The following is a 69,424-nucleotide window of genomic DNA, read 5'->3' on the forward strand; positions in this document are numbered from 1 at the left end:
CCCACCGAGTCCACAGTTTGAGGCATATGTTTATTCTAGTGTAGTCAGCATCTGACTCTGTCTCTCAGACGTTAGTGTTTTACTTCCCACCAGGGCTCAGGGCTTCTGATTCCAGGGCTGCCTTTGGTTCCAAGATGTCTTCGGGGGGCCTGCAGGAGAAGGGTCTGGATTCCTTGGCCTGGAGGGGAGGGAGATCCGAGACCCGTTGGCTTCTGACTGTCATAGACTGACCTCGACGGAGCTTACAAGGCCTAAGATAAGGTAATACACCGTACCAAAGAGCGTACAATCAGAGAGGCACAGGGTCTCATTATTTATGGTACATGAATTTAGAAAACTAAAAGCAGACAAAAAGCAATCCGATACAAGAAAAGCCATTTGAAATCAGAAGCCAGTGACAAAAACCAGTTGTTTCAGAGTATTTCTAAACACTGCCAAAGTGTATTGTAGCATTTACATACAGATATTTTGAAAAATGAAATCGATTAGAAATTGAACATCTTCCTGAGTGTGATTAAGCCACAAACACCTGCCCACCCACATACACACACACACACACACACACACACACACACAAACACAGACACACACATGTAAACACTACAACAATTTACTAAAGGTTATGAAATCCCTTTCCCTTGTTCTAAGATTGGGTTAGGCTTGGCTTCATCTGGAAGGTGGAAACAGATTAGATTTGACCTTATGGACATATTCCAAGTTTGAAAACCCAGAGTTTAAAAATTCTTTCTCTATTCAATCAATCAGTGGTATTTATAGAATGCTTAGTGTGTGCAGAGCACTGTATTAAAAGTTCTTTGGAGAGTACAATAGAAAAAAGTCAGTAGACACATTCCCTGCCCACAAGGAGTTTACGGTCTAGAGGAGGAATTTAGGGTCTGATGTCTCCTAAATTTACTGTGTCTTGATTTCCCAGAAAATATGGTCCTTTAAGTAAAAAACATTTTCTAAACAGTAGAGGGAGTGCATCTACCAGCTCGGTTGTATTATGCTCTCCCAAGTGTTTAGTACACTTCTCAGCTCGCTGATTGATTGATTATATTTTCAAGATAGGAGCAGGAGATTAGGAGAGAGGAGGGTTGGGGGAGAGGGAAATCATGGAAGCTGACAATTCTGGAGGGAAAGAAAAGTTTAAAATGGGGGGGAAAAAAAGGGAATGGATTGTCTCGGATTTCTGTTGGATCATCTCGGGTGCACTGGTTCCACATTCAGCCCGTTGCTGATGCCAAGCAAATTCTCAGTAAGAGGACTAATGGTGAAAAGAGTTTCTCATGACAAGGTAGGAACTGGGGAAAAAATGGTACGTCTTCACTATCGATTGGTACTTTTGGACTTTTAGACTGTGACTTTTAGACTCTGAGCCCACTGTTGGGTAGGGACTGTCTCTATATGTTGCCAACTTGTACTTCCCAAGCGCTTAGTACACTGCTCTGCACACAGTAAGCGCTCAATAAATACGATTGATTGATTGATTGACTTCTTGGGACCATGAACTGATGTCTGAAGCAACTGACTCTGCTAGCAGATCTGAGCCATGAAGGCTAGGTGCCTGTCCTTTGTGATAAGGTCACCTACATTCCTACCCATCCACCCAGCTCCAAAAATATCTTTACTGTGGTTTGGTCCATTTGAACTGATGGCTATACTTTACTCCTTGATGACAGGCAGCTATGCCATAGGCAATGCACCAATGTGGATGATGCCACCCAGGCCCAGGGGTTTGCCAGAAAGGTAATGAGTTCTCTGTTCACAGCAGAGATGGCTCATCCTGTGTTTACTGTGCCAGGGCAGGGTTTCATGTTCATCCAGAGGCAGTGATGTTCAAGGCCACGCTGAGGTGCGCTCACCTTAACATTACCATTTCGGAATGAGGCTTGAAAGCTCAGCAGGTTCACTAAACCATTAGTTCATTGTGGGCAGGGAATGTGATTGTTTATTGTTACATTGTACTCTCCCAAGCACTTAGTACAGTGCTATGCACACAGTAAGTGCTCAATAAATACCTTTGAATGAATGACTGAACTTTTACTGTGAGCCCTTTTAGACTGTGAGCCCACTGTTGGGTAGGGACTGTCTCTATATGTTGCCAACTTGTACTTCCCAAGCGCTTAGTACAGTGCTCTGCACACAGTAAGCGCTCAATAAATACGATTGATGATGATGAATGAATGAACTATTGCTCCTGACAATCCCTGCCTGTTTGGCTCATGCTCTTGTTTTCTGTAGAGAGAAAGTGGTTGCGTCTCTCTTTGGCGAAAGGACAATCAAATAGTTGTCATTCTCTCTGGTATTTTGCAGCAGTTTGGGTTTCAAGGACAGAGCATGTCACACTACCTGTCAGTCAATCATATTTATTGAGCACTGTACTAAGCACTTGGGAGAGTCCAATATAACATTATCACTGACACATTCCTTGTGCACAAAGAGTTTACACTCTAGAGACTATATGATGGGAAAGTCCTTTTCTATTGTACAGACCTCTGGCTTTTCTCAAATAGTTCTCAGTACTTCCCAAGCACTTAGTACAGTGCTCTGCACACAGTAAGTGCTCAATAAATATGATTGAATGAATGAATGAATGACCTGGGCTTCCTTGTTGTAGCATGTTTCTGTACTGAGAGTCTCCAAAGCCAACCTGAAATAGGAGGGGGTAAGGATAATGGTCATGGTCTTTTCTTCATGCCGTCATGGGGTTCCAGGGAAGCTATGCCACCTGTCATTTATTTTAATATCTGCCTCCTTCACTAGGCTGTAAGCTCTTCAAGATCAGGGATCATGTCTACCAACTCTATTGTATTGTTCTGTCCCAAACTTAGTTCAGTGCTCTGCACATAGTAACTGCTCAATAAATTCCCTTGATTGATTTGGTTGATGAGACAAGAAACAAAAAGTCTCCATCAATTTTAGTTCATTCTTTGACCTTCCCATAATTGTTGGGTTTCAGTGGAAAATGAAGTCATCCTTATAGTCAATCAATGGTTTTATTGAGCTTTCACTGTGTACAGTGCACTGTACTAAGCACTTGAAAGGGTACAGTATAATGACGTTGGTAGACCGGATCTCTGCCAACATTACACTTGTGGTTTTACACTTATACATTTCTGGCCTCCTCCAGGACAAGGACACTGGAAGTAGAAAAATCTTCAATCTTCTTGGTAGATGATGTAGATGGAACAATCTTGTGGGGAAGCAGCGTGGCTCAGGGGAATGAGCACGGGCTTTGGAGTCAGAGGTCATGGGTTCAGATTCTGGCTCTGCCAATTGTCAGCTGTGTGACTTTGGGCAAGTCACTTAATTTATCTGTGCCTCGGTTACCTCATCTGTAAAATGGGGATTAAGACTGTGAGCCCTACGTGGGACAACCTGATCACCTTGTAACCTCCCCAGCACTTAGAACAGTGCTTTGCACATAGTAAGCGCTTAATACATGCTATTAAAAAAAAGGATGGTGAGGACATGAAGAAGCATGGCCTAGAAGAAAGAGCACAGACTGGGGAGTCAGAGGGCCTAGGTTCTAGTTCTGCTCCGTCATTTGTCTGCTGTGTGATCTTAGGCAAGTCAATTTACTTCTCTGTGCCTGTTACCTCATCTGTAAAATGGGGATTAAGACTGCGAGCCTTATGTGGCACAGGGACTGTGTCCAAACTGATTACCGTGTATTTAATCAGTTAGTACAGTGCCTGCCATATAAGAATGAACAAATGCAATTGAAAAAAATGAGCTGAAGAAGGTGCAGAGAAGGACAACAAAGACAACTGGAGAACAGGGGAACTTCCTTTTGAGGAGAGACCAGAAAGACCAGGGGTTGTCAGTCTGAAAAGGAATCACAAAAGGTGCAGTCTGGGCAAACTCAGAATTGCTGTTCACCGAATCCCATGACCCAGAATCCACTGAAACCTGAAGGTGGTAAGTGAAAAACAAACGAAATGAAACAATTCTTCACACAGAGGGTGATAACCATATAGAATTCACCCCCCATGAGTGGCTGCACAGCTAGAAAATATCACCACGTTCCAGAGTGGACTGGAAAAATTCACAGATGAGTGATCTCTAATGGTTACCAGAGGGTGTGCTGGGGATGTTGATGGACCACCCATTACCATGAAGATAGACGTCTGGGGTGGAATTGCTACATTTCCTCCAAGCATCCTGTTTCCTTAGTGACCTGGTGTGGGTGGACCATTGGCCCAACACAGCACAGGCAATGCTGTTTTTATGAACAACTTTCTCATTTGACCTGGAGGAAAGGAGAGTTAGAAACATTTTACTCCGGGGAAAGTCTTGCCCTTAAGGGCAAAGAACAAAGTGCTGTCAGTCCAACCAGTCATTGGCTCCACTAAGCAGTCGCTACCGGCTCTTCACGCCTGCTCACCACATTTTAGGTGGGTGAGACACCCAGAGTGGTCACTTTTCCAAAACAACCGTGGTGAAATTTTCTACCTGACCAAACACCATTTTCCAGGAGAGCTGAGCGTTGTTCGCAAGCAGGCAGAGACGGTGATGCGACAGAGACCACCACCCCAACCCTGACCGTGCTGTGCCGTTATACTGACTGTTGTCAGCCAGCAACTGTCTTTAAACTGGAAACGAGCCAGAGTTAGAGTGAAAAGTAAACAGAGCAATGCAGCATCAGTGATTGGACTGGAGAAGAGAGTGCAGAAGAGAATCCATATGCAACGGGCTCCAGAAAGTATCCTCACCCATTTTGTCCTCCTCCCTTTGACTAGACAGTGGCAGCGTTGGTCCACCGAAGTACCCCAGATGACACATTTGGCCCAGAAAACAAGGAGGCTGCAATTCACATACTGATCCTCCCCTAATTGTAGCCTGGCCACTTAAATATAGTGGGAGAACCCAAGACTCTTGCAATATCATCCACTCCGGTTATTTGGTTTGTAAGGAAGGATACGTGTCATTTGCTTTCAGCTGGGTTACCGCTTCATTCCGTGATCACCAGATGAATTTGATTAAAATGTGACTGGCCTCGATGCTGGACTCGAGACACGGTCGATATTACGAGATGCTTTGTAGCTATGCTGGTGGCCTCCTTCCGTTCTAAATCTGCTTCTACTAAAGGATGCCGCAGTCTCTGAGTCAGCTGTGGAAAGCCTGTTGTCGACATTTTAGGAGCAGGCCCCATCGCCCCAAGAGATACCATTCTCGAGTGCTCTGATGAGAAAATGCCAGGATCAGGGTTGCTGTTGAGAAGTAGACACCGATCCCCACTCTTCTGCTCTTCTGACCAGTAACGACACCCCGTCTTCCAAATTCTCCTGCTCCGCAGTTACCTTAACCGGGGCATGGTGGACACTGCTTTTAAAATCCCCTCAGCGGTCTCCACATTTAGGTGCTTTAACCCTGAAAGAAAGGTTCTTTGTGTCCAAGGCATTTCAATATCCCTTCAAATCCACAGACAACAACCACTGGCTAGGATTCACCGTGCACCCGGACCGGGGTGCACATTTGCCCCACCTAATTACATCAGATGTTAACATCGCATGCAATTTGCACCAGAAAGGCACATGTTTCCAACCCCGGGTTTATCCCAACCCATCCTAGCTGGGCAATTACCAATTAGTGGTTGGTTCTGGTTTTTGCGAAAATCCCCTGATGAGACAAAAAACTGATGGGCTTTCAGAGAGCCAGTCGGTAGTTCTCTTCAAGCTGTGCTCTCTTTTCTCTCCCACTTCGGGGAGGCATGCATGTGATGGGACAAAACCACGTAGTGGTGAACGATGGGGGAGGAGGGGAGGCTCGCTCAGACCAGCCGGTCCTCTCTGTGGTGCCAAGGCCGCCTCTGGTGGGGTTGAGGGAGCCAGATGGGGAGAGAAGTAGGCTCCGAATCCCATCATCTCCCAGCTCAGCCCCCAAAGGAGTTCCAGCCCAGGACCGTCCGTCGGAGGGGACGCGGCTGACAGCAATTATGGCGGGTCAATGTCCAGCAGCGGAGCAGGTGGTGGTGGGCCGGGTCCGAATCTTCTGCACACCTGGGGAGAGATGGCCTGGAGGGAAGCGAGAAGTCCAGTGTGTCCGCAGGCTGGGCCTGAGGCTGTCATATAGGGGCACCTTCGCTGGCGCTGCTGGGGGCTTTGCACGTGTGCACATCGACCGCTTCCAGGCAGTCCTGACAGCGGACGGCGCAGCACCAGTGGAACTTGCACTCGCACTTGGTCATCCTGGTGACACGGGCCGTGTCGTAGCCCCGCCCGCAGCACATGACCTCGCAGCTGTCCATGCCGCGGGACGTCAGGTTGCACACCCGGCCTGCCGTCCCTAGGGAGCCTGAGGGAGAGAAGGTGGGAGAGGTTTACTGACACCAGGAATCTATTCACCCCAGGGCGTAGCACATAGTAACCGCTTGATAAAAATAGTGACAATACTCAATATTCAATACTGAATGACAATAGTCAATATTCAAGTGCTTAGTACAGTGCTCTGCACACAGTAAGCGCTCAATAAATACGATTGATTGACAATATTAAGCAATTACTATAGGCCGAGCACTGTACTAAGTGCTGGAGAAGATAAACGATCATCAGATCAGACAAGTCCCTGTCCCATATGGGGCTCACAAGCTCAGAGGGAGGGAAAACAGGTGTTCCATTTGGGGGAACTGAGGTACAGAGAAGCCGGGAAGGGAGTTGGAGGTTCGCGGGTGGCAGAAACATGGACAAAGTAGTTGTCACGGATTCGGGCCTGATCCATAGAGATTAAGAGTGGTGGTAATAATAACGATGGTATTTTTTATCAAGGGCTTACTATGTGCTATAAACTGGGGTAAATATAGAGCAGGTGTCTTATACCCTTAGCACATTGCTCGGCATATAGTAAGGGTTTAACAAGCAGCATGGTTCCGTGGAAAGAGCACGGGCTTGGGAGTCAGAGGTCGTGGGTTCTAATCCCGGCTCCGCCACTTGTCAGCTGTGTGACTTTGGGCAAGTCACTTCACTTCCCTGTGCCTCAGTTACCTCATTTGTAAAATGGGGATTAAGGCTGCAAGACCCACGTTGGACAACCTGATTACCTTGTATTCTCTCCAGAGCTTAGAACAGTGCTTGGCACATAGTAAGCACTGAACAAATACTAATATTATTATTATTATAACAAATACCACAATTACTACTATAGCACGCACTTAACAAATATTAGTATTAACATTTCGCTGATGAGGAAACTGAAGCCCAGGGAGGTTAATGGCCTTTTTCAAGGTCATACAACAGGCCAGTGGCAGAGCTGGGACTAGTATCCAGATCTCCTGACTCCCGGAGGCGATTCTTTCCACTCAGCCACCCTGAATGAACATGGGCTGACCTAGTGCAGTTACACATCCAATTGTTTCCACTTGAAATACATGTTCGTTGGTCATGGCCATTCAAGCAGAGCTCAGTAATTTACAGCTTGGAAAGGTCCTTATACTGGGACAGACAGTCCTTTCCCCAGGTTCATGGGATGCAACTCCCAACCGAGGCTTGACATCTCTAGCTCCAATTTGCACTCCATCTGCCCGATTAAGCACTTTTAACTTCCAAATGCTTGTCACAATAATGAAAACACTTAAGCCTTTATTCATCTTATTTCCTTTTCACTGGACTCTTTGCCAATGTCAGGGTAAGCCAGACCAAACAATACAAAAAAACAACCCAAAGTCCCACACCTACCTTATCACTTCAACCTTCAAACCCTTCCTCTGGACTTCTCCTTTGCTTGATTAAACCACAGTCTAATACGCTACGGGCAGGCAGCACAACTATAATGGTCCAGAGGTGAAAACTCTCTCCCAAATGTGAACATCTGGCTTTCAAGCTGTTTTGATACATGACAAGCTCAGCCCATAAAAAACTCTTCAGGGAGAGAGGGATGGACAAAAGAAGCCAAAGGTTTCAAGGGCCTAATTCAGGGGTGGCTGTGGGCCGCAAAATAAATCTCCAGCAGTGGGATCTGGAAGAAGAGGCGGCTAGGGAGAAGGTCAAGCAGCTGGACACGTGGTTTCTCGGAAACCGTCCCGCTCTCTTTGGAGAGAACAGCCAGAGCACAATTATGGCCTAGATAGGTGATGATGGATGGGAACTTTCCAGAGACGAGGTTCTCCAATGTGGGGGGGATAATAATAATTATGACAGTTATTAAGTACTTACTACATACCAGGCATTGTACTAAGCGCTGCAGTGAGTACCAGCTAATCGGGTTGGACATAGACACTCAACTGGCCATTTCAACTTGCCCTTCCAAGACATCAGCTCCCAAAGCTAGTGCTCCCAAGTCCAATCTCCGGATGAAGGAGGTAAACTTTTCTACGAATCAGGAATAAAGGGGAAGGGTAGGGCAGTCCTGACTTTCCTTCCTGTTCAGAATGAATCCATATTCTAGATTGGTTTGGCCATGAAAATCTCTGGGGGAGGAGCACAGCCCAGTGGTCCCATCTTCTGGCCTGATGCCTCCTTATCTTAAAAAAGTGCCGGGAATAACAGTGTTTGCATATTTTTCTAAGTCACGCGTTTCAGCAACTCTAAAACTATTCCGCAGCAAAATCCACTACACAGCCCTTTTGCTCCAATGAAACAGTGAAATGTGGAACACTACACATCACTCAAGCTGGCTAATTAATAGCCACTCTGGGAGGGGGTCTAGCCTTCCTGGATTTCCTGTCTCTACTCACGGTCTGGGGATGTCGCTTACCATTTGGGTAATAATAGTAGCCCCCACCTCAATAGGTGTTACTGCAATTACCTGTTACACTTCAGGAGACCTCAGGGGACCTAGAAATAAAAAGAGCACAAGCCTGGGAGTCAGAAGACCTGGGTTCTAATCCTGGCTCTGCCACTTTTTTATTAACGGTATTTATTAAACGCTGACTCTGTGCCAGGCACTGTACTAGTGCTGGGGTAAATACAAGCTAATTAGGTTGGACACAGTCCATGTCCTACATAGGACTCACAATCAAGCCCCGTTTTACAGCTGAGTTAACTGAGGCACAGAGAAATGCAGTGACTTGCCCAGGGGCATAGAGGAGACAAGTGGCAGAGCCAGGATTAGAATCCAGGTCCTTCTGACTCCCAAGCCCATTCTTGCTGTGTGACTGGGCAGGTCATTTAACTAATCTGTGCCTCAGTTTCCTCATCTGAAAAATGGGGATTCAATACCTGCTCCCCTCCTCATTAGACTGTGTATTCCATGTAAGACAGGGACTGTTTTCGACCTGCATATACTCCATCCACCTCTGTGTTCAGTACAGTGCTTGGCATCTAAAAGGTTTTTAATAAGTACCATGATTATTAATATGTGGCTGCATAAGAAAACTAGATTCTGGATGGCACCAACCTGAAGGGTTTTATTTGACAAGAAAACCTGCAGAAAACCTACCACCAGCCAGGTTGGTGACCCTGTACCTGCCACACCGACAAAAGTATCCCCCTTATCATCTTCAATGGCCATCAACCATGAATGCTATTTAATAAGCACTTACTATGTGCAACACACTGTACTAAGCACTCGGGAGAGTACAATACAACATCATCATCAGAAGCAATAACTCGGAGACAGATTCTCTCTTCCTTCTTCCTCCTAGCTGTAATTGATGTTAGGGATTACAAACTTCTAGATTGCAAGCTTCTTGAGGGTAGGAATCGTGGCTTCCCTCCAGCTTAGACTGTGAGCTCATGAGGGATAGGAACTATATTCAACCTGATTAACTTGCATCAACCCCAGAGTTTAGAACAGTGCCAGGCATATTGTAAGTGATTAACAAGTACCATAATTACTTACTCTATTGTATCTCCCAAGCTCTCAGTACAATGGTCTGTACAGAGCAGGTGGTCAATAAATACTACTGATGATGAAGACCATCATCAGTATTAAGTGGACACTGTGCCGAGCACTGCTTAAACACTTTTTATTGTTTTTTTTAGGGGCCTACTATGTGCCAGTCACTATACTAAGTACTGGGGTAGGAACAGCTAATTAGATGCATGTCCCACATGGGGCTCACAGTCTTAATCTCCATTTTCCAGGTGAAGTAACTGAAGCTCAGAGAAGTGAAGTGACTTTCCCAAGGTCACACAGCAAAGTGGTGAAGCTGGAATTAGAACCCAGGTCCTCCTGACTCCCAAGCCCGTGTCCTGTGCACTAAACCACACTGTTTCTTGGGCGATACAGTACACTCTCTCTGAGCCTTCCTGTTGCTGGCTTTGTTGAGTGCGCTGTCCCATATATACTCCTTGTGGCTGAGGAGTTTGTGCAGGATGCTGTCCCCACCTGATGGTCAGCATAATAATAATAATAATAATAATAATAATTAATAATAATAATAATAATAATAATAATAATAACTGTGAGTCCCATGGGGGACAGGGACAGTTTCCAACCTAATTAGCTTTCATCTACCCCAGTACTTAGTACAGTGCTTGGAACATAGTAGGTGCTTAACAAAAAATTGTGGCGCTGGTTCCTTTCACCTATGAGCCCTCCCATCTGAGAGCTCATTTTCTCAAAGACCTCATTCCTTGATTCTCTTGGCTTTGGACAATGGGGCAGCATTTCTTCAAACTGGACAACCTTCCCACCAACATGACGCCCCACTGGCGTCTCTTTCTAAAGAAGGACTGGCACCTCCACCACCCCTTTCCGCCCCACCACCACCTCCATCCCACACATCCCCATCTCCCCCTCACTTCCCCACCTTCACTACCTTCCCACTGAATCACTGCTCTGCTTAGGTGAACGATGGAAGTGCAGTAGTGGCAGTAAAAGACAGGCACCCGGGAGTTACCCCTGCTTCCCTCTCGCTCTGTCCCCTTCTTCCTCTTTTCTCCTTTCACTTCCGCTTCTCGGTCCCCCCCCTTTTTTTCCCTCCAACCCTCTGTCCTTCTTCCTTCATTTATGACTCCCTCTTACCCTTTTCTTTTCTGTCCTCCCCCCTTTTTCAGCCTTGCCCCCTGCAAGACCCATCCTTGTTTTGTCGTGGACCACCAGGACTGTGGTCTCATTATTCCAATGGGACACCAGCAGGCCAACAAACAAAGAAAATGTCTCCTTGCCCTTGAGTTCCAGAAAAAAACAAGCGTGCAGAGCAACAGAAGAAACAACAGAACCACGTACATCCCTCCTTCCTCTCCTCTTTACAATGAAAGTTCTTTGTGATATGGAGAGAGGAGCAAGGCAATACTTAAGTAGCCACAGTTAGACACTCAGAAGATGCGTAATCACAGAGAGACAGGGCATGTATTTGCATGCACACACACACACACACACACACACACACACACACACACACACACACACACACACACACACACATGCACAGCCCATACAGGCCCAGGAGGCAGGAGGTCATGGGTTCTTATCCCGGCTCCACCACTTGTCTGCTGTGTGAGCTTGGGCAAGTCACTTTGCTTCTCTGTGCCTCAGTTAGCTCATCTGTAAAATGGGGATTGAGCCTGTGGGACCCAGATTTGCTTGTATCTACCCCAGCACTTAGTATAGTGCCTGGAAGAAATGAAGCACTTAACAAATACCACAATTACTATAAACAGAAGCTCAAAGTCCAAGAAAGATAAAGAGACAGAAGGTTAGACACAGAGAGAGTATGTTTTGGCTATGCAAAATCATTTTTCCTTTCTCAGCATTAGCTTCAAAAGAGTCAACTAAAACCCAAGATTGGCTTTATTTTGGAGTAATAGAATACTGCTTGCCACGCAAACTATTTGGTTAATAGTCATGTACTTACATACAACCTGCTACCAAACCTCTCATACGGCCTGAATTTCTACTCAATGTGCATAAATCCTACCGCAATACCCACTTTGGCAAGCTGGAATAGAGAAGCAGACAAGCCCAAGGTCAGCCAGTTAGCTGGTCCCGGAGTAGAGGTCAGAACCCAGTGGTCCCATCTTCTGGCCTGATGCCTCCTTATCTCGAAGAAAGTGCTGGGAAGAACAGTGTTTGTATATTTTTCCAAGTCATGTGTTCTAACAACTCTAAAACCATTCCGCAGCAAAATCCACTGCCCGGCCCTTCCTTAGATAACAGCCGCGAGGTCCCGGCCTACAAAATGACTTGGAATTTCTCCTCCTAGCCCTACATGAATCCCACCCAAACTTTCATCGCTTTCCTCCTCTCCCTGTCCCCGCTCTGACTTGGGTATTATTTGAAACTGACCGATGGGATGCAATCGACAGGTTTTGGCAAGTCTCCTCCAACTAACCGCCTAGCGCACTAACCTGTCATGACTCTGATGGAGATTAGGTTTCAAGTGGTTCTGAGCACTGTTTGCAGTAATGGGATTTGTGTGAAATGAACCTGACACCCGATAGCTCACAACCAGCCTTGGCCACATAGCCGTCAGGCAGGTATCCCTCTCTCAACGGGGAACAAGTGAAACAACTGTTGGTCTCGATTTGTCTCTTGAACTTGACTGTAGAAGGGGCTGCACTGCTTGTTTCTTGGCATTGGTAAGGAGACCCTAGGATGACCCCGGCCTCCGCTCAACCTCTCACATCAGGAAGGCCGAAACGTGCTGGGATTAGGTGCAGACACTCTCGGGAGGGGATAAGCGGCATTCCTCTGTTTAGAGATGAACCGATCACCCACTTAAAAGGCTCCTCCTGATTGGCAGATGTCCGGGTCAATAACGAAGGCAGATAAAAACAGCCAAGAGAACAGCCATCTCAGTGTGTCCTGCGCTGGAGATCTAACCTCGAATTTGATGAAGTATTTAGTCTGCCAAATGTCACCTGCACTCTGTTGTCTCTGTCTAATCTTACTGTCTGGGTGATGGGAGGCGGGAGGGTGTATTTATAGGTGAGAGGTTATGGCTTTTATCCTTCATTTGAAGGCTGGAAGAAGATGAATGAATTGTCCATGTTTTTCTGCCATTTGCCTTTGACCGAAGACTGTGTTCTGAGCTTGATATTCCTCAAAATGACTTACGATGGCCAATTTAAATATTGGCACTTGCGGTATATTTGAAATGCTTGCAACAAAGGCTGATGTGATCAGGGGACTCTTTATAAAGGGGAACCAGTGGAAACATTTTAGCGGACCTACCTCAAAACCATACCGAGGAATAGCAGTATTTAGCATCCAGTCCATTTAGGTGCGTGATGATGCTTAAAGGAGTCAGGGAAAACCCCTAGCTACTTGACATACCCCTAGAGGCCCGAGGTAAATGCAGTGTACTTTGACCTTAGCAGAGTACAGCCATCTGGGATAAGCCATCCCATTTCAATTTTTGATTCAGAAAATATTTTGGAATTTAACTTCCAGAAAACAGGCATTTGGTGGTGCTACGTGAGTCTCTTGCAGGACATTCCATAGAGATCTTATCCGTGATTTACTCACTCTGAGGGAAAATAAAAATAATCTCACACGTCATGGGTGCATATTTGCACTTCAGCATATACTGAGTCCAGAGCAAAGACACCTGATCTGAGTATTCAGAAGAGGATGAGCAGCCACTGACAGGTTTGCTCATTTCTGACACCCTCCCAGGATGGTTCTGGTTCAGGAGATGGATCCGGTCCAATGGGAGTCTGGGGAAACTTGTTCAGAGCCCTGAGGGCAGGGATCACATCTATCAACTCTTTGTACTGTACTCTCCCAAGTGCTTTTTACAGTGCTGTGCACCTAATAAGTGCTCAGTAAATTCCTCTGATTGACTAATTGATTCGGCATCAAATCTCCCCTCTTTTTTGTGAATGAAGGGACATTCAGCCCAATAGTCTCTTTCTAATAGGTGAAAGTTTCACATAAGCAAATTATTTGGTGCACTGGTATCTTTCAGGGTTTAAAACAGAAGAGGCAGCTATGAATTACTGTATGACCTGCTGTGTGACCTAGGGAAGTCACTTAACTTCTCTGTGCTTCCGTTTCCTCAGATGCAAAATGAGGGCTCAACACCTGTTCTCCCTCCTGCATAAACTGTGAGCCCCATGAGAGACCTGAATTACATTCAGTCTGATTAACTTGTACCTAACCCGGTGATTAGAACAGTGGGTGACACATAGGTAGCACTTAAATACCACTAAAAAATTACTTTAAATTGAAGCCGGGAAATTTGCTCTTAGGTATAATCCAGGAACCTCGACTGTGGTCTCCTGATTCAGTTCAGAAGAGCCTGTTGTGGGCAGGGATTGCCTCTCTTTGTTGCTGGATTGTACTTTCCAAGCGCTCTGTACACAGTGCTCAATAAATACGATTGAATGAACGAACCAATTCTCCAATATCAGGCAACTTATATCAAATCCTAGTAAATCACACCAAATACCAAGCACTTAGCTTATTCTCCCCCAGGGTTTGGTGTAGTGCTCAGCCCACAGAAAGAACTTAATAAATACTATTACTACTACTACTACTACTTAGGGCTGGCAGTTTTGATGCTGCATTTTTTTAAACTGGGATTCAGCTTATCATACTCTATGAGACTTAAGAAGACATTGAGGTTCTGGTCATTAAAAATGGCCTATGAATGCTCAGGCAGCAAATGAATCCAGCAGCCCTAGACTGATGGAGCAGCTGAGAATCAGGATCCTTGAAATAAAAGCTTCCTGATCCATTACCTCAAGAACAGGGAAGGGAAAAACTCCAACTAGGAACGAATAACCAATCTGTTGGCCTAGTCTCCAACAAGGGCTCTATTTAGCACCTGGAAATCCCAGCAACTAACAAAAAGGAGAAGGAATGACTCTCCAACTTCAATTCCACCCATAAACAGCCTCATATCCCTTGTCACTCTTTGTTAATTTTAGCTGCAAAGAAACTACATTGAAAATGTATTATTATGATTATTGCTGTTATTTGTTAAGCGCTTACTTTGTGTCAAGCTCTGTCCCAAGTGCTCGGGTAGATCCACAGTCCCTGTCCCTCATGGGGCTTACAGTCTAACTAGGAAGGGAAACAGGCATTTAATCCCTATTTTACAGTTGGGGAAACTGAGGTACAGAGTATTTAAGAGACTTGCCCAAGGTCACACAGCAAGTGATCAGCAGAGCCAGGATTTGAAGCCAGGTCCTCTGACTCCCAGGACAGTGCTCTTTCTACTGGGCCATGGTGCTTCTTGAATCAAATGCATCATTTCAGTGGTAGCTGCAAATCCTGGGCTCTGCCATGATTGTGAGTTTCTTGAGAGCAAGGACCTGATCATACTCTCCCCTGTTACAATTCCTCCAGTCCCAGAGGAAATGGATGGCACAAAATTGGGGCTCAAGGGGATGATGCAGGGACCCCACCTAAGTGCAGGAGCTGCAGCAATGTATAGTGTGGAGGATAAGGCACAGGACTGGGAATCAGAAGGTTATGATTTATAATCCTGGCTCTGCCACTAATCTGCTGTATCACCTTGAGCAAGTCATTTCACTTCTTTGTGCCTCAGTTACCTCACCTGTAAAATGGGAATGGAGACTGTGAGCCCCAAATGGGACAGGGACTGTGTCCAACCCGATTCACTTGTATACACCCCAGCACTTAGCCTGGCACAGGCACATAGTAAGCACTTAACAAATACCATAATAATAATTATTATTATTACTTAATCTTTGACCAGATCCGTAAATACCATGTGGAAGTTGGGACAGTGGATATTTAGCCATGGATACCAAGAATCCTCTTCCAAGTCCCAAACACAAGTTAGGTGGCACTGCCAGGATTGAATTCTTCTGATGCTCAGAGTTCAGGATGTTTTCCATATCACTCCAAGATCTGGCAGCCTGTAAATCAAAGACTTTGTTCCCCTTAACAATGTCTTCTTTATCTAGGTCCTTACCAATTCTTTCTGTGGGATAACATCCTTCTTAAAACAGAGGTTCTGGGTGGTGGCAGATAAGGAGACCAGCAGGATTTTGTATCCCCTATTTTGAACTTTGACATGTTTTTGTTCTCATTTGCCCAGAGAATCCTAACCAAAAAACATGCAGATACTGGTGTGAAGAGAGCCGCCCACATCATATCCATTATACTGGTGCCAGCACTTTTGTAAAACAGGGGTGATGGGATACCATGGCTTAGTGGATAGAGCACAGGCCTGGGTGTCAGAAGGAGCTGGTTTCTAATCCCGGCTCCACCACATGTCTGCTGAGTGACCTTAGCTAAGTCAGTTAACTTCTCTGTGCCTCAGTTATCTCATCTGTAAATTGGGGATTAAGAGTGTGAGCCCCACGTGGGACAGGAACTGTGTCCAACCTGATCAACTTGTAGCTACCCCAGAGCTTAGAACAGTGCTTGGAACATAGTAAGCACTTAAACAGGTACCATAATTATTATTGTTACACCAGTGGTGTGGTCTCCCTGGGACATTTTGGAAGATTCACTCTCATTGTGGGCAGGGAACGGGTCTACCAGCTCTGTTACACAGTACTTTCCTAAGCACTTAGTACAATGTTTCACACAGAATGAGCGCTCAATAAATACAATTGATTGATGAAGATATCTGTCTGGAGAAAGCGTGGGAATAGCTTTTGTAAATGAAGTGTCATGTACCCTCGCACCACTGTACTAAGTGCTCGAGAGAGTATAATACAATAGAGCTGGTAGACATGATCCCTCAAGGAGCTTACACTTTCATGGAGTTCATGGTGAAAAGTGTTCTGGATGAGTTCAATCTTACTGCAGCTGACAATTAATGAGTAAATTAGGGAGGACAAGGATACGTCAAGTTGGCTGGAATCCAGATGAGGTAAAATGGCAACTTCAAATCTGTGCATCATCGGTATGATGCAGAGTGGGTGTGAGAGAAGCCATCTTATTTTTCCCAGCTCTGTAACCCAGAAGGATGCCTACCTGCTGCTTGATTGCTGTCCTTTAAGATCTCTTAGACATTTTAAAAGCCTGGATGTTGGGCATTCTACTAAGCAACATTGTCAGTTGTTTTCTCTGCTAGCTTATCCAAACTGGTAAGAAAAGGGCCGAGGAATAAGAGGCGAGTCTCTTGGATGATAAATGTTTCTCCTCTTTTGACTATAGAAAGAATGAGCAAGGAATTAAGAGAAGGTGAATTCCCTGTACCTTGAAAAAGAGTGTGGTCTAGTGGAAAGAGCTCAGGACTGGAAGTCAAGAGACCTGAATTCTAGACCCAGCTCCTCCACTTGCTTGCTGTGTGACTTTGGGCAAATTGCTTGACTTATCTGAACCTCAGTTTCCTCATCAGGAAAATGGGAATTAAATACCTCTTCTCTCTCCTGCCTAGATTGTGAGTTCCGGATGGGAGAGGGATTTTGCTGGATCTATCTTGATTCTACCCCAGGGCTTAGAAGAGTGCCTGTTACATAGTAAATGCTTAACATGTACACAGTTATTATGATTACCTTAAGTAGATCATCTACAGTGGGGGGTGGGGGTCGGAGAGCCTCCCCACCTCCTCCTCCCCAGGTCAGTACACTGTTTGGGACCCTACTTAATTGCAGGAAGGAAAGGACAGATAGCACCTGTTGGCTATAATCATACTGTCAGCAGGACAACTGCTCACCTTTTTTTTTTAAAAAGGATATTTGCTAAGCACTTACTATATTCCAAGTGCTATTCTAAGTACTGGGGCAGAAAATAATAAAATAATAATAATAATAATAGTATTTGTTAAGCACTTACGATGTATCAAGCACTGTTCTAAGCACTACTGTAGATACATGCTAATAAGATGGGATACAGTCCCTATCCCACATGGGGCTCACAATCTTGTCTCCATTTTACAGATGAGATAACTGAGGCACAGAGAAGTGGAATGACTTGGCCAAGGTCATGCCACAGACAAGTGGCTGAGTTGGGATTAGAACCCAGGTCCTTCTGACTCCCAGACACGTGCTCTATCCATTAGGCAGTACTGCTTTCTGAATGCAGAGCACTGTGCTAGGCATTTGGGAGAGTATACACTAGGACAGAGTTGGTAGACACAATCTCTGCCCTCAGAGATCTTTCAATCTAGTGAGGAGCTGATGACTTAGTACAATGTTCAGCACACAGTAACTATCCAATAAATAATAATAATAATAATAATAATGGCATTTATTAAGTGTTTACTATGTGCAAAGCACTGTTCTAAGCACTGGGGAGGTTACGATAATAATAATAATGGCATTTATTAAGTGCTTACTATGTGCAAAGCACTGTTCTAAGCACTGGGGATGTTACAAGGTGATCAGGTTGTCCCATGTGGGGCTCACAGTCTTAATCCCCATTTTCCAGATGAGGTAACTAAGGCCAGAGAAGCAGCATTGTTCAGTGGAAAGAGCCCGGGCTTTGGAGTCAGAGGTCATGGGTTCGAATCCCGGCTCCGCCACATGTCTGCTGTGTGACATTGGGCAAGTCACTTAACTTCTCTGAGCCTCAGTTACCTCATCTGTAAAATGGGGATTAAGACTGTGAACCCCACATGGGACAACCTGATCACTTTGTATCCCCCCAGAGCTTAGAACAGTGCTTTGCACACAGTAAATGCTTAACAACTGTCAAAATTATTATTATTATTATTATTATTATTAAGTGACTTGCCCAACGTCACACAGCTGACAATTGGCGGAGCCAGGATTTGAACCCATGACCTCTGACTCCAAAGCCCGGGCTCTTTCCACTGAGCCATACTGCTTCTCCATCGATCAATAAATACCATCGACTGATTGATTGCTAGGCATGAAATCTCCTTTTAGGCTCTGAAAATGCCTGCTGCATTTACTCTGATATCCTCTCTGCTTTGAGGTATTTTGTAGAGGCCCAAATCCCCAGTGGAAGGCATCTGTATATCTCAGCTCGATGAAACATGATGCCAAATCCCCAATACTATGGTTTATTGAGACAGAATGGGTTTACCCCAGATTAGGTGCGATATTTTGGCATAGAGTGCTACGTTTTTCTGGTTCACAGATGTGTGGTCTTTCTCTACTCTATTTTCACAATTTTACCCAACTCCCAGGACCTGGAGCACAAAGAAGCAGTAAAGCAGGGCCGTAAACAGTGCAGTACAAGGTGTTCCTGGGACAGAGGTGAGCCTGGGAACTGAGTGAGCTGTTGAGATTTAATGCTAAAGATTTTCCCTCATTTGGGAATTTTGGGCCATGTCTTTTGAAATATCTGTCTTGGGTCCATTCTGGAAAATTATTCTGACTGTAAGTTCCTTGTGGACAGGGACCACTTTTCCCTTTGTAAAAAATAAATGGTAATCATTACTATGTGCCGGCCACTGTACTAAGCCCTGGGGTAGATACAAACTAATCAAGTTGGACACAGTACATGTCCCACAAAGTCTTAATCCCCATTTTCCAGATGAGATAACTGAGGCACAGAAAAGTTAAATTACTTGCCCCAGCAGACAAGTGGCGGAGTTGGCATTAGAACCCAGGTCTTTCTGACTCCCAGCCCCGTGCTCTATCCATTAGGCCTACCCTGCTCCTCAGTTGTGTTTTCCAAACTGCTTAGAACAGAGCTCAATACACTGCAGCTGCTCAGAAAATGCCACTGACTGATTGTAAATAGAGGGTATTTCTCTTATTCAAAAGGAAGGGGAGGGGAAATCTATTACTCACCATTCCTCTGCCTCTCCCATGTCCAAGAGGAAAGCCAGTAACAAGGGCTGTTCATTTTCTATGAGCGTTTAAGCTGAAATTGTGCCAGTGCCAAAACTATCCTCACATTAGATTCCTTTGCAAATTTCATCGGGTTCTTTCCTAATGAGATTTGAATGAGTTTCCTTTCCACATGGGCCACTTCTGTGTCCCCAGGTGATTCAAGGCTTGAATTGAGAAGTAGCGTGCCATAGTGGATAGAACACAAGCCTTTGACTTAGAAGGACCTGCGTTCTAATCCCACTCCTCCACTTGTCTGCTGTGTGACCTTGGGCAAATCAGTTAATTTTTCTCTGTCTCAGTTACCGCATCTATAAAATGGGGATTAAGACTGTGAGCCCAATGTGGGGCTGTGTTCAATCTGATTTGCTTGTATCCAGCCCGGCGTTTAGTACAGTGCCTGGCTCATAATAAGTGCTTAAACCATTAAAAAAAAAAATCAGGATGGTCTGCTGTAATTTGGGCAAACATGGGGATAAACAGGTTCAGACTTCTTGATTTGCTGCTTCCAGCCCTCTCTTCCTTCTGTTCTTTTTAGACTGCAAGAGGATTCAGAAAGAGGGACTCCTTGTGCCCCATTAACAATTGAGGCATTTGTTAGGTGCTTACTATGTGCCAAGCACTGTATTAAGCGCTGGGGTAGATTCAAGATCAGCAGGTCCCCCATGGGGGCTCACATTCTAAGTAGGAGGGAGAACTGGTATTACTGAATCCCCATTTTGCAGATGAGAGAACTGAGGCAAAGAGATGTGAAGTGACTTGACCAAGGTGACACAGCAGACAAATGGCAGAGCCAGGATTAGAAGCCAGGTCCTCTGACCTCCAGGCCCATCTTCCTGGTGGAATGATCCTAGACAATACCTCCAAAGAGGTTGCATTCATTTTCCATTTCTGAACATTGGACTTGATGATTTGTTATAAGCATTTTCTCTCCTTCTTCCTTGGTGTTTCAATTTTCCCATTCTTTCATTCATTCAATCATATTTATTGAGCACTACCTGTGTGTAAAGCACTGTGCTAAACACTTGGGAGGATACAATGCAACAGAGTTGGTAGACACATTCCCTGGCCACAAGGAGCTTACATTCCTAGGCTGAATTGGTGGGGGCAGTCCTTGCTGCTTGAGGGCCTGAAAATAGACATACTCATCACTTGTTCTCTAGGGGCAGAGCTGGTGTTTGACAATTAAGTCCTTGACTTATGTACATATCTGTAATTTATTTATATTAATGTCTGTCACTCCCTCTAGACACTGTAAGCTCATTGTGGTCAGGGAATGTGTCTATTTACAGTGCTCCACACACAGTATTTGCTCAATAAATACAATCGACTGACTGACTGTCTGGCTCTTCTGCGATAGGATTTTCTCAGCAGTGAGTCTGTTCTCCCATTAGACTTGGAGGATCTTCTGCAGGCACCCGAGAAGCCAATAACTCTAGCACCTTAAGATGTTTTAGCTCTGTCAGCTTGGTCAGCTACTGCCTGTTGAACCCTTAAGTTTGATCTCTGATCTTAAATTACACTTCTCAAAACATCTACTTCTATGGGTACCCAAAGGTGGAAACTGCACTTCTGAAGAAATATAGATCATCTCTATAGTAGTTTGGTACCTCAGCATTCTGGGTCTTGTCATAACGACAGGCTAGCATACTAAAGACTCTAACACCCTTTTCCGGGCCCTTTTCACCATTCTTCCCCTCCTATTCTATTTCCTCCACAGTGTTTGTGAGGAAGAGCACAAACTTGAGATATTCAGGTTTCAACAAAAATGACATGTCCAGCTTAATTGTTGAGGTCCACTGCCTTATGTTAACAAAGAGTTAAATTTGAAGGAAGTCTTTTAAAATATGTCATGACTGACAAACTCCCTAGTTTGTATTTAGTGAACTGAAAGGAAATTTTCTGCCTGAAAGAATTTTTGTCACTTCCAAAGACACCTAGTTCTCAACTAAGGAGAAAGGCTCTGAGATAATTCAGCTGGATTTAAGGGATTAGTAGATAGAGATAGACTGGGAGGTGAGAGATTTTGCACTTCTCAGACTAAAGGCATTTTGTAAATCCAAACCATGGCCATTACTGAGGCCATTTCTACCAATGCACCGTAGCCCTGTGGAAAGAGGACTGGCTTGCTAGTCAGAGAACCTGGGTTCCATGCCAGGTCTGCTACTTGCTTGATGTGTGTCCTTGGACCAGTCATTCAAACTTCTCTGTAAAAGCAGAATTAGATACCTGTTCTCCCTCCTACTTAGAGTGTCAGCACTGTGAGGGACAGGGACTGAGTTCAACCTGATTATCTTGTATCTACTTAACACATAATGAGAACTTTACAAATATTATTATTATTATTATTACCATTAGGGACTGTGAGTCACTGATCATTGTGGGAAGGGAAAGCGTCTAACCTACTCCACTGTACTGTACTCTCCCAAGCACTCGATAATTACTATTGTTGTTGATGATGCTTAAAGTTTACAAGCTACTATCATGGGGCAGTGTCTTTCTATGGGTAGTACTCATCCCTGTGGTGGTGCTCCAGAATACATCTTTCCACTGGGTAGGAGAATCCGGAGATGTTGATCGTCACCTCTGAGCACAGCCAATTCTCCTCTCCCCAACGGGTGTTGTCCCCACTGATTTCAGGAGGTAAGAAGAGTGACGAGGCAGACCAGCAATGCAGGTTTAAGCCTCTCTAAGTAATATGCCACAGACACAGTCCAGGTAAAGTCTGGGCCTATGCACCTACTAAGCTGGGATGATACCAACTTTCATAGCCCGGCCCTGGACAATTTTAGAAAACTAAACAAATTACTGGGAATTTGAACCATCCCATTTAGACTGGTCAGCCTCCCTGCTACAATCCCTATGTTATTTCCGCACCCTTTAGGGTGCATAGTTAGGCTCGAGTGGGCTTGGGGGTCTTCCCGGTTTACACCCCACAGCATTCTGGAACTTGTAGTTTAGGCTACTTGAAATGTCAGGGGACATTAACACCATCCTTCTCTCCCCATTCTTCTTCCTCTTCCTTTCTCCTAGTTATCACAAGGGAAGGGGAAAGCTTGTAAACTTGAGATGGTAGTTCAGTCAGTTTAAGCATTTGAAAGGAAAATTTGTAGGTTGGGCATGTACAATTGTCTTTCTTTAATGACTAGTGACCTGCTTCTGTTCTGTGGAACAGTGGAAAAGTGACTGTAATGTCAGGGCCAAGGCTTGTCTGATGTTCTAATTGGGAAGACACTATCATTTGTGGAACTCTCAAACGAGTTTGAAAAGCACTGGCGTGGAAGAGAAGCAACAATGCCGGATAGCCTCCAATTCCCAAAAAGCCGAACATCCGGTGCGAACTTGTCGGATTTTCAAGTTTAGAACCAGAATTGTTACAGAAGAAGGGTAGTTTAGATAATTGCTAATTAGCCTTCTGGGATTCAGGATCTTTGACAGCCATTTTCTCTCCGTCAGCCTTATGAAGAGACAGTTCTTTTGAAAGTGAAATAACTACAGCAGCTCATTCCTGACCTCTTGAGGTACCCTGATCAGAATATTTTAAATGAAGATGACTAGGTAAGATCTGTCTTGCTTACCTGCATCCCGGTCCTTGATACAGTAGTCTGGAGAGTTCTCAAAATACACCAAGTCATTTTTGGTTGGTTTCTTGAACCTCTTGTTTGCTACGGTGAAGCCGGTCCCGTCTTGATTCATGACCACCTGAATGGCCCCATTGTATTTTCTCCACAGATAATCTCCTGTTTTCCTAAAGTCCGCCATGGCGAGCCAACAGGTCCTCAGAGTACAGGATCCACTCACCCCATGACATTTACACTCTTGCTTCAGGAACCGCTTGACGGCCTATCGGAAAAGACAGTGAAACATAAGCAGGAGAAAAGGAAGTGAAAGAGGTTTGTTCATCTGAAAGTCTCTCTTCCCTCTCATTAATTTTGGAGTTGGCCCAGAAGCCTCCAGCACTAGCCTCTACTAGAACTGTATAGCACATCCTCACAAATAAAGATGATTCTCATATCTTTTGGATTTTCTTCAAATATCCTCTCCAATCCAAGAGTCTAGCATTGTTTTCTCTATTGAATTTCCGTTTCACTCACAAACACAGGCACACAATTCAGCTTTCTTGCTAAATTATTTGAGAATACCTTTGTCTCTGGCCTTTAACGTCTATGAAGGATTATTTTATCCATTTAAGATAGGGATCAAGGAGTAAATTTCACTGTTGCCACACCCAGTACTCTCAAATATGTTATATTTATGTTTATGTTAAGAGAAGCAGCGTGGCTCGGGGAAAGAACCCGGGCTTTGGAGTCAGAGGTCATGGGTTCAAATCCCGGCTCTGCCAATTGTCAACTGTAAGACTTTGGGCAAGTCACTTCACTTCTCTGTGCCTCAGTTACCTCATCTCTAAAATGGGGATTAAGACTGTGAGCCCTCCGTGGTACAACCTGATCACCTTGTAACCTCTCCAGCGCTTAGAACAGTGCTTTGCACATAGTAAGCACTTAATAGATGCCATCATTATTATTATTATTATTACTATTATACGTCAACAAAAAGCAAGGCATCACATCTCATTCCCCATAAGCCATTTAAATAATAAATGTACTTTCAACAAGTCATCTTCTTTGGCATTCAAACCTGTTGAGGAGGAGTAGTAGTAGTTGTAGACTGTAAGCTCACTGGGGGCAGGGAATGTGTCTTTTTATTGTTGTATCGTACTCTCCCAAGTGCTTAGTACAGTGCTTTGCACACAGTAAGCGTTCAATAAATACGACTGAATGAATGAACGAATGAATGAATAGTAGTAACGCCATTTATTGAGCACAAAACCCCAGGAAGACTGGAGGCTGCTGCAGTGATTGCTATGGCTACCTGCGCCTTGGACTCTAAGACATGAGAAGCCTGAAATTCTGTTCCTGTAGACACAGCACCCTACTGATGAGGTTTTTATTTTGTCTTTTTGTCTGTGTTGTGTTTTAATGTTTCATCATTCCTGATAAACAAATATCACAGCTATTATTATTATTATTACTATTAATGGCAACCATTCTCCAATCAGCAAAATAACTAGCCTTCCCTCCCAGTACACCCTTGTTGTTATTGTGGTTCCCTGGACAGGGGCGTGTGGGTTGCTTATGGCCCTGATCTCTCTCTCATTAGACTCTAAAGGAGTTTGAGGACCAGGACAACCTCTGTTATTTAAGCTCTAAGCAGATAATCCAGAGTTTGTACTCCAGGAGTGCTTATTGACTCGTTTTCTCCTTTGGAACTTCAAAATGGAAATTTATAGGTATGCCAAAGACAACTTCTGAAGTCTTCCTCTTTTTTAAAGGCTAAGCCTTAAGATCCTCCGCAGTCTTTAGCCTCTTTGGGGTGTGTGGGGAGGGTGGGATCATTAATTGACCCATAAATACATCACAATAGGATTTTAATTGCTTAATTGTTAAATCCTTTGGTACTTACTTTTGATCTAATGCTTAAAACTTTGATCTTGGGTGCTTAAACCTTTGACCCCTGGAAGAGTAATCTTTCAGGAGTCAGGAAAACCACTCACTGCAGATTTCTATTCATGGTAGAAAAGTGTGCTTTTTGAAGGAAGTGGAGAAAGGACGCAAGATGGTAAACTGTATGCTTACCAGTACTAGGTAAAATACTAGATTTCAGTTTCCTGGGTTATCGTATTTCTGCAATTTGTATTTTATATATAGCTGGATAAAAGCAATTACCCTGCATAGACAGGTTTAATGAATAAACATGCTTAGAAAATTGTGTAAGAATGCCAAATGGCCATGTTTTACGAATTTATTTTGGCCTCGGGGCTAGTTTCCTTTCTGCTTGCCCTTATTTTGCCCAAGTCTATACTAATTTGCTTAGCTGATTTGGAATTTTTTTTCAATCTTTGGTCCTCTCCTGAGAAATATTTTAGTGGAAACTAGATTTGAGTTTTCTGCGTCTAGAGAAACACAGCTGACCATTGCACTTCCTTTCATTTTAAATTTAAACTGAGATCCCTGCTTTGATTTGTGGATTCCCTGGAGATTTGGAATTAATGGCCCATGCGATTCTGTTTCAGATGTCCTGGCTCCAACCACCTGATTCTGGCATACCACCCTTCCACCCAACCTCAAAGAGCCCACAATCTGCTGTTCTCCTACTCATATCTCAATCAAATCATAATCAGTCACAAGTAATCAAGCAATGAAGCAGTGTGGCGTAGTAGGAAGAGCATCGGCCTGGGAGTCAGAAGCACTGGGTTCCTATCCCATCTCTGCCAGTTGCCTGCTGTGTGACCTTGGGCAAGTCATGTAACTTCTCTGTGCTCCTGTAAAATGGGGATTCAATGTCTGTTCTCTATTCTACTTAGACTGTGTGTCCCATGTGGGACAGGGACTTTGTCCAACCTGATTAACTTATATTTATTCCAGCGCTTAGGACAGTGCTTAACAAATACCAAAATAAGAACTATAATAATCATGGTATTTATTGAGAGCTTACCATATGGACAGCACAGTATTAAGGGCTTGGGAGAGTACAGTGGAATAAGTAGATGCAATTCCTACTCTCAAGGACCTTATGATCTAGTCGGGGAGACAGACATTACAAAAAATTACAGGTAGGGGAAGCAACTTCAAGGATAAGTCCGTGAATGCTGTGGGAATTCAGATTTCTCTGTTCTTGCTTTGCTCGGAGTTATTTTTCCTCTTTTTTTCTGGTATTTGTTAAGCACTTACAGTATGCTGGGCACTGTTCTAAGCACTGGAGTAGATATAAAGTAATCAGGTTGGACACAATCCCTGTCCCACACGGGGTTCATAGTCCTAAACCCCATTTTAGAGATGAGGTCACTGAAGCACAGAGAAGTAAAGTGACTCACCCAAGGCCACACAGCAGATAAGCGGCAGAGCTGGGACCAACACCCAGGTCCTTCAAATTCCCAGGCCTGCGTGTTTATTTGGCAACTGGTGCCCAGTTTTTCCTTCTTCCACAGACTTAGAGAGTCTGTATTGCGGTAGTCCAGTGTGAGTCCAGTGGTGTTGTGGGAGTGCCAGTCCAGATCTGGAAGTCGGAGGATCTGGTCTCTGGACCTAACACTGCCACGTGCCTACTGGGCAATTTTTGAGCAATTCATTTGACCTCTTCACTGTCTCCCTTGGCAAAATTGGGAAATAATACCTGCCTTTCTCTAACCTCACAGGGAAGCCATGAAGACAGAAATAGCTTAAGTAATCAGTCAATTAATCATATTTATTGAGCACTTACTGTGCACAGAGCACTGTACTAAGCATTTGGGAGAATACAATATAAAAGAGTGGGTAGATACGTTCTCCTCTCCTATGAATTGATGCTTTGTCATAGCAGGAGAGTTTGCATATGGTGATGAAGCTTAGAACAATGCCAAATAGGGCTACCCATAATGGAAAAGTCCCCCTTCTAGACTGTGAGCCCGTTGTTGGGTAGGGACCGTCTCTATATGTTGCCAACTTGTACTTCCCAAGCTCTTAGTACAGTGCTCTGCACACAGTAAGGGCTCAATAAATATGATTGAATGAATAAGCTGAAGCATCAGACAAAGTCGATTCACCTGTGCTGGGGAGCAGCAGCATGGGAAAGAATCAAAGGCAGATAATCAAGTGATCAAAATGACAACGGATGATCAAGAGACAACGGCAGAGACCTAAGTTTTTACTGCATGGAAGATGGCAATGGTAAAAGACTTCTGTATCTTTACCAAGAATACTCTATGGATAAACAAAGCAGAATGACCTTGTGTCAGAAGATGAGACGTTCTGAAGAGGGGGTGTCCATGAAGTCTCTATGCGTCTGGAAATGACTCGACAGCATTTTAAGATGAAGTGAAGTTCCCTGTCCACCACAAGCTTACAATCTAAAGGGACAGCTCTTTGGAAATCAAAGTGTTGCATAAATCAAGATATCATTTTGGAGTTTTTCATCTAAAATAGGGCCGACAAACCACAAGCTCAGAGTCAGAGATGTTCCTGAACTAACAGTACCAGATAACTTTCCATTCTCATGGAAACCTCCTCTGTCATGAATCCTGGGACCAGGTCTTTCCAAGAACACCTCCCTTGTGGAAATGACCAATGGGAATACCCATCTATTTTTTTAAAAAATTAACTGTAATAGCAAGACTCAGAAAAATTCCAACTCCTTGTCTTTTTCGCTTTGCGCTTTCAAAGTAGAGTTTGGGCTTGAAAAAAGAAAAACCTAAAGAAAAATGAACCCGGACTCATATGAATAAGCTCCCTGCTCTCATTTTCTATTCACATTGCTGGGCAGCAGAAACCCTCCACACATCTCCTCAGATGCTCCTGTCTTTTTAACCGCAAGAATCTCCTTGGATGTGAAGATGAGAAGCAGCATGGCTCAGTGGAAAGAGCCCGGGCTTTGGAGTCCGTGGTCATGGGTTCAAATCCTGGCTCCACCAACTGTCAGCTGTGTGACTTTGGGTAAGTCACTTCACTTCTCTGTGCCTCAGTTACCTCATCTGTAAAATGGGGATTGACTGTGAGCCCCCCGTGGGACAACGTGATCACCTTGTAGCCTCCCCAGTGCTTAGAACAGTGCTTTGCACATAGTAAACGCTTAATAAATGCCAATAAAAAAAAGAAAACAGTTTTTGAGAATCCGAGATTCCCCAAGTAAAGAGCAAAGAAAAGCCTACATTAATAGGCTTTCTGTTCATATGCGACTGGCTCCAAATGCAATTATATCCATCTCCTTTCTTCACAGCTCTATTTCTTCAGATATACCTTTCCCTCCCTCCCACTTGCTCACTCCATACCTGTTCAGAAGAAGAAGAAGCTACTGGTGCTCATCAAATTGGAGGAAGGAGGAGTTGGGGGGTTGACAGAGGGGGTGAGGGCTCCACAAGCCATGACTGTCCCTGTTCTATTACTCCTGTTCTCAAAGTCAGAGAATGCAGCAATGCCAGAATTCACTGGGTCTGCTTAATGGCTAAGCACATTCAGATTCTGATTTCTCTAGAAAAAAAGCTTGATCTCAGAAAGAGCTTGGTTCCAGCTCATTCCAATGGAGAAGAATCTTACTTAATTCTTTAATCAATCAATCAGTGGTATCTATTGAGTACTTACTATGTACAGAGCACTGTACTCAGCACTTTGGAAAGTACAACACAACAAAGTTGACAGAAACATTCCTGGACCACATCTAGCTCACAGCCTAGAGGACCTTGAACAATCCCTGCCTACCCACCGGGATGAATGTCTACAATTCTTTTTTTTTTTAAATCTGTATGTATTCATTCAAGGATGAACTGATCTAAGACTCATAAGCCTTTGCTGGAAAGGAGTATATTTGAGCCTGGCTGCCATTCACATCTGTAAAGTCAGGAGCCATGTGATTTACAGTTAAAGTAGATTTATATTACTGTGCACTTAAACTTCAGTTAGTCAAGCTCCACTGCTATATTGTACGGCAGAGCTGAACATATATTCATGAAAATAAAGATTTTATTTGGGCAAGAAAAAAATCCACCTCTGGAATAAAGCAGGAGCATCGCTTAAATGCTGGAGATGGTAGGGGGTAAAAAGATGCATCTTTTCAGATACAGCCAAAGGGCTCTCTTATTGCCTATTCAAGGTCTTTGTTACAATTAAGCAGCACATTCCCATCAAATACAGTACATTTTATAACTTACATATGCTGCATAAATGTCTAGGCAAAAGGTCAGCGGGCATTTTTTTCATCTCCTTGCACAACTAGTAATTGACAATAGTTGCAACAATTGCACAACCAATGACTGTTCTTGGCAGCTGTTACTACTTTATGGCTATAAGTGAGCAAAATTAAGGAATGCTGATTTTTGCCTATCAAGGGAGGTACTATTTGTAAACAGTTCAGATCACACTCATCAGATTTTTTTTTTTTTTGGCTGACCAAGTGCCTTCTCTTTTCAAAGGAAGTTTCTTTCTTATGGAGCCTGAGAAATAGTTTTCCAGTTGATTTCTCCTTTCTCTCTTCTCTCTCCCTGACATCTTGCTGGGGACTCCTGTTTTCACCGTGCTACTTTCTGCATTGTACCAGTGAAGTTTAAAAGTCAGGGATCATGACTTGCAGGTTAAGCACCAATTTGATTCCTCCATCTCCCTCCATGGACCTGTTTAAGATACCCACTGGGAGCCCATGCAGTATAAGCTTATTGTGGGCAGGGAATGTGTCTGTTATACCGTTGTGTTGTACTCCCCCAAGCACTTAGTCCAGTGCCCTGCACACAGCAAGTGCCCTGCACACAGCAAGTGCTCAATAAATATGATCGATTGATTGATTTCCTGGCAGTGGGGAGAATCCATAAGGGAGAGGGCAACCCTGTCACACCATCTGTACTTGAGGCATTTGATTAGGGGGAATGAAGGGTTAGTAGTCACTCTAAACCCCAACTAGGCCTATGAGAAGCAGCATGGCCTAGTGTCAAGAACAAAGGCCTGGGATTTAGAGGCTCTGAGTTCTAATCCAGGCTCTGCCACTTAATCTAAGGAGTGACCATGGACAAGTCACTGCTTTGTACCTCAACTTCCTCATCTGTAAAAATGGGGATTCAATACCTGTTCTCCCTCCTACTTTTGTTTTTATTCTGACTTTGGTTCTTATTTTGTGTATTATATAATAATAATAATAATAATGGTATTTGTTAAGCGCTTACTATGTGCAAAGCACTGTTCTAAGCGCTGGGTAGGTTACACATGATCAGGTTGTCCCACGGGGGACTCACAGTTTTAATCCCCGTTGTACAGATGAAGTCACTGAGGCACAGAGAAGTTAAGTGACTTGCCCAAAGTCACACAGCCGACAGTTGGCGGAGCCAGGATTTGAACCCATGACCTCTGACTCCAAATCCCGGGCTCTTTCCACTGAGCCACACTGCTTCTCCTAATATTATATATTTGTTCTAATCTCATAAGATGTCTTAATATTTTATTATTTCATTGCTCTTGGTGTATCTTATCTCCAGTCCTCTCCCTGACCTTTATTCAAAGATCGAGAGCCCCTTGAGAGACATGGTTCATGTCTTATTTCCACTTGTGTACTACTCATTTCATTAATTCCATCATATTTATTGAGCACTTACCATGTGCAAAGCACTGTACTAAGTGCTTGGGAGAGTACAATACTACAACAAACAGACACATTCTCTGGTCACGGCAAGCTCACAGTCTGGAGGGGAAGATAGTCACCAATATATACAAATAAATAAATAAATTGCAGATCTATACATATGTGCTGTGGGGATGGGAGGGAGGATGAATGAAGGGGCAAGTAAGAGTGGTGCAGAAGGGAGTGGAAGAAAAGGAGAGGAGGGCTTAGTCAGGGAAGACTTCTTGGAGGAGATGTGCCTTCAATAAAGCTTTGAAGTGGGGGAGAGTATTTCCCAGAGCTTAGTGTAATGCTCTTCACCCAGAAAGTGTTTAATAAATACTATTTCTACTTCTACAACTATTATTTCTTAGACTGTGAGTCCCATGTGTACAGGGACCATGTCTGACCTGATTACCTTGTATCTACCCCAGTGCTTGGAACAGTGCTTGGCACACAGTAAGTGCTTAACAAATACCACAACTATTGCTATTATTATTATCGTGATTATCTGCTTCCAGACTTCTGAAGAAACCAGCATGAAAGGGGTTGCCTTCCTTCTAGACTATAAGGTTGTAAAGCCCTCTAGACTGTGAGCTTGTCTCTAGAATGTAAACTCGTCTCTAGACTGTCAGTTCATTATGGGCAGAGACCGTATTTGCTAACTCTGGTGCACTGTACTCTCCCAGCACTCTGCATATAGCAAAAGCTCAATAAATATCACTGATTGATTGATTGACTGATTGCTTGGAAGGCTGCTAGCCAATTCCTCTCCCCAACATTCACCCTCCTTTGCCAGAGAACTTCTAAGCAGCCCTATAAGGAAGAGGCTGATTCTTTTGTCTCAGAAAGGATTTACAGAATGGTTTCTGGTGGCACTGGCCCCCACTAAGAATAATACTAATTGGGGCATTTGTTAAGCGCTTACTATCTGCCACACACTTTACTAAACACTGAGGAGGATAAAAGCAAATCAGTTTGGACAGAGTCTCTGTCCCATATGAGGCTCAGAGTCTTCATCCCTGTTTTACAGATGAGGTAACTGAGGCACAGAGAAGTGAAGTGACTTGCCCAGGGTCTCACAGCAGATAAGTGGTGGAGCCAGGATTAAAACCCAAGTCCTCCTAACTCCAAGGCCTGTGCTCTACCCATTAGACCATGCTGCTGCTTTTAGGGCACCCTCCCCACCCCCCGGCCCTTTAGAGAAGCAGTGTGACTCAGTGGAAAGAGGTCAGAGTCAGAGGTCATGGGTTCAAATCCTGGTTCCACCAACTGTCAGCTGTGTGACTTTGGGCAAGTCACTTAACTTCTCTGTGCCTCAGTTATTTTCCCATGGGAGAACCTTATCACCTTGTAACCTCCCCAGCATTTAGAACAGTGCCTTGCACAAAATAAGTGCTTAATAAATGCCATTATTATTACTATTATTATTATTAAGGCTGCATGAGGGCTATCAGATGCACTTTGGACATTCAAGCAGCACCAATCCTGGGAATGGAGAGCCTCCATGGCAGAGGGTAAGCACTCCCACCACATCTGGGCCCCTACCTTCCTTCCTGCTCGGTTGTTGTGAAGATTCATTAGGGCTCTGGCATCTTTTCCTTTCCTCTCCTTGGCGTCCACAAATGCCCGGGCGAACTTGATGCCATAGTCAATGTTATCGCTGCATCCGCCCCAGTCGAAAGTGCCCTTGCTGTCCTTGGCAGAGCCTTTCTTCTTGGGGTCACAGGAACAGGACTTGAGCTCCCCTTGGCTGCAGGCCCTGGTGATGGCAAAGACAACTCCCGCAGAGGAGATGGCATAGACGAAAGCAGCCTCCCGGCTACCTGCAATGAGAATGCCCATCTCAAAGACGCCCCGGAGTTTCCATTACTGTTATCCCTTGGTGCCCCTTATTTTCCATTTGCTCACTGACCAAGTATACGTGGGTTTTAATAGCACCTCTAATTATTTCAGAAATGAACTGATTCAATTAAAATGGAATTAAAGAGAAATTCATCCATTCTAAATCATTTTAGAAACGATTCGGGACAAATCACATTTCTCGCTGGAAGCACTGCTCTCCGTATAGCTCCAAGTTACAGCAGTCCAGAAAGGAGTGGCTCAGTGGGTGTAGAAACTTCAAGAGGATTATAAGACAAAGAGGCAAAAGTGGCAACAGCACTGGGTGGAAAACCAACCTCACAACAGCACACAACTTTACCGTGGGATCGTCGTCTACTAAGAGGGTCAATGTTACATTTACTTCTCATTAAATTTGGTGGTCTCGTCCTATTTTTCACCTCGGGAAGCTCAAGTGCTGAGACTCAACTGCACAGCACAGCATGCCAGGGGCCGACCTGAGAACAACTCTAAAGGATGACTCTACTAGCAAAATTCGTAGATAATTCACCCCACCCCGTACACTTTGATTTCAGTTAGTAGGCTATATCAGGAAAAAGGTCATTGTCTACTTAAAATATCCAAATCACTGATGTCCAAGGGAATTTAGAGGCCAGAATCATCTGTGTAATTTTCTAGTGTGGATCCACACTAACTACTGCTGGCTTAGCATCGACTTTCAGGTTGTAATTTAGGTTGTAATTCAGGTTCAAGGGAATGAGAACTGAATGCGATATTACCAGGTTTAGAGCATCCCGTGTGACTGACTTCTCTCCGGGATGCGGGATTAATCACTGATAGAGGTTTAAAGAGAGTAAAAGGGCGAGGGGGTTTGGCTGGGAGAAAACATGTTTTCTGCTTATAATTAGGCCTGTGCCGTCATGCCAGACAAACCACTTGGTGTACTTTCTTCAAAACCTGTTTTATTTGCAATCTGGCCAGTCATTTTTCTCTTCATGCTGAAATGTCCATATTTCAGTGTAGTAACTCTGTTAAATTGTTTTAATAATCTGTAGTAAGTCATAATAGAGCACTGTGGTATAATGAAAGATATAAGACTCTTTCATCATCATCAATCGTATTTATTGAGCGCTTACTATGTGCAGAGCACTGTACACTCCTCGTTTTTCAGGCAACGCTCTATTTCACTGTCATTAGAAGGCTTCTTCCTTCACGGTTGCCACTGTAAATATATTAGCAAGCAATTGAGAAGCTGAAAAACCAAGTACCAGCACAAGGCTTGAGCCCAGAAAGCCGCTAGGTGATTCAATAGGTATGTCAAGAAGAGTGTGACTTTTTGAATCATGTATCAGGGAGGAAAAAAAAATCCCCATTTTGCAGGGAATTTCTGTTCTTTTCACTTTGTCGCTCAGGGCTAAATTTTGCAATATAGTCTATACAATATTTTCCTACGACTTTATTACTAAAAATCAGGAAACCATATCAACACCCTATTAAATTACACTTACCTCAGCCCTCTAAATACACTCTCAGACACATTCATTCATTCATTCATTCAATTGTATTTATTGAGTGCTTACTGTGTGCAGAGCACTGTACTAAGTGCTTGGGAAGTACAAGTTGGCAACATATAGAGATGGTCCCTACCCAACAGCGGGCTCACAGTCTAGAAGGGGGAGACAGAGAACAAAACAAAACGTATTAACAAAATAAAATAAATAGAATAAATATGTACAAGTAAAATAAGGTGGGGATGGGGAAGAGGGGGAGAGGAAGGAGGGGGCTCAGTCTGGGAAGGACACACACAGACACACTCTCTCTCTCTCTCTCTCTCTCTCTCTCTCTCTCTCTCTCTCATTCTCCAAGCAGTGACTTGAAATAAATTGCCTGAATATTTGCCACAAGTAGCAGTTTGCTTTCTCCAGAGGCAAACGTGATGATCAGATGTCATTTCTACAAGGGATTCCAACTAGCAATATAAGGATCACGAATTTCAATGGGAAAGTTCTGTTTGGAGAAATAAGAGTGCAGACAACCAAACCAGATACAAGGGGGAAGTTGAGAGAAACTGTGCCATTTCAAAACATTCTCGGAAATGACTGGAGGGTAGAGCCAGTAGAGCTGAGTTGATGAGATTGGTCTTCAACTGGAAGACTGATATCCTGTGTGAGTTTTCCTCATCTAAGAATCACTCCATAATGGATTTTAATCTTAGCAGGTGCTGCAATAGGTAGAACCCTTATGGGAGAAGGGGTAAAGAAGGAAATAATAATAATAATAATAATAGTATGTGGTAAGTGCTTACTATGTGCCAAGCACTGTTCTAAGCACCGGGGTAGGTACGAGGTTTTCAGGATGTCCCACGTGGGGCTCTCAGTCTTAATCCCCAGTTTACAGATGAGGTAACTGAGGCACAGAGAAGTTAAGTGACTAGCCCAGGGTCACACAGCAGACAAGTGGCAGAGGTGGAATAAGAACCCGCTGACAATAGCCTATCGATGACCAAAAACATGTCTTAAAGAGGGTATTTTTACTTGGGGGAGGGATCAGCCTCGTAGAGTGGGCATCAAAAGAGACTCCTCCCCAAACTGGTGACTGGTGGCAAATAAATCTTGCAAAGTGCTTGGCTTTGCCATTGGGTTACATTAGAATAACTGTCTTGGAAATAATGTCAAATTTAGTTTAGGACTGGAGAAAAGATTAAACTTCTTCAACACTTCTTTAAATTATATATTATAAATTATTTATTCATAATAATGTCTGTCTCCCCCTCTAGACTGTAGGCTTATTATGGGCAGGGAATATGTCTGCTGCTCCTGTTGTAGTGTACTCTCCCAAGCACTTAGTACAATGATCTGTGCATAATAAGGGCTCAATAAATACCATTGATTGATTAAGATTTAATAATAATTATAGTATTTGTTAAGCACTTACTATGTGCCAGAAACTGTACTAAGCGCTGGGGTGGATACAAGCAACATATAAAAGGCATGGAGGCCGAGTCCTAAATGCAGAGCAGAGGTTTGCTATTTCACAAGAGTTGGAGTCTCCCGTGCCCTGCTTAGTACAGTGCCTGGCACACAGTAAGCACTTAAAGAATACTGTAACTATTATTATAGGTCTGTTTCTGCAAATAAAGAGTTGAGGTTGGTCAAGCAAATCCAATTCATTCACGAATGTGGCATCAGATGTCACCTGGGAGGATATGGTGAGCACAGGTTGGAGCAGAAACTGACTTAGACTCTGAAGCTAAAATCTTAAAATCACTTTCAGCTTTTTGATGGAGGTGGACAATAATAATAACAATAATTATGGTATTTGTTAAGTGCTCACTATATGCCTCCTTCTCGCCTGTCCCGCCATCGACCCCTGGCCCACGTCCTCCCCCTGGCCTGGAATGCCCTCCCTCCGCACATTTGCCAAGCTAGCTCTCTTCCTCCCTTCAAAGCCCTACTGAGAGCTTCCCAGACTGAGCCCCCTCCTTCCTTTCCCCCTTCTCCCCCTCCCCATCCCCCCCGCCTTACCTCCTTCCCCTCCCCACAGCACCTGTATATATGTTTGTACGTATTTATTACTCTATTTATTTTACTTGTACATATTTACTATTCGATTTATTTTATTTTGTTAATATGTTCTGTTCTGTTGTCTGTCTCCCCCTTCTAGACTGTGAGCCCGCTGTTGGGTAGGGACCATCTCTATGTGTTGCCAACTTGTACTTCCCAACAATAAGAATAATAATAATGGCATTTCTTAAGTGCTTACTACGTGCAAAGCACTGTTCTAAGCGCTTAGTACAGTGCTCTGCACACAGTAAGTGCTCAATAAATACGATTGAATGAATGAATGAATTTAGCTTACTTGCAGATGTTTATTCTATGTATTTTATTTTGTTAATATGTTTTGTTTTGTTGTCTGTCTCCCCCTTCTAGACTGTGAGCCCACTGTTGGGTAGGGACCATCTCTATGTGTTGCCAACTTGTACTTCCCAAGCGCTTAGTACAGTGCTCTGCACACAGTAAGCGCTCAATAAATACAATTGAATGAATGAATGAATGAATGAATGAATGAATATGCCAAGCACTGTACTGAGAACTGGGGTGGATTCAAGCAAATCGGGTTGGACACAGTTACTGTCCCACTTGGGGTTTAGAGTCTTAATCCCCATTTTACCGAGAAAGTAAGTGAGGCACAGAGAAGTGAAGTGACTCGCCCCAGGTCAGCCAGCGGACAAGTGGCAGAGCCAGGATTAGAACCCAAGTCCTTCTGACTTCCAGGACTGCTCTCTGTCCACTAAGTTCTGCTCTGGAAAGACTCCGGTTTGCTCGGATGAGGGCTCAACAGCTCAAACACAATCAGGGCTAAGAGGTGGAAAACCTGAGAGCATTCTTGGAGGTCAGTCCCACAGAGAGTTCCTCAGCGTGTTCTTCCCCAAAAACCCACCCTCTCCTCAAATCCTCTCTAGGTCTCGCTCAACAGGCAGCTTCCTCGTTCCCCTTCACCTAGGGTCCACTTGCCGATAAATCTGATCTTCCCCTCCATTCCCCCCAACCCTTCCCATTGACATCTCGAGTTCCCAAGAGGCAGCTTGAAACACAACTGCCCCTTGCAGCTCCAGGATTTGAATCCCCCGCGCCCCACACCGAATAATTAATTCATAAAATCTTTGGAAGGCTTTGTTGGAATTGCATGATTATTTCCAGAATAAGCAGTCTGGGGCCAAATTCTGCCCTAATACAGTCAAAGCGCTAGTCACGCTGATTTAACGGGGGCATGCGTGCGTATCTAAGGATGGAATCTGGCCCTCTCTCAAGAGGACGCAAAGAAGATGAGCCTTGAATCATGTGAAAATTGTATTTTCTGCTTGCCTCTGTGGACTCCATCCTCAGCTGAAAAATCTGAAGCAGAGTCGAGATCACCGCTTCACCTGAGACCTTAGTTCAGTTTGTCCAATTTTCCCTCACAACTCGGCAGTTCTGACGGAAATGAAAACATTGCCAACGTTTCCAGGGAATATTTGATGAATGAATCAGTAGGTTAGGCAGGTATATTATTCTTGGGGTCAACGATCATAAATTACACCTCTCTTCATTTTGGTCTGATTTGTGACCTAAAGGTTTCTTGAATACAGCTCCAATAGAGAGAATTCTAAGGGCATTTTTAATAGGCTCGTGTTCCAGATATGACGCTTTTAAAGCCAAATGTGAAGGTGCTTCAAAGTCACAAGAGAAGCACTTTGAAGATGAAAAACCCTGCTAAATCTCAGTGTACTTCATGCTTGGAGGTCTGCAAATAATGAAACCAATGACTACACATCCTGCATATTGGTAAGCCCTTTCTGACAAGGAGAGGCATTTTAATTGAATCATTGGTGAGCTAATCTCTGTAAACTCTTGAAATGCCATTCGGCTGAAATTGCCGTTAACCTTTTAAAATTTGCTCCGCAATCTTGAAACACCAGAAGGAATGCAGAAGAATCCAGCAGACAGACTAGAGAAAAAATTCACAGTATAACAGTAAATTAACTCTAGGGATACACTAACAGTGAGAATATGGCTCCCGGGGGGCATTCTAGAGACACTCAGCTATGCGTTTGGCCTCATAAAACCCTAGGGGTGTGATGATTGCATGGTAGAAACACCCTCTGTTAAACATTACTGAGTGTACAGCCGGGAGGGTTTTCACAGGGGTAGGGTTTTGCTTGGGATGGGTGGGACATAAACAAGTGTAAAATTCCCCGTTTCAGATGTTCCCACATTGACTGCTGTGCTTCTGCCAGATTTCCAAAGAGCAAATGTGCTGCCCCGGGTCAAGGGAAATTTAGAGGATTCTGTTTCAGCAGGGAGACGCCCCCACTCCTCCCCGATAAGAGAGGACGAGTAAGCCTTCTTCCCGGGATCCACATATGCCCCCCGGGGAACCACTTTTCCATTCTGTTGCATTTTCGAGGCTAGGGCCGGCAGCAGCTCGGGGGTCTCCTCCTGGGTAAGTCACGCTTGGGTCGGCTTGAGCCAAACTCAAGGGCTCTGCAGATGCCGAAGGCATCCAGGATTGGGAATTTAAGCCCGGTTCTCCTTTTGGGGGCCATGTCTTCATCCAGGAAAAGAGGAGAAGAAGCCCCGGCCTTGTACAACATAGAGCACAATGAAGGAAAACTACCCTGAGGAATTTAGGAAAAGTGAAGCACTTTCCTATGAACAGCGCGAACCCCAGCGTGACTTTCTGAATAGATTCTGGACTCAGTGAAGTCTGATCTTGTAAAAACCATTCCATTCAATCGTATTTATTGAGCGCTTACCGTGTGCAGAGCACTGTACTAAGCACTTGGAAAGTACAACTCGGCAACAGAGATAATCCCTACCCAACAATGGGCTCACAGTCTAGAAGTGGGGAGAGAAACAACAAAATAAAATAAGTAGACAGGCATCAACCACATGTGCTTCGGAGCACTTTGGTCCAGGAAGTTGAAGCGGATCTGCTCTCAATGTCCCCTTCTACCTGGTCGAAGGGCACAAGATGTGGCACGCTTTAATAGTGGACACACCATGGGCCTGGGAGTTAGCAGGTCACGGGTTCTAATCCAGCTCAACCACTCATGGGCCACTTGGGCAAATCACTTCACATCTCTGGGCCTCAGTTACCATATCTGTAAAGTGGGGATTGAGACTGTGAGCCCCACGTGGAGCAGGGATTGTGTCCAACCCTACTTGCTTGTATCCACTCCAGCCCTCGGCACAGTGCCTGGCACGTAGTAAGCGCTTAACAAATACCACAGTAATTATTATAATTATTATTATTAACCCAGATCAGGGGAGCTCCTTGGCTCCAGTGGACGGGGGGAGACTTACTGCGCAGCAGGACTCGGCCGAACAGGCTGTGGTCCCGATCCAAGGTGTTGCAGTTCCATCGGTGTTGGCGGAACTGGTGCTGACACTCCGCTGTCCACTCGGCGATGCCCAGGCCGATGGAGCGCATGACTTCCGGGTGCCGGTGGCACAATTGCCGCTGGCGGCTGATCAGGCCTGGCACGTTGTCACACATCACCCTCGAGGAGCCCGCCGCTCTCATGTACCTGGGGGAAGAAAACACGTGGGCACAGGGAGGAAGGGCAGGAAAGGGGCCAGAGCGGCGACTTTGGGGTGGCAAAAGAGAGTAGGCAACCGTCACAGCTTAAGATCTGCCCTCTCCTCTCCATCCAAATTGCTACCACGTTTATCCAAGCACTCGTCCTATCTTGCCTTGATTACTGCATCAGCCTCCTTGCTGACCTTCCAGCTTCCTGTCTCGCCCCACTCCGATCCATACTTCACTCTGTTGCCTGGATCATTTTTCTACAAAGCCAATTATTCCATGTTCCCCACGCAAACATCTCCAGAGGTTGCCTATCCACCTCCACATCAAACAGAAATGCCTTATTATTGGCCTTAGAGCATTCGATCACATTGTCATCATCACCGCCTCTCCCCCCTCACCTCACTGCTCTCCTACTACAACCCAGCCGGCACACTTCTTTCCTCTAATGCCAACTTACTTCACTGTACATTTGATCTCGTCTATCTCATCATCATCATCAATCGTATTTATTGAGCGCTTACTGTGTGCAGAGCACTGTACTAAGCGCTTGGGAAGTGCAAGTTGGTAACATATCTTGGCACGGACCTCTCACCCATGTCCTACCTCTGGCCTAGAACGCCCGCCCTCCCTCCTCATAACCAACAGACGTCGACTCTCCCCACCGTCAAAGCCTTATTGAAGGCACTTCTCCTTCAAATGGCCTTCCCCAACTAAGCCCTTATTTTTTCTTTTCCCACTCCCTTCTGCGTCACCCTTGCATGATTTCATTCATTCATTCATTCAATCGTATTTATTGAGCACTTACTGTGTGCAGAGCACTGTACTAAGCGCTTGGGAAGTACAAGTTAGCAACAAATAGAGAGGGTCCCTACCCAACAGCGGGCTCACAATCTAGAAGATTTGCACCCTTATTCATCCCTCCCTCAGCTCCCCAGCACTTACGTACATATCCGTAATTTTATTTATGTGTTTATATTGAAGTCTGTCTCCCCCTCTAGACTGGTAAGCTCGCTGTGGGCAGGGAACATGTCTACCAACTCTATTGTACTCTCCTCAGGGCCTAGTACAGTGCTGTTCACACAGTAAGTGCTCAATAGATGTGACTGACTGATAGGCAGGCTGAGACAAGACAGTGGCTCTCTACAGGGAAGGGGAACCGACCAGAGAGGTTCCCGCAAAGCCAAAGAGAGGCGGATCGGATATTTGTGTGATAATAATGGTCACCTTTTGTAAAGAGACAAAAATGCTTCTCAAATACACTGTTATCACAGAAATGTCCCACTTTGTTGGACCCATTTTATAGGCAAAAGATCAATATTGAGGCATGGGGAAGACACCTGACAGGTCCTCTGACTCTTGCCCCAGGCCATTAGGCCAAACCCAGCCTGTCAAACCTACACTAGGAGTCACATAATGGGGACCCAACCAGCAAAGTGATTACACAGATTCAACGAAAGAAAGGAGGGAGAAAAATCTATATTTGGGAGAGAGTTGAGAGCAAGACCCAACCCACGGTGCCTCTAGAGGAAATCCTTAGGGAAATCCAGTTCACGGACATGGAATAGGACCTGATGAGGCTGACCTTGGAATAAAATAACCTAAATTAGTGGTGCCATTGGCTGAGGACTTAAATAAACTGGGGCTGAAATTTTCTAGGGATTATTCTTCAAAGGAGCGGAAAAAAAAAATCAAAGACAGATGATCGGCTGGGGAGTAACACTAATTGTTGAGGATAAGCATAAAGACGAAAATTCCTGGAGAGAAAACAAAGCCAGGGAGAAACAAATGCAAAATACAAAATAACCTGAGTAGCGTTAACATTTGAGGAAAATGAATGAAGGGCTTGGGTCCAGTTCCGGGGATATGCTGAGAGAAAATCACCAGGGAGGCATTTTGAAGGCAGTCCAAATTCTTGGCTGGGGATTCTCCCCACCTACGTTACCCTGCCCAGGAGGGAGGCACAGTGAAAGGGAAGTAACTTTGTAAACGGAAATCTTAACAGAAAGGGAACCCAGCCAGCCAAATGCTGGGGTTAGGGCTACCACCCAGAGTGTGTTCTGGATGGTGTACACACAACCTGGAGGAGTCAGCGTGGCCTAGTGGAAAGAGCACGGCCCTGAGAGTCAGAGGACCTGGGTTCTAATCACAGCTCCATCACTTGCCTGCTGAGTGCCCCGGGCCAAATCACTGTAACTCCTCCTAGCCCTGGTGAAATGGGGACTAAAACAACTGTTCTCCTTTAGACTGTGAGTCCTGTGTGGGACAGGGACTGTAATCCAACCTGACCATCTGGTATCTACCCTGGTGCTTAGCACAATGCTTGACACATTGTAAGCACTTTACCACAAGTACTATTGTTATTATCATTACAGACAGATACCTGGCATTAACAGAATCACATCGATAGAGGGGAACATCCCTGGGATCTTGTAAATCTGACGGGGGCAGAGAGTAACCCACAAAAATCAATGAATCACGATACTGACTGAGCGCTTAGAATGTGTAGAGCTCTGTACTAAGCACTTGGGAGTGTCCAACTGAGTCATCAGACATGTTCCCTGCCCACGATGAGCTTACCAGTCTAGAGGGGGAAGGGCATGGCTCAGTGGAAGGAGCCCGGGCTTGGAAATCAGAGGTCACGGGTTCTAATCCTGATTCTGCCACTTGCCAGCTGTGTGACTTTGGGCAAATCACTTAACTTCTCTGTGACTCGGTTACCTCATCTATACAATGGGGATGAAGACGGTGAGCCCCACGTGGGACAACCTGATCACCTTGTATCCTCCCCAGCGCTTAGAACAGTGCTTTGCACATAGTAAGCCACTTCCTTCCTGCCCCCCTCATCCCCCTCTCCATCCCCCCATCTTACCTAGTTCCCTTCCCCACGGCACCTGTATATATGTTTGTACATATTTATTACTCTATCTATTTATTTATTTATTTTACTTGTACATATCTATTCTATTTATTTTATTTTGTTAGTATGTTTGGTTTTGTTCTCTGTCTCCCCCTTTTAGACTGTGAGCCCACTGTTGGGTAGGGACTGTCTCTGTATGTTGCCAATTTGTACTTCCCAAGCGCTTAGTACAGTGCTCTGCACATAGTCAGCGCTCAATAAATACGATTGATGATGATGATAGTAAGCGCTTAACAAATGCCGTCATTATTATCTTACCACCATAAGAACCTGAAAAGAGGAACGAAGGATCATTCGAATGTTCAAGTGAAAAAAGTAAGTGTCAGCGATGGGATTTCCGAAGGGTGACTGCAAAGTTGTCTCTGAGGAAAAAGGGCCAGGATTCCTTGGAAAGCTTGCCATCGTAGGCTTTAGCTCCTCTTCGCTTAGAATCAGCCTGGTGTCCATCAAAGATTCGTCTCTGCCTCAGGAGCAATCTCCCAGGACCTGGGACCTGATATAACCATCTAAGTGTTATACCCTGACTACCCTCTGGGACTGTAAGCTCGTTGTGGGCAGGGAACCTGTCTCCCAATTCTGTGGCACTGTACTCTCCCAAGCGCTTAGTACAGTGCTCCGCACACAGTAAGCGCTCAATAAATACGATTGATTGACCGTTACTGAAAAGGGAGATTTTAATTCCCACTTTATAGCTGTATTTGGTTTTTAGAGACCCCCCCCCCCCCTTGAAAAATATTGTTCTATTGTTTGCAATGACATGAAGGGTTTGGAAACCTCAAACTCCGTGTTACAGCTCCATAAAGTACTTTAACCAAAAAGTTAAATTACATCATCATCTCCGTCCATATGTTCTCTATTAGTAGTGAAATGTTTAGAGAGGTACCTTTTTATAAAATCCAAGCTTCCATAGGTGTCTTTTGAAGCAATCAAACACGGAAAATGTCTTTTTCCTCGTATTTTCATTATTTTATAGGATCATAAAATCGTTAAAGCTGTGACTCCCCCAAAATACATTGAAGTGACAGCTGAGAGACAACGTGACAAAAAGCCACGGCCATAAATAATGTTTATACACCTATTGAAACGGAAAGAGTCATTCCCCTGAAAAACGGTCAGTCTGATAAATCAGTCCTCAATCCCGTGTCGGTAATGTCAAGGCTAAACGCTTTCCCTGTTCGGGGAGGTTTTTAGGGGGAACTACGACCCTTTCCAGCCAGGCTCCAGTGATTTTTCAGTGGCCCTGATCTAATCTGCCATTGATTAGGTGGGAGATGCCAGGACTTTTGGGAAGCGGGATCCACTTTCCCAGAGAGCCAGGGCAGGGTGAGAAGGGCTTGTCGCCAGCGCTTAGAACAGTGCTTGACACATGGTAAGCGCTTAACAAATACTATTATTATTACTATTATTATTATTATTATTAGAAGGCTACAGCAGCGTGGCTCAGTGGAAAGAGCAGGGGCTTTGGAGTCAGAGGTCATGGTTCAAATCCCTCCTCCGCCAATTGTGAGCTGTGTGACTTTGGGCAAGCCACTTCACTTCTCTGAGCCTCAGTTCCCCCATCTGTAAAATGGGGATGAAGACTGTGAGCCCCTTGTGGGACAACCCATCACCTTGGAACCTCCCCAGTGCTTAGAACAGTGCTTTGCACATAGTAAGAGCTTAATAAATGCCATTATTATCACTATTATTATTATCATTACAGAATTTTGCACCGGAAGGCCAACTGCGGGGCAAGGCTCAGGACTGGACTGGCCCTCGCGCCACACCTCCTGCCCGGGGCTTGGGGGAATTGGTCGGTGGGCTGGTGGGTCGGGGGGTTGGTGATGATGATGATGGCATTTGTTAAGCGCTTACTAAGTGCCAAGCACTGTTCTAAGCGCGGGGGGAGATACAAGGTCATCGGGTTGTCCCACGTGGGGCTCACAGTCTTCATCCCCATTTTCCAGATGAGGGAACTGAGGTGCAGAGAATCAATCAATCGTATTTATTGAGCGCTTACTGTGTGCAGAGCACTGTACTAAGCACTTGGGAAGTACAAGCTGGCAACATATAGAGACAGTCCTCGTCCCTGCAGTCCCTGCAGAGAAGTGAAGTGATTTGCCCAAAAAGTCACACAGCTGATAAGTGGCTGAGTGGGAATTGGAACCCACGACCTGCGGCTCCCAAGCCCGTGCTCCTTCCGCTAAGCCATGCTGCTCCCACTAATAATGGTATTTGTTAATCAATCAATCAATCAATCGCATTTATTGAGCGCTTACTATGTGCAGAGCACTGTACTAAGCGCTTGGGAAGTACAAATTGGCAACACATAGAGACAGTCCCTACCCAACAGTGGGCTCACAGTCTAAAAATTTAAAAGTTAAGAACTTACTCTGTGCCGAGCACCGTTCTAAGCACTGGGGTAGATACCAGGTGATCAGGTTGTCCCACATGGGGCTCCCAGTCTTCATCCCCATTTGACAGATGAGGGAACTGAGGCCGGGAGAAGCGAAGGGACTTACCCGAAGTGAGACAAGCTGACAAGCGGCGGAGCCGGGATTAGAACCCACGACCTCTGACTCCCAAACCCGGGCTTTTTCCACTGAGTCCCCTGCTGCTTCTCAGCGGGCCGGGCTGTGGGCAAGGACTGGCTCTCTCTCTTGCTGAGTTGGACTTGCCGAGCGCTCAGCCCAGTGCTCCGCGCCCGGTGAGCGCTCAGTACGTACGATTGGATGGATGAATCCGCAGCCGGGAGGCGCTCAGTAAGTAGGAGGGGATGAATGAATGGAGGCACTTACTTACCACCATGAAGAAGTGACGGGCGGCGCGACCCAGGCCAGGATGAGGGGGGCCGAGAGGCAGAGGCCGAGGAGAGAGGCGGTCATAGTCGCCGCCCCCGGCCTCCGCATCAGGTCCGGCGCCCGGCCCGGGGGACGGGCATCCCCCGCCCTCGGAGCCCGGGACCGCCCCAGGGACGCCAGGAGGCCCACCGGGAGGAGGAGGAGGAGGAGGAGGACCACCGGGAGGAGGAGGAGGAGGAGGAGGACCACCGGGAGGAGGACCACCGGGAAGAGGAGGAGGACCACCGGGAGCAGGACCACAAGGAGGAGGAGCAGGAGGACCAGCGGGAGGAGGAGGAGGAGGAGGACCACTAGGAGGAGGAGCAGGAGGACCAGTGGGAGGAGGAGGAGGACCACCGGGAGGAGGAGGACCACTAGGAGGAGGAGGAGGAGCAGCAGCAGGAGGAGGGCAGGCACCGGGGCTTCCCGGGCTGCGAGTCCTCAGGGTCGGGGGTGCTCAGAGGGCGGCCCCAGCCGCAGCCTCCCCCGGGCCCAGGGGGGATATGCCGGCCGGGGCTGGAGGCTGGAGGCTGGAGGCTGGGACTAGGGGCTGCGGGATGAGGCTGGAGGCTGGGGGTTGAGGCTGGGGGCTGCGGGCTGCGGCTGGAGCCCGAGCCGGAGCCGGCTGCTCCCAGCCTGGGTGGGTTCTCCTTTCCTGACTCTGATGGATGGAATGATGTCAGGAGACGGTGGGAGGAGGGGGCAGGGGAGGGGGCGGGCGGGCTGCCTCTGGCTCTCTGTGTGTGTGTGTGTGTGTGTCTGTGTGTGTGTCGGGGGGGGCGGGGGGGCAACACCTCTGAGCCGCTCAGCAAGTCCGAGGCGGCGGCCCCAGAGAGCCCCCTGTCCATCCCATCCCATCCCATCCCATCCCGTCCCATCCCATCCCATCCCCACAGCAGCAGCGCCGGCCGACCGGGAGTCGGGCCATTCATTCACTCATTCATTCAATCGTATTTATCGAGGCACTGCGCTAAGCGCTCGGCGTCTAATGCGCCGCCCGGCAGGGAAGCCCGCCCAGGCGGCTCACACTGCCCCCCGCGCTCCGGAGCTTTGCTTTATCTTTCTCTTTTTTGTCTTTTCTTTTCCTTTCTTTCTTCCTTTCTCTCTCCTCTCTTTCTTTCTTTCTTTCTTCCTTTCTCTCTTTCTCTCTCTTTCTCTCTTTCTCCCTTTTTCTTTCTCTCTTCCTTTCTCTTTCTTCCTTCCTTTCTCTTTCTTCCTTTCTTTCTTTTTTTCTTCCTTTCTTCCTTCCTTCCTTCCTTTCTTTCTCTTTTCCTTTCTCTCTTTCTTTTTTCTTCCTTCCTTCCTTCCTTCTTTCCTTCCTTCCTTTCTCTCCCTTTCTTCCTTTCTCTCTCCCTTTCCCTTCCTTTCTTTCTTTCTTTTTCTTCCTTCCTTCCTCCCTTCCTTCCTTTTTCTTCCTTCCTTCCTTCCTTTATTCCTTTCTCTCTTTCTTCCTTTTCTCTTTCTTCCTCTCTTCCTTTCTCTCTTCCTTTCTTTCTTTTCCTTCCTTCCCTCTTCCTTTCTTTCTTTTTCTTCCTTCCTTCCTTTCTTCCTTTCTCTTTCTTTCTCTATTCCTTTCTCTCTTCCTTTCTCTCTTTTTTTCTCTCTTCCTTTCTTCCTTTTCCTTCCTTCCTTTCTCTCTCTCTTCCTTTCTCTCTCTTTCTTCCTTTCTCTCCCTTCCTTCCTTCCTTTCTTCCTTCCTTCCTTTCCTTCTTTCTTCCTCTCTCTCTCCTCTCTCTCTCTCCTCTCTTTCTTTCTCTCTTTCTTCCTCTCTCTCTCACACACACACGCACGCCCACCCCGAAACACGGCCGCCCCACAGACACGGTCACCCCCTCTCACCTCTCAAACCCATGATACGCTATTCTGACATTCACTCATTCATTGTCATATTTACTGAGCACTTACTGTGTGCAGAGCACTGTACCAAGCGCCCCCCTCCATCCCCGGAGAAGGACCCTCTCCCACCTTTCTGGGGCTGAGGGAGGAAGGGAGGGAGGCCAGAAGCTGCTGCCAACCTGAGCTGATGGGGAACCCCAAAAGGAAAGAATGAGTCGCTCCCACCTAAAGGCCAGCCTAATGGAGCGAGCACAGGCCCAGGAGGCCAAAGGTCCTGGGTTCTAATCCCAGATCCGCCACAGGCCTGCTGTGCGGCCTTGGACAAGTCGCTTCACTTCTCTGGGCCTCAGTCCCCTCATCTGTAAAACGGGGATTGAGACAGTGAGCCCCGTGGCGGGCAGGGACTATGTCAAACCGATTTGCTGGTTTCCATCCCAGCACTTCGTGCACAGTCTGGCGCACAGAAAGCGCTTAACAAATGCCACAGTTATTATTATTATCATTATCATTATTATTGTTATAGGCAGCTGCTCTCCGGCTGTTCCCCGGCCCGGCCCTGCCCTTGTTCCCACCCACCCGTGTCTGTGGACGGTGGCTGCGGCGGGGGGCTCGGCGATTCATTCTTTCATTCATTCAATCATATTTGAGTGCTTACTGTGTGTAGCGCACTGTACTGAGCGCTTGGGCAACATATAGAGACGGTCCCTACCCAAAGTGGGCTCACAGTCTAGAAGGGGGAGACAGACAACAAAACAAAACATATTAACAAAATAAAATAATTAGAATAAATATGTACAAATAAAATAGAGTAATAAAGATGTACAAACATATATACATATATACAGGTGCTGTGGAGAGGGGAAGGAGGTAGGGCAGGGGGGATGGGGATGGGGAGAGGAAGGAGGGGGCTCAGTATGGGAAGGCCTCCTGGAGGAGGTGAGCTCTCAGTAGGGCCTTGAATGGAGGAAGAGAGCTAGCTTGGCGGATATGCGGAGGGAGCCCACTGTTGGGTAGGGACTGTCTCCATATGTTGCCAACTTGTGCTCCCCAAGCGCTTAGTACAGACCTCTGCATACAGTAAGCGCTCAATAAATATGATTGATTGATTGATTGATTGATTCCAGGCCAGGGGGCCGGGGGTCGAGCTGGGCTGTAGAAGGAGAGAAGGGAGGTGAGGTAGGAGGGGGCGAGGTGATGGACAGCCTTGAAGCCCAGGGTGAGGAGTTTTTGCCTGATGGTGGACCCCGCTGCCCCTTCCCTCCCCGACCTCTCCATTCATTCATTCAATCGTCTTTATTGAGCGCTTACTGTGTGCAGAGCACTGTACTAAGCGCTTGGGAGGTACAAGCTGGCAACATATAGAGAGCCCAACAACGGACTCACAGTCTAGAAGGGGGAGACAGACAACAAAACATGTGGACAGGTGTCAGGTCATCAGAGTAAATACAAATAAAGCTAGATGCACATTATCAATAAACTAGAATAGTAAATATGTACCAGTAAAATAAATAGGTCCGTCGGGCCTCGGATCCCAGCCCCCTGTCCCCGATAGGGCGGGGGAGGCCGTCCGACCCCGGGAGCCTGCTGCGGGCCCGCTGGGCCGAGGAGGCAACACTGCTTTAAAACGGCATTTGTGTGAGCTGTACCGCCGGGAGAACTCAGAGCCCGCCCCGCCCCGGCCTCGCCCGGCCCCCGTCCAATCCGCGTCCAGCCTCGCCCGGCCCCACCCGGCCGTCGTCCAATCCGCGTCCAGCCTCCCCCCCGGCCCCACCAAGGCCAAGCCCGGCTCCACCCGGTCGCCGTCCAATCCGCGTCCAGCCTCTCCCGGCCCCACCCAGGCCTCGCCCGGCCCCCGTCCAATCCACGTCCAGCCTTGCCCGACCCCACCAAGACCAAGCCCGGCCCCACCCGGCCTTCGTCCAATCCGCGTCCAGCCTCGCCCGGCCCCACCCGGCCTTCGTCCAACCCGCGTCCAGCCTCCCCCAGCCCCACCAAGGCCATGCCCGGTTCCACCCGGCCGCCGTCCAATCAGCGTCCAGCCTCGCTGGGTCCCCCACCAAGGCCAAGCCCGGGTCCACCCGGCCGCCGTCCAATCCTCGTCAGACTGGTCCGACCCCACCCGGCCCCTGTCCAATCATCATCATCAATTGTATTTATTGAGCGCTTACTATGTGCAGAGCACTGTACTAAGCGCTTGGGAAGTACAAATTAGCAACACATAGAGACAGTCCCTACCCAACAGGGGGCTCACTGTCCAATCCGCATCCAGCCTCGACCGGCCCTACCCAGGCCTCTCCCGGCCCCCGTCCAATCCGCGTCCAACCTCGCCCAATCCCACCAAGGCCAAGGCCGGCTCCACCCGGCCTTTGTCCAATCCTCGTCAGACTCGCCCGGCCCCACCCAGGCCTCGCCCGGCCCCCATCCAATCCGCATCCAGCCTCGCCCGGCCCCACCAAGGCCAAGCCCGGCCCCAGTCTAATCCGCGTCCAGCCTCGCCCGGCACCACCCGGCCCCCGTCTAATCCGCATCCAGCCTCTCTCGGCCCCACCAAGGCCAAGCCCGACTCCACCCGGCTGCCGTCCAATCCTCATCAGACTCGCCCGACCCCAGCCGGCCCCCATCCAATCCGCGTCCCCCCCCCCCAGCCCCACCAAGGCCAAGCCCGGCTCCACCCGGCCGCCGTCCAATCCGCATCCAGCCTCACCCGGCCCCACCCAGGCCTCTCCCGGCCCTCGTCCAATCCGCGTCCAGCCTCTCCCGGCCCCCGTCCAATCTGCGTCCAGCCTCGCCCGGCCCCACCCAGGCCAAGCCCAGCTCCACCCGGCCGCCGTCCAATCCTCATTCAGCCTCTCCCGGCCCTACCCAAGCCTTGCCCGGCCCCCGTGCAATCTGCGTCCAGCCTTGCCCCATCCCACCAAGGCCAAGGCCGGCTCCACCCGGCCTTTGTCCAATCCTCGTCAGACTCGCCCGGCCCCACCCAGGCCTCGCCCGGCCCCCATCCAATCCGCATCCAGCCTCGCCCGGCCCCACCAAGGCCAAGCCCGGCCCCCGTCTAATCCGCGTCCAGCCTCGCCTGGCCCCACCCAGCCCCCGTCCAATCCGCGTCCAACCTCTCTCGGCCCCACCAAGGCCAAGCCCGACTCCACCCGGCTGCCATCCAATCCTCATCAGACTCGCCCGACCCCACCCAGCCTCCGTCCAATCCGCATCCAGCCACCCCCGACCCCACCCAGGCCATGCACGGTTCCACCCGGCCGCCATCCAATCCACGTCCAGCCTCGCCTGGCCCCACCCGGCCTTCATCCAATCCGTGTCCAGCCTCCCCCGGCCCCACCAAGGCCATGCCCGGTTCCACCCGGCCGCCGTCCAATCCGCGTCCAGCCTCGCCCTGCCCCACCAAGGCCAAGCCCGGCTCCACCCGGCTGCCGTCCAATCCTCGTCAGACTCGCCCGACCCCACCCGGCCCCCGTCCAATCCGCGTCCAGCCTCTCCCGGCCCCACCCTGGCGGCTCGGCAGGACTGGGTCGTGAGACCCGCAGGGGGGCGGGGGATGAGGAAACGCTGGACGCTTCTGCAAGAGAAATAACTCAACCCATCCCTGGACCTGATTAAATCCAGCCCCAACAGGGCCCGGGCCCAGGGATGCTGGGCTGACAAGCCACACAGTGCAAGATGCTGGGGAAGAAAGGGCAAGCACCCGCTTCCCCACACCCCAGATTCATTCATTCATTCAATCGTATTTATTGAGCGCTTACTGTGTGCAGAGCACTGGACTAAGCGCTTGGGAAGCACAAGTCAGCGACATATAGAGACGGTCCCTACCCAACAGCGGGCTCACAGTCTAGAAGGGGGAGACAGACAATATTCTGTCTACTGTGTGACCTTGGGCAAGTCACCCTCTGCGGGGCCAGAAGGGCGCAAGAGATTCCCCCCCTCCTTCCCCCACCGGCACTCGTCCTGTCCCCAACCCTCGACTGCTTCGCCTGCCAACTTCTCCTTCCACTTGGAAGGCAGAGGACGACCCCCTGGTCAAATCGGGTGTGCACCAGCCAACGGAGGCAAGGAGTAATAAAATAATGATAATAGGCATTTGTTAAGCGCTTACTATGTGCAGAGCACTGTTCTAAGCGCTGGGGAGGCTACATGGTGATCAGATTGTCCCACGTGGGGCTCACAGTCTTCATCCCCGTTTTACAGATCAATCGGTCGTATTTACTGAGCGCTTACTGTGTGCAGAGCACTGTACTAAGCGCTTGGGAAGTACAAGTTGGCAACATATACAGGTAGGTAACTGAGGCCCAGAGAAGTTAAGTGACTTGCCCAAAGTCACACAGCTGGCAATTGGCGGAGGCGGGATTTGAACCCATGGCCTCTGACTCCCAAGCCCGCGCTCTTTCCATTGAGCCATGCTGCTCCTTAGCAAAAAGGCAGCCAGAGTCCCATTCTAATCTCTCCCTCTTTTGGGGGCACCAAAGCCACTGACCTACATCCCTGCCTTCCTTGACTTAGAACAGGTGATGGGGCAGAGCAGGAGAGGGCTATCATCATCATCATCATCATCAATCATATTTATTGAGCGCTTACTATGTGCAGAGCACTGTACTAAGCGCTTGGGAAGTACAAATTGGCAACACATAGAGACATCTATCCAGATGAACCTGCGGCTTCTTCATCATCATCACTTTCAGTGCTCTGCACACAGTAAGCACTCAATAAATATGATTGATTGAATGAATCACTTTCACGATCATCAATGTATATATGTTTGTACATATCTATTACTCTATTTTACCTGTACATATCTATTCTATTTATTTTATTTTGTTAGTATGTTTGGTTTTGTTCTCTGTCTCCCCCTTTTAGACCGTGAGCCCACTGTTGGGTAGGGACTGTCTCTATATGTTGCCAACTTGTACTTCCCAAGCGCTTAGTACAGTGCTCTGCACACAGCAAGCGCTCAATAAATACGATTGATGATGATGATCACTTTCATGATCATCAAGGGTCCTTATGGAGCATCTCCCGAAGGGGATTCTTGGCAGAACACTCGGAGTACAACAGAAGCAAGGCAGAATCACTCTCCTCCAGGAACCTACCATCTAACGAGGTAGAAAGACAGACACGATGACCACTAATCATCATCATCAATCGTATTTATTGAGCGCTTACTATCTTTCCCTACTAATTATTCCCTATAATAATTAGTGTGGCTCAGTGGAAAGAGCCCGGGCTTGGGAGTCAGAGGTCGCGGGTTCCAATCCCGGCTCCGCCACTTAGATGGGTGACTTTCGGCAAGTCACTTCTCTGCGCCTCAGTTACCTCATCTGTAAAATGGGGATTAAGCCCGTGAGTCCCACGCGGGACAACCTGATAACCTTGTCTCTACCCCAGCGCTTAGAACAGTGCTTGGCACAGAGTAAGCGCTTAACAAATATTATTATGAGAAGCAGTGTGGCTCAGTGGAAAGAGCACGGGCTTGGGAGTCGGAGGTCGTGGGTTCTAATCCCGGCTCCGCCACTTGGCAGCTGTGTGACTTTGGGCAAGTCACTTAACTTCTTGGTGCCTCAGTTCCCTCATCTGTAAAATGGGGATTGAGGCTGTGAGCCCCACATAGGACAACCTGATTACCTTGTATCCCCCTAGCACTTAGAACAGTGCTTGGCACATAGTAAGCGCTTAACAAATATTATTATTATTACAAATAGAACTAGGAAGTAAAGGATGCAAGTGGAGGTAATAAAAATACCATAGGATGAGACTATTTTCATTTCTTTCATTATCAAACTCTTTCAAACCTCTCTTTGCTAGGGTGTTTAGATCTCCAACACTGCAATAAATTGACCAGGGCAGATACGTATCAACACGAAATATGCATAACTACAAGAGTGCTGAGGACACCAATGAAATATTTAAGTTCCAACGGTGATGTTGAGCTGCCACGATCGGGTTGAGAATTCATCAGAGGTGAGGAGGTGGGATTTTAGGAGGGCTTTGAAGATGGAGTGAGCTGAATTCCAGTGGATTTAAGGGGCAGGGGAACAGAGAATAAGAGACTAGAAGCAGGAAAGTTGAAGAGAGGTACTGATAGAAGGTGGGCTTATGGAGAGCTGAGAGAGTGTGAGCTGCAGAGTAATGGGTAAAGAGAGTTGATGTGGAGATGGGAGAAAGCTGGTGGAGAGCCAGGAAACCAACGGTGAGCAGTTTCTGCTTGCTGAGGAGGAACTGCTTCAACCCTACAAATTTAGCCTTTCATTCTTGTGTACTTGAAGCACACTGCAGTGACACAGCCCTCGGCAGCTACTGTAACATCTCATTTACAGCTTGTGGAAACCAATCCGGTCCGTGGAGACTCAAATTAGTCTAGTTCCAAACCCCATTCTAGCATTGTAGCCAGATGAGTCAATCCACTCCTTTGTTAGAGCCATTATTAATTTAGCCCCCGCAGCAGGAGAAATACCTCCTTTTTCCACACATTCTCTTCCCCCTAACCCCCCACCTTTTCGCTGGAAAAAAAAATTGGAGGATGTTGTTTCTTTAGCCAAATGGTCCAATTCATGCGCTTCATTCTTTGGCATCTACGGCGGCTGTGACAGTAACTCACAATTTAGCAATACCAAAGCACCATACTCCCAACTATGACGGTTGTAAGGAAGCATATGATAAAGGTGCTAGGTAAGTAAAGGGAACCGATATGAAACAGAGCTTGGGAGAATCACCCCCGGCAGGGAATTTATACAATCAGACTTGAAGCCTTTCAGAAGTATTTGTTCTCAAATAGGTTCTGCATGGGAGACTTAATGAGAAGGACCCAGAAAATAGACTGCCTTCTGCCTTTTACAGGGGTCCTTGGTACAGGTTCCGGCAAACAAGAAGGGAAATCTCAAGCTCCGACTTTTTCTAAAGGATTAGCTCAGGAGAATGCCAAAACAGCAAAGCTGAAAGCAAATTAACTGGTTAGCTATGACCAAACAATAATTGTAGCTGAGAAAGTAGAGTATAGGGACACCCCGCTATCACCTTTGGCTTTATAGTATTACACGCGCTTCTAAACCTTTCAAGGTCCACATTAAATTTTGTCATTTACTTCAAGTATTTCATCAGGCCAGATTTCTCCATCATTTCTTTTTAACAGTTCCGTATACCTCACTTTACTATTGCATTAAGATCTCTAACACTGAAACTGGACTTTAATAATAATAATGAAGATGGTGATTGTATTCATTTACCATGTGCCAAGCGTTGGGGGAGATTAAAGATAAGCAGGTCGAATGCAGTTCCTGTCCTAAAGGAGGCTCACAGTCTAAGAGTGAGAGAGAACAAAAATTTGATTCCCACTTTACAGATGAGAAAACTGAAGCACAGAACAGTTGGGTGGCTTGCCCAAGGTCACATAGCAGGCAAGTGGATGTCCTGCCAACACTTCAAACTTAACACGTCCAGAGCAGAACTTCTCGTCTTTGCCCCCAAACCCTGTCTGTCCTTCCATCTGGCTTTCCCATTACTGTAGACACCACCACCATCCTCCCTATCTCACAAGCCTGTAACTGTGCTATTTTCTTCAACACATCTCTCTCATTGAACTCACGTATTCAATGTAGTGAAATCCTGTCAATCCTATCTTTCCTCTCCACCCAAACTGTTACCACACTGATCCAACACTTATCACATCCTGAGTTGACTACTGCATCAGCCTCCCCAGTGATCTCCCTGCCTCCTGTCTCTCCCCACTCCAATCCTTACTGTACTCTTCTGCCTGGATCATTTTCCTGAAAACAGGCATTCAGCCCATGTCTCCACACTCCTCGAGAACCTCCGATGGTTGTCCACCCACCGCCACATCAAACGGAAACACCTTACCTTTGGCTTTAAGGCACTCAATCAGCTCTCCCCCTCCTGACTTCACTCGTCTCCTATTACAACCCAGGCCACACACCCTTTGGTCCTCTAATGCCAACCTACTCACTGTACCTTGATCTTGTCTATCTCATCACCAATCCCTTGCCCACGTTCTCCCTCTGGCCTGGAATTTCCCCCTCCCCCCTGGCTCCATCCTTCATACCAGACTACCACTCTCCCCACTTTCAAAGCCATCCTAAAATCACATCTCCTCCAAGAGGCCTTCCCTGATGAAGCCCTCATTTCCTCTACTCACTCTCCCTTCTGCATCGCCCACGCATTTGGATCCGCACTATTTAAGCACTTGATATTCACTGCACCCCCAAACCCACAGCACTTAACGAATATATCCTCCTACCTTGCCCATTTCCCTTCCTCTACTTATTTCACCATCTCTCTCCCCATCTAGTCTGTAAGCTCCTTATGGGTAGGGATCGTGCCTACCAACTCTCCTGTATTATCTCAAGCACTTAGTACGGTGCTCCACCCGCAGTAAGCACAAAATAAATACCACGGGTTGATTGATTGAAGCATGGGGACCAGGACTAGACTTCACATCTGAAACTCACCTTTGCCAACTGAAAAGTAGTAGTGATAGTAGCATTTATTGGCCACCCACTTGGTGTGGTGTGCCGTAGTAGAATAAGATGTGATACAAATTCTTCCCCACAAATAAAAGTGCGCATTCCTTCAAATTCCCTCAAAGCTACTAAAATGCCCAACAGTAGCTGGAAAAGACGGAAGTATGAATAAAAACACACTCCACGGACATGTCCGCATGAACAAGAGGAAACTGCATCAAATACTGATAACCAATCCTTCCTATATGGAGCTCTAGCCACATCTGTGAAAATTTTCTGACCTGTGGCCCTGTTGGCCAAAGCGAGCATTTGTGGTGAGGTTGTGGGGTTTTCTTAATATATCTAGTTGAATTACTAAGAGACTTAGTTCTCTGAGAGGAGGAATTTGCCCAGGAGATGATGCAACTTACATTTTACATAAACATGCTACGACCTCTAAGGACAATGTGGTAAAATGAGCTGCAGCAGCGGTCAGTTTCCAACGTAAAGACTTTTTACAGCTATTTAATTGAATCAAGGAAAAAGTTTCTTCGTGGCCATAATAGAGGATCAAAAACACTAATAGAATTCCTTGCAATAAGAGCCCTTTTAACTGTCATAATACCAAAGAGATGCACAATAGAAGAGTTTATACACTAGGGTAAGATTAAGATGAAGGTATTCTTTTAAAATTATGAGAATAAAACTTGCAACAAAAATTACATGGAAAATCAATTCTGGATTAACATGAAATGGGAATTTTGTTACAAAGCATGGAACAAATTAATCATATTGTGAAACCTGCGTTTCTAATGAGCAACAATGGAAAATGTCTTGTAATGCTAAAGCACTGCCATTTTTATCACTAAAGTACTCGCCAATGTACACATTCTGCAACAATTAAGTTGTGACTCAATACTGAACGTGCTTTTTGATTAAAATAACTACTGGCTTGACAAAATAAGTTTTTGTCAGCGTCAATATATGTTCATTTCTGAGTATTATGCATTGTAAATTTCTCAGTAACAAGAACTGAGGGATATCAGCCATGTTTTGTTGAAATTGAGCTGTGGGAACTTCATTCACGGTTTTTCTGATTTTTTAAGATTCCTATTAATACTGAATTTAGGAATCAGTTAGGATTTCTCATCTTCTATAGGATACAGATAGCAATTGTATATCAAAAGTACTTAAAACACAATCCATTGCACTATAAGCACCTCATGAGCATGGTATGGGTCTTCTGTTTTTGTCGTACTTTCCCAACGTTTAGTACAATGTGTTGTACTCAGTAGGTGTTCAGTAAATACCACTATTACTACCACTACTAGTTCTATAGAACTCACCTACCCAGGGGCTTACTTATTCTAATATAATGTATGCAACTCCAAATCTATTGTGATATTTCTTCTTTCTATGCTGGAGAACATATGCGATTTATATTGCCATTAATTAAAATGAACATGATTCACGTGATTCAAGAAGAAAATCTTAAATGGGCAGACACGGTTGTAAAAGCATTTAAAAGAAGAGTAAGGTAGAAGCCATTAAAAATAGAAATTTGACGGTCACATATAAATTATCGAACTATTAATGTGGTATCACATATACCTTGGAAGTCAAAGCTCTGTGGTTGAATTACTACCAGGGAAATGCAGAAGGATTCAGTGAAACTAAAATTTTCCTGTGAATTGTTTATGTTTTAAGCACTGTCAGAAGAGAGTTAAGAGGAGTTGGGACTGTTAAAGGAGGTTTTGAAAGGATGCAATCTGTAAAATAGTTCCTGACATCAGAGAAATCCAGTTAAGAAAACAATTAGCAGTCAAGTCATTCGGTGATTAACCAGTAAGGGGTGGTAAGCCTGAATGTAAGTTATTTTTAAAATTGGCAGAATGACTTTACTAAAGCTTGAGTTTTGAAGAGGAAATAGTAACGAGGGGCTATAAAGATAAGGAGACCTGAAAAATCAGATGACAGGTAAATTCAAACTCAAATATTCTTAGAATAAAACATACACAGATAGAGGGAAATGCCAAGTGGAGGATGTCACTTCATTCAATCGTATTTATTGAGCGCTGATTGTTTGCAGAGCACTAAGCACTTGGAAAGTACAATTCAGCGACAGAGACAATTCCTACCCAACAACAGGCTCACAGTCTAGAAATGGGCTCAAAGCCCCTTCTCCTCCATGCAGTTATTCTGGATAACAACAACAGTGGTACTTATTAAGTTTACTATGTGTCAAGCAGTGAAGCCTAGTGAATAGAGGATGGGCCTGCAAGTCGGAAGAACCTGGGTTCTAAACCCGGCTCCACCACTAGTCTGCTGTGTGACCTTGGACAAGTTATTTCAGGTCTCTGGGCCTCAGTTGCATCGTCCCTAAAATGAGGATTAAGACTGTGGGTCCTATGTGGGAAAGGGATTGTGTCCAACCTGATTACCTTGCATCTATCCCGGTGCTTAATACAGTGCCTGGCACATAGTAAACACACAATACTAAGTGCTGGGGCAGATACAAGATAATCAAGTCGAACACAGTCCCTGTCTCACATGGGGCTTAAAAGGAAGGAGCACAGGTAATTTAACAGATGAGGAAACTGAGGCACAGAAAAGTGAAGTGATTTGCCCAAGGTCATAGCAGATTAAGTGGTAGAGCTGGATTAGAACCCAGGTCATCAGACTCCCAGGACTGTGCTCTCTCCACTAAAGCATGCTGTTTCCTCAGTGGATAAACTCCACTGGGTTCTGGGCATTCCAAACACTGCAGTTTTCTCATATGTAAATATTTATGTATTTAAAAGATAGAAATATAGACGCTGTAAACATATATGCATATATATGTAATTACAAGCAGAAAAAGTGTAGGTACATATATAATGTAAACAAGAGGCTATAAGTACTTGTAACAATAACTTGTACTCGTACTTATGGCCTCTTGTTTACCTTTACCTCTAATAGACTCTCGTGTACCTTTTCATATATTGTAAGAGAAGCAGTGTGGCTCGGTGGAAAGAGCCCGGGCTTTGGAGTCAGAGGTCATGGGTTCAAATCCTGGCTCTGCCAATTGTCAGCTGTGTGACTTTGGGCAAGTAACTTAGCTTCTCTGTGCCACAGTTCCCTCATCTGTAAAATGGGGATTTAGACTGTGAGCCCCCCGTGGGACAACCTGATCACCTTGTAACCTCCCCAGTGCTTAGAACAGTGCTTTGCACATAGTAAGTGCTTAATAAATGCCATTATTATTATTATTATATGTACCTGCACTTTTGCTGCTTGTAATTATGTGCCCTTATGTACCACATTCCATCATCTGCTATTCTTGACTTTTTATACATTGTTAGCATGTGTGAATCCTTTCTTTTCTATTAGAATATAAGCCTCCTTGAGGGCAGGGGTGGCGTTTTATTTTTATTTTCTCGATTGTCACCTCCCCCCCCACCCCACAACCACTTCAGCACTTTGCACATAGTAGTAATAATAATAATAATGGTATTTGTTAAGCACTTACTATGTGCCAAGCACTGTTCTAAGAGCTAGGGTAGACACATGGTAATCAGGTTGTCCCACGTGGGGCTCACAATCTTAATCCCCATTTTACAGATGAGGGAACTGAGGCACAGAGAAGTTAAGTGACTTGCCCAAGGTCACACGGCAGACAAGTGGCAGAGCTGGGATTAGAACCCCTGACCTCTGACTCCCAAGCCCGGACTCCTTCCACTAAACCACACTGCTTACTATAGACTAAAATAAATGGACATGTTCAAAATGTAAAAGCAATCAATCAATCATATTTATTGAGCGTTTACTGTGTGCAGAGCACTGTACTAAGCGCTTGGGAAGTACAAGTTGGCAACGTATAGAGACGGTCCCTACCCAACAGTGGGCTCACAGTCTAGAAGGGGGAGACAGACAACAAAACAAAAAAGCAGCGTGGCTCAGTGGAAAGAGCACGGGTTTTGGAGTCAGAGGTCATGGGTTCAAATCCCAGCTCTGCCAATTGTCAGCTGTGTTACTTTGGACAAGTCACTTAACTTCTCTGTGCCTCAGTTGGTAAAATGGGGATTAAGACTGTGACCCCCCCATGGGACAACCTGATCCCCTTGTAACCTCCCCAGCACTTAGAACAGTGCTTTGCACTTAGTAAGCACTTAATAAATGCCATTATTATTATTATTAAAATGAAGGTATAAAACTATCATTTGGGTATAGAGCCCCCAAAAGATTTCTTGTTATGCATCAGTATCAAAGCAATATTCACTGTAACACACTTTCCCAGGCAGATTGGGGGAGGGGGACGGTTACTCAGGGTGAGCGGAATTGGGAAATCATATAAGGGAGACAGAAGACATTTTTTAGACGCAGTGATCACCAAACCTCAGATTTGTGGTATAAATCAAGTCTCTCTAGGAGGTAGCAGAAGAGAGATGGACCAGATTAGAATTAGTAAATAATTAGAAACTACGTTTCTGTCTTAGAAATGTGGCATCGGGAAGATTGTAACGTAAGGAGGGATGAACAAAAATGACACCAGGTTCTTTAGGTAGCAAATGCAACTGCAGTGAGAGGGGAAATCTTATCCTGCACACAATGTGAATACAAGGGTTGGTCACAAGTCAGTCTTATCAGCTGTGATAAGATCTTCCCGTCAGTGCGGTGGTCTTTGAAGCCAAAGGAAAATCTTGTAAAGTCAGCTTTTATCTGGCACTAGATTTATCCCACAGCATGAACATTTTCAAACACACCAATTCATTGGCTAAAACACATTAGAACAGAAAAGCAGTGTCCCTAAAATGATGGATTTACCAGTTCTGCAGTAGAAGTTTTTTTCTGGATATATTCAGACCTTGGGATGCAATGAAACTGGAAAGATCCATCGAAAGAAAATTGTAAGTGGTAACTCCCCTGCTAGACTGTAAACCCCTTGAAGGCAGAGAGTGTGTTTCACTCTAATCTGCTCTCCCAGGTACTTAATTCAGTGCTCTGTAAAGACCATTGGTTGACTGAAAAATCCTGTAGGACTTTATCCAATGCCTGACTTCAGTTTAGTAAATTATTTCAATGTGGGAAGCAATGAATGGTCCTGCAAAAGCAAGAGGCTCTCTCCCCAACAATGAAACAACAATTGCAACTACTAACATCATAGATAAACTTGTTTCAATTTCACAGTGCTAAACATTTTTCGTCTAAATGTTACATATCAAAATGAATTTTCAAGAACACACAGATGATCGTAACGACTTCTATGTTTTGTTCTCCAAAGCACTCTGTCACCGTATAATAAATAATCATTTGTAGCCCTTTTGGGGTGGGAAGAGGGTGGGGATTTTTCTGGCCTATCTTCTGGTGAGTAATACATTCACCTCCGGTGCCAACAATTTTTTTATGTTGCACTGCCCTGACACATTTGTTGCTTATTAGAGCCTACCTCTGAACTGCTAAGAGAATCATTTTGTTTAAGGCCCTCTCTGTAAATTCATCTTATCTTTATTACCAATATTTTCAAGGTAGAGCTATAAAAAAAGTAGTAAAACAGGTGGAGAATACAAATTCAGCATTTTTAGTAATGGAATGAGTTGCATTGGCAATCCATGAAATGTTAGCATATCCAAACCATTCTCCTCTTTGTTTCCACAGGATAATCACTTTGGAAGTTGCTCATAATTAACCCCCCCCCCCAACTTTTTATCTCAACCCTCTTCAATTTCCTACTCTCTCCTGTTTGCAGGCTCACAACCCTTCTCTGTTCTCTGCTGCCTGTTACTTGCTCCTGTAGGATAAATGGAATCAGAATAGCATTTCTCTGAGAATGGATCAATCTGGTGTCCTGAAATATTGTTCAGAAAAATATCAGTATTGTACAATGAACAGGTCTTGGATTTTCTTTGCTTTTTTTAAGAAATAAGATACCTTATTCCCTTTTCCTTTCGAGATGAGGGTGAATTTTTCCTCTTACTCACTCTCTCCATACAGTTTGTACATACCTCTTCTTTCCACTCCCCTCTCTACTCCTACAACCAAAAACACACATAAATGATTTGGGATAACATGAGAATTGGATCCAACTTAATCCCAATGATGACACACCCCAGGCAGAAAGATACTGAGCACACCAAACCAGGGTAAGAGGAATTGGGAAGTCATTAAAGGGGAGATGGAAGAAATTTTTTAGGCACAAAGATCACCAAACTGCAAAGGGGAAAAACCAGACTTGACTCTATTTCAATATCCCTTCTTCTTTATGGCTTCTGGTATTATATCCGGGAAGAGTGGAATGGGTGATGGCTCAGACAGTCATTACCTTGGCAGAGACTCCCTCCTTGAAGTGCAGGGAGAGTACTCTCTCCTCTGGGATTCTCGAGAGTTGGTGACAGAGCTCTCAGGAGTCTCTTGCAGAAAGCAATGGATTATTTGGGGATCTTTCAGGCTAAAAAAAAACAAACAAAGCCAGGCCCTTCTTATGGGACAGGACCATTGTTCCAGCGAGAAGTGATCTTTATGTGCAAATAATGCCGGAGTGTTGGTTGTGTAACAGTCTTTTTGGGCCCATTTGCATCATCATCATCATCATCAATCGTATTTATTGAGTGGTTACTGTGTGCAGAGCACTGTACTAAGCGCTTGGGAAGTACAAATTGGCAACATATAGAGACAGTCCCTACCCAACAGTGGGCTCACAGTCTAAAAGGGGGAGACAGAGAACAGAACCAAACATACTAACAAAATAAAATAGATATGTACAAGTAAAATAGAGTAATAAATATGTACAAACATATATACATATATACAGGTGCTGTGGGGAAGGGAAGGAGGTAAGATGGGGGGGATTGAGAGGGGGACGAGGGGGAAAGGAAGGAAGGGGCTCAGTCTGGGAAGGCCTCCTGGAGGAGGTGAGCTCTCAATAGGGCCTTGAAGGGAGGAAGAGAGCCAGCTTGGCGGATGGGCAGAGGGAGGGCATTCCAGGCCCGGGGGATGACGTGGGCCTGGGGTCGATGGCGGGACAGGTGAGAATGAGGTACGGTGAGGAGATTAGCGGCGGAGGAGTGGAGGGTGCGGGCTGGGCTGGAGAAGGAGAGAAGGGAGGTGAGGTAGGAGGGGGCGAGGTGATGGACAGCCTTGAAGCCCAGGGTGAGGAGTTTCTGCCTGATGCGCAGATTGATTGGTAGCCACTGGAGATTATTGAGGAGGGGAGTAATATGCCCCGAGCGTTTCTGGACAAAGATAATCCAGGCAGCAGCATGAAGTATGGATTGAAGTGGAGAGAGACACGAGGATGGGAGATCAGAGAGAAGGCTGATGCAGTATATATATATATATATACATACAAGTGCTGTGGCGCGGTGAGGGGTTTAATGAGCACCTATGGAATGCATTGCATTGTGAGCATTGTCAACTCCCAAAAGGGGAAGCAGCGTGGCTCAGTGGAAAGAGCAGGGGTTTTGGAGTCAGAGGTCATGGGTTCAAATCCCGGCTCTGCCAATTGTCAGCTGTGTGACTTTGGGCAAGTCACTTAACTTCTCTGTGCCTCAGTCTGTAAAATGGGGATTGACTGTGAGCCCTTGTAACCTGATCCCCTTATAACCTCCCCAGCACTTAGAACAGTGCTTTGCACATAGTAAACACTTAATAAATGCCATTAATATTATTATTATTAAAATGAAGAGCAGTTCTCTCCACACATATTCATGTGTAAATATATATGTATGTGTGTTTGTGTGTATGTTTCTGTGTGTGTGTGTGTGTGTGTGTGTGTGTATAAGAAAACTACCTTGATTTTCTCATTATAGCATTTTGTGCTCATTGTGGGCAAGGAAAGTGCCTTCCAACTTTCATGTTGTACTCTTCCAAGTACTTAGTACAGTGCTCTCCATGCAGTAAACACTTGATAAGGAAGGAACATGGCTTAGTAGCTACAGCACGGCCCTGGGAGCCAGAGGACCTGGGTTTTAACGCCAGCTCGACCACTTGTTTGCTGTGTGATCTTGGGCAAGTCACTTCACTTCTTTGTCCCTCAGTTACCACATTTGTAAAGTGCGGGTTGAATCTGTGAGCCCCAAGAGGGACAAAGATTGGGCCCAATCTGATTACTTCTATTTATCTCAGCACTTAGTACAGTGCCTGGTACACATTAAGCACTTAACAAATACCATTATAAAAAAATACCATTGACTGTGGGGGATTCTGGTCATTTTAAAGGACATAAATATATATATATATATATATGTATATGCCAAATATATATACATATATATTTGAAAGAAATACAAAGTGTTGTGGGGGAATAACGTTTCACAGGACAGGGTGTGGCTGAGTGTCTGAACAACCGCTGCAGTTGAGGAGATAGATGAATTGCCCTTCTCTAAAAAAATAAAAATAGCTGAGAGAATGTACATTACAGTAGGAAGTAACTTGCTGGGACTTTGTTCTAATCTCATGGTTTAGTTCCAAAGATTTTAAGTTCATGGGAAGGATACCAATACATCCGATGAGAATGTTATGCAACCTTTTCAGAAATATGATCTGCAGAGATTTCAACAGTTTTAACGTAAAATTCTCTTGAACAGGGGCTCCGTATACAAGGTCTTTACCCTCAGTTTTCCGAGGTGTAGCTTTATCAGGGACCTTAGAAGGGTTATGTTTTCTTACTTGCTTGTAAGCAAGTTACTAAAATGCAGGACATCTGGAATGTATTTAAAGCATTACCTTTCTGTTGACTCCATCGCATAAAATTAGGTTACCGTAGCACTAAGACATATTATTAACACTGAAAATCCATTTATGGCAAATTTTCACATAGTAAACACCTTCTTCTGCACATATTGATTCTTCAGCCACTAGAAGGTGAGCCAAAGTGGGAAAACACCGCAAATGAGGGTAGAAAGAATCCATAAAAAAATCAGTGAAGAAAGGCTCAATGTGGCATCACTGTGGAAAGCAGCAGAAGACAGACCTGCTATGTGAACAATTAAAAATGGGATGACATTTCTAAAAACTTGGGAATAATTATTTTGATAATCACCACCATCACCACCATTTGCGTAACTCTAGCTCTGTTCCTATTTACTCAGTCTGAGTCAAAATCAATTCAGCAACATGACCACAGGAGTAAAATCACTTTGTCAATAAAATTCAGATGCAAATAAAAGCTGTTGCTTCCTTTCCATCATCTCCTTGTTAGCCAACAGCCTCAACCAAGGCAATCTACTGTCCATGTGCCTTATAAGGGAAACCTATGCATTCTGACAAGCATAATGAATTTTAAGGACATTAACCGAGAATGGTACAGGCAGGGTTGGAAACGTAGTTTTCAGTGCATTCTAGACCATAAACTCATTGTGGGCAGAGAAAGCGTCTACCACTTCTGATGTACTGTGTTCTCCCAAGCATTTAGTCCAGTGCTCAGCCCACAGTAATGCTCAGTCAATACCATTGACTGACTGATAGTGTTATCCTGCTTTGGCTTAGTATGTCAATGAAGAAAGGTCCGAGAGACAAATCCTGGCTACCAAAGGAAATCATGTCTCTCTTTCAAGCAGAGACCATCACCACGCAACATGCTAAGCTGAGCCACAGAAGTTCTTTGCGACCTAGAGAACCCTCTCTGGGATGGACTGCTTTTGGCACAGTGCAAAGCAGAATATGATAAGACAATTCAGCTTGGGGAGGGAAGAAAAGGGATGCGGTGTTTTTGGAGCCAGAGAAGTTGCTTGACCTAGTGGATACAGCAAGGGCCTAGCTGTCAGAGGACCTGGGTTCCAATCCCTGCTCTGCCACTTATCTGCTGTGTGACCTCAGGCAAGTCACTTCACTTCTCTATGCCCCAATTACCTCATCTATAAAATGGGGCTTTAATGTGTGAGCCCCATGTAGGACTTGGACTGTGTCCAACCCGATTGTCTTGTATCTATCCCAGTTCTTAGTACAGGGTCTGGCACAGAGTAAGTGCTTAACAAATACAAAAATAAAATAAAAATTTGAAGTGCAGGCCTCATCTCTAAGGGATGCTATGACTCGTGGGTGACATCTTCACACATGTGTGGGTGTTTTCTAGGATCTGGAAGAGAGAGCATGTGATGTTCTGGATTTTCTCTCTTTCTAGTCATGAACTTGTCATCCAGCTCTAAAGATGAAGTCACCAATGGTGTGGATACGGGGCTAAAAAAGGTGTTGTGAGACTGACTTTCCTGATTACACTGTACCTACACCAAATAGGACTCCAGTGCCTTATTATCATCATCATTATACATAGATTAATCGAGAAAACTACTTTTAGTTTTATAGGAAGGAGCTGGGCCAAGCATTTTGGGGTGGAAAGAAGAGAAACTTGGGAGTGGACATGAGAAACTGACCAAGTGGAAGCCCATCTTTCACTTTAGCTCTTGGCCCAAGAGTGAGCTCCCCGCCCCGGCTAGATTTTGGAGAAGCAGCATGGCCTAGTGGATAGAGCACGGGCTGGGGAATCAGAAGGTCATAGGTTCTAATCCCTGCTGCTGTGTGACCCTGGGCAAGTCATTTCACTTCTCTCTGCCTAAGTTACTTCATCTGTAAAATGGGGATTTCGACTGTGAGCCCATGTGGGGTAGGGACTGTGTCCAACCTGATGACCTTGTCTCTACCCCAGCACTTAGAACAGTGCCTGGCACATAGTAAGTGCTTAACAAATACCATGAAAACAAAACAAACTTTTCCTCTATCAGTTTATATGTTAAATTCTAATCTGGCCTCAAATTCAGGATCAGGCCCCTGAGACCAAAGCAAGTTGAGAATACAGAGTAACCCAGTGTTAAGAGGAAGAACAAAATACACTAGGTAAGAATTTCATTCTATTTTAAATCCTATAAACCTGTGTAGATTTGGCATCTTTCACCTACCAGGCAGCGGTCCGTCTTCAGATCTAGACTCTCCTCTCCTCACCCTCATAGCCCCCAGCTCCTTTGAAGGAAAGGACCTCTCAGATGAGAGGGAGTTCCTCTTTGTTGACACTTGTTGGGACAGTGGCCACATATGAACGCTTAGGACAGTGCTTTGCACACAGTAAGAGCTCAATAAATACCACTGATTGGTTGATTGATCTGTGTCAGACAGCTAGGACACAAAGGCTTCATTTCATTCAACCAATCCTCCAAGCTCTGGACACAACAAATGTTTTATAGGTGACAATTCATTCAATCATATTTATTGAGCGCTTACTGTGTGCAGATGAAATGGAAGGGGGTGTCAAGACCAATGCTTTAAAGAAAGAGGTAGAAAACTGGCAAATTCAAAAATATTCATTGATTTTGGTTTTTTTGTTCTAAAAATGAGGGTGGAGGGCAAGTGTGCGTGTGGTGGGGGAGTTGTAGAGAGCATAGTCTTGCAGACTGTGAGCCCGCTGTTGGGTAGGGACCTTTTCTATATGTTGCCAACTTGTACTTCCCAAGTGCTTAGTACAGTGTTCTGCACACAGTAAGCACTCAATAAATATGATTGATTGATTTTCGTTAGCAGGGATCGCACTACCATCTCTATTAAATTGTACTTTCCCCAAGTGCTTAGTACAGGGCTCTGCACGTAGTAAGCACTCAATAAATATAATTGATTGATTCTTCTCTCCACATGGAGACCCAAAGCTCTGCCTCTGATCAAAATGGCTGCTGTCCGGCTCCAGGGACCGGGACACTACAAATCACATTTGGCTTGTGTGTCGGCACCCCAGCAGGTTGCTCACTGTTCTTCCAAAGCTATAGGCTCTGCTCTCTGGAGATTTGTGTGAGAGGAGTCCTTCCACGATATCCTTCTCCCTGTGGGATTTCACACTTGGCAGTAAAGGGGAAAGTCAGAAAGAGAGTCTGAGGAACAGCCTTAATTGTATCTCTCCAGCCCCTGGTCCCAAATCAATCAATCAATCATATTTATTGAGTGCTTACTGTGTGCAGAGCACTGTACTAAGCACTTGGGAAGTACAAGCTGGCAACATATAGAGACCAGTCCCTACCCAACAGTGGGCTCACAGTCTAGGAGGGGGAGACAGAGAACCAAACCAAACATACTAACAAAATCAAATAGAATATTATTCTATTATAATAATAGAATACCAAAGACACCAACTCTCAGGACTCTGGGTCACTATGGTGGGCTAGCAGGCAGCGCACCTTTGGCCCTATTGGTTGTCTCAGAGCTTACCTTTTCCACTGCCAGTTGGAGGAAAAAGGAACAGGGCTGCTCACTCACATCTGGGCTTCTTGGCTCTTGAGGCCTGGCCCAACATTTGACACCAAGATGGCAACGTTTAACTTTGGAAGAAAGTGGGGGGAGGTTTCAGAGTCTACCCAAACACACCCCACCCTTCTAGGCTCACTCCTGACCCCTCCACTCTCATCCCACTCCAGAGGCTTTGGTAAGCCTGTCGTCACGAGGAGAAGCACATCTCCCACTCTGTTTCAGAGCTGGGCCTAGCCACTGTAGTCAGTCGATCCTATTCATTGAGCGTTTACTGTGAGCAGAGCACTGAACTAAGTGCTTGGGAGAGTATGGTATAACAATGGACAAATTCCCTGCTCACAACGAGCTTATAGTCTTGGCCCAGTTTTGATGATGAGCTGCTCACCGGACAGATTGGCAGAGGACTGAGGGATTGATTGAGGGTTATGTAGTCTTATTAAAATCATATTTCCTCCAAGAGGCCTTCCCTAAGCCGTCACTTCCTCTACTCCCTCCACTTTCTGCATTACCCTTACACTTGGATTTGTACTCACTATTCACGCCACCCTCAGTCTCACAGCACTTACATTCACAGCCATAACTTTAACATCTGTGTCCCTGCTCTAAACTGTATTCTCCTTGTGAGCAGGGAACATGCCTACCAAATCTTATACTCTACTCTCCCAAGTTCTCAGTACGGTGCTCAGCCCATGGTAAGTGCCCAATAAATACAACTGATTGATTCCCATCCCACTTAGAGTGCACTTGCCTCTCCACAGACACAAGAAGAGTGTATCCTTCTGGGCACTCTTGGTTTGGGTTTGCCTGCTCCCTCTTTCTGCCTTCCACTGCTTCTGTCAGGCTGCTAGCCACTGCTTCCGCCTCACGTCACCCCTTAAGATCCTTTATCTCTTTAGGGTAGGGAAAAAGAAGGGAGTCAGGGTCTGCAAAAGCTTCTGTTAGTGCACTGGAAAGTGGAGTGTTGTCACTGAGGGGTCAGTGTGGTCTAGTGGAGAGAGACGGGCGTGGGAGTCGGAGGACCTGAGGTCTAATTCTGGTTCCACCACTTACCTGCTGTGTGACCTTAGGCAAGTCACTTAACTTCTCTGTGTCTCAGTTCCCTCAACTGCAAAATGGGAATTCAATACCCGTTCTCTCTCCTACTTAGAATGGGAGCCCCATGTAGGACCTGATTATCTCGTATCTACCCCAGTGCTGAGTTCAGTGCACATAGTAAGCACTTAAATACCACAATTATTAATGATTATTTTCCCAAGCCTCATAGAGCTTAGGGCAGAAGTAGTAACTGGAGGTATCACGCAGGGACAACATAATAGGACGTAGGTATCACAGTTGAAAAAGAAGGCAAAGGGGAAATTACATGGGAGAAATGAGAGAGGCACCTGAGAGGCGCCTGTATCACTATGATCGGCCATCAGAAAGAATGGAAGCCGGGGTGGGGATCTGGAAAGATCTAGGTTGGCAAGAACTATGAGGTGGGGAGAGAGGGGGACAGCTCAGTAATTTGGAAGACAGATGAATAGGAAAGGTTACAAGTGTTAGAGATACGGAACAGATCTGTGAACAGGTAGACAGTATTTCTAGTGGAGTGGGTAGGTTGCTAAAGGGGAGCATACA

General features: G+C 45.7%; 2 protein-coding genes across 2 annotated transcripts; one reads left to right on the plus strand and one right to left on the minus strand.

Moving 5' to 3' along the window:
* Nucleotides 1–5,994: 5,994 nt before the first annotated feature.
* On the minus strand, nucleotides 5,995–45,362 carry WNT2 (Wnt family member 2). The gene is made up of 5 exons (XM_038753144.1): nucleotides 45,280–45,362; nucleotides 39,356–39,579; nucleotides 32,217–32,494; nucleotides 23,135–23,399; nucleotides 5,995–6,300 (listed from the first exon to the last, which is right to left on the minus strand). The coding sequence occupies exons 1-5, from the start codon at nucleotides 45,360–45,362 to the stop codon at nucleotides 6,071–6,073; spliced, it is 1,080 nt and encodes a 359-aa protein (XP_038609072.1). The 3' UTR covers nucleotides 5,995–6,070.
* Nucleotides 45,363–45,820: 458 nt separating this feature from the next.
* Nucleotides 45,821–50,765, plus strand: LOC119932853 (basic proline-rich protein-like). The gene is made up of 3 exons (XM_038751974.1): nucleotides 45,821–45,879; nucleotides 48,706–49,251; nucleotides 49,538–50,765. The coding sequence occupies exons 1-3, from the start codon at nucleotides 45,821–45,823 to the stop codon at nucleotides 50,763–50,765; spliced, it is 1,833 nt and encodes a 610-aa protein (XP_038607902.1).
* Nucleotides 50,766–69,424: the final 18,659 nt, after the last annotated feature.

The sequence above is a fragment of the Tachyglossus aculeatus genome, chromosome 10 (genome assembly GCF_015852505.1).
Source record: "Tachyglossus aculeatus isolate mTacAcu1 chromosome 10, mTacAcu1.pri, whole genome shotgun sequence".
Lineage (NCBI taxonomy): Eukaryota > Metazoa > Chordata > Mammalia > Monotremata > Tachyglossidae > Tachyglossus > Tachyglossus aculeatus.

Excerpts from the sequence above, each read along its gene's own strand:
- LOC119932853 (XM_038751974.1), top strand. The coding sequence starts at position 45,821 with ATGCCGGCCGGGGCTGGAGGCTGGAGGCTGGAGGCTGGGACTAGGGGC. Across the intron at positions 45,880-48,705 it reads ACTAGGGGCTGCGGGATGAG|GGCGGGGGAGGCCGTCCGAC; the intron begins GCTGGAGGCTGG and ends TGTCCCCGATAG. Across the intron at positions 49,252-49,537 it reads CCGGCCGCCGTCCAATCCTC|ACTCGCCCGGCCCCACCCAG; the intron begins GTCAGACTGGTC and ends AATCCTCGTCAG.
- WNT2 (XM_038753144.1), bottom strand. The coding sequence starts at position 45,362 with ATGACCGCCTCTCTCCTCGGCCTCTGCCTCTCGGCCCCCCTCATCCTG. Across the intron at positions 39,580-45,279 it reads CCCGTCACTTCTTCATGGTG|GTACATGAGAGCGGCGGGCT; the intron begins GTAAGTAAGTGC and ends TTCTTCCCCCAG. Across the intron at positions 32,495-39,355 it reads CGGCCGAGTCCTGCTGCGCA|GTAGCCGGGAGGCTGCTTTC; the intron begins GTAAGTCTCCCC and ends TTCTCATTGCAG.